This window comes from Leiobunum rupestre, chromosome 1 (genome assembly GCF_980474605.1).
Source record: "Leiobunum rupestre chromosome 1, qqLeiRupe1.1.hap1, whole genome shotgun sequence".
NCBI lineage: Eukaryota > Metazoa > Arthropoda > Arachnida > Opiliones > Sclerosomatidae > Leiobunum > Leiobunum rupestre.
The window spans coordinates 77,445,009-77,517,097 of record NC_143384.1 but is presented as its reverse complement, the minus strand read 5'-3'; the positions used below and the strand labels follow the sequence as shown (position 1 = coordinate 77,517,097).

General features: G+C 37.8%; 3 protein-coding genes across 6 annotated transcripts; 2 read left to right on the top strand and 1 right to left on the bottom strand.

Annotated features, from left to right (window-relative positions):
* Nucleotides 1-20,745: 20,745 nt before the first annotated feature.
* LOC149966690 (uncharacterized) lies at nt 20,746-26,055 on the bottom strand. The gene has a single exon (XM_090167577.1). The coding sequence runs from the start codon at nt 26,053-26,055 to the stop codon at nt 20,746-20,748; it is 5,310 nt and encodes a 1,769-aa protein (XP_090023703.1).
* A 6,506-nt stretch (nt 26,056-32,561) lies between these two features.
* Nucleotides 32,562-39,944, top strand: LOC149966689 (solute carrier family 22 member 19-like). The gene is made up of 5 exons (XM_090167576.1): nt 32,562-32,643; nt 32,734-32,905; nt 34,210-34,357; nt 36,367-36,455; nt 39,919-39,944. The coding sequence occupies exons 1-5, from the start codon at nt 32,562-32,564 to the stop codon at nt 39,932-39,934; spliced, it is 507 nt and encodes a 168-aa protein (XP_090023702.1). The 3' UTR covers nt 39,935-39,944.
* A 1,773-nt stretch (nt 39,945-41,717) lies between these two features.
* LOC149966688 (uncharacterized) lies at nt 41,718-51,813 on the top strand. 4 transcript variants are annotated; one of them, XM_090153776.1, is made up of 5 exons: nt 41,718-41,804; nt 41,959-42,020; nt 48,073-49,303; nt 49,491-49,886; nt 49,959-51,813. In XM_090153776.1, exons 4-5 carry the CDS (start codon nt 49,758-49,760, stop codon nt 51,015-51,017), a joined length of 1,188 nt encoding a protein of 395 aa, XP_090009902.1. In that variant the 5' UTR covers nt 41,718-41,804; nt 41,959-42,020; nt 48,073-49,303; nt 49,491-49,757; the 3' UTR covers nt 51,018-51,813. The 4 variants fall into 4 exon arrangements, with proteins under 4 accessions (XP_090009902.1, XP_090009906.1, XP_090009898.1 ...); XM_090153780.1 differs by adding an exon at nt 42,313-42,426 and having other exon boundaries at nt 48,073-49,886; XM_090153772.1 differs by having other exon boundaries at nt 48,073-49,886.
* The last annotated feature ends 20,276 nt before the right edge of the window (nt 51,814-72,089 follow it).

Sequence of the window (72,089 nt, the reverse complement as noted above, 5' to 3'; positions counted from 1 at the left end):
TGTTTGTTTTTTAATGTTTTCATTTTACCACTGTTGGCTAAATTGTTTCGCACAGTCTTAATAAGGTGGCAGATGTCCGAAATGAAAAATATTGGTTCACCATTATTAAAGTAATTGACACCTCTGTAACCAATTAAATCTCCACGTTTCACCCTTTCACTTTCAGTAAACATTTTAATCATTCACACCTGCCTTATCGCAAACTATAGCGATAATTTTAAATCCAGCACCAGAGAGATGTTCAATTGCTTCACTCACTATCGAATGCAGATCATCTGCGGATAACTTGGCCACAGGAAAAAATGCGAAGGGAAATTAAAAGTTCGTTGTTAGCCCTCTCACCATTAGCTGCAAAACACTGTTAGCTAAAGTTGGTTTATCATTAAATGATCCATTAAATTTGCTTTCCAAATTATTAAGTGTGTTTCGGAAATCATTTAAGTTAGTAAAACCAATAAGTTCTCCTGTACCGCTGTTAAAAACAATGTCTTCTTTCGTATGTATCTCGTCTATTATTAAAGAGAAGTATCGCTGATGTTCATCTACAGCTTCTACATTAATTTTTTCTCTCATTTCTTTTAAAATGTCTTCATTGAAACCACTTTTCCCACTAATCTCCTTCGAATAGTTATAAAGTGTCATTTGAGAGGGGAGATTTAGCTCTCAAATATAAGCACCAGGGCCGGTGGATAATGTGGGTATGGTGGGTAGAAGTACCCATCCGGGAAATTCCGGATGGGTAAAATACCCACCCAGAATTTATGTCATCAAAGTCGTTACTGTGGGGATAGAGCCACGGCCATTGTCACAGAATAGCTAGGTTTCCACTCTCCTCGAAACGGTTTTACAACGAATAATAGAGCCTTGCTGCCTACAAAATAATTTGCACAATTTTCCCGGACTACGTGTTTTTTCTATCCCCTCCTTGATTAAGTTAGTTCATAAACGGGATCGAGTTTAATGGTCTTCGTTGTACCGGCCACAATTGAAAATTCGTCGCTGAGAGAAGAACCGCTTTCCCGGTTTCTCCCCCACCTCCTCCTCCAATGAGTTGGGAATAAATAGAGGTACATGTACAACTAAATCTGGCTGGCGCGGGACCAATTTCTTTCCATAAGGAAACTTTATCAACTTTATCGTTCTACCGTGGCGGCATCTGTCTCTGGTGGTGGCCACTATATGGCAATTGAATCTGACGCGAAATTGAAATGTATGATTTCTCGTAACAAACAAACCTTTGAAAATGTTTAAAAATAATTTAATTCTGTCAACACGATCCTTTTTATCACAAGTTACGGTGAGTTAGCTAATAATTATTTATTTTTAGCCATATAACTTTACAAAAAATAGATGGCGCTACCGCCTAATTATAAAGATGAATTTCGTAGTCTTCTCAGAACAGGTCCCACGTATCCATGGCAACCGAAATCCTAATTGTAATTCTAGCAGTATTATTCGCAATTCAATGTCCTCCTCCGCCTGTTTGTACTTTGTAGGAGCACAGCCAACTTTGATTTCTCGCTCATCTCTCGCGCTACAGCGGCCATCTCATTCGTTGACGTTCCTGTGTTAACCTATGAGCAAAAGATGTGTATGACGTCAGCGCCCCTAGCGGATTATTATTTTTAGTATAGTTTTTACATTGGGGACAATATAACCACCGAGCGTGGCGCTGAACTCCTACACATTATAGTACAGTTTATAGGGGGAAAATCCTTGCTCGCGGAATTTCGACGAATGTGTTAGCCGTAGTAGCGCGAAAAGCGCGTGATCAAAGTTGGCCGTGGTAGGAGTGAGTCAGAGTGACGCGTTGTACACTGTGCAGTGTAAATTCAGTTCCTGGTAAGTGACACTTTTCAGTATAAAAACTGCAGAAGTAAATTTGTTAAATAGGTTATTAAATATTAGTTTTTAATTCTAATGAGACAAGCATGAATAATAAAGCGCAGGCTTCGCAAAAGGGCAAATCACAATTTAAACATAGGTCTTCGACAAGTTTTTTTTTATTTCCTTCGCGCGCGCCAATCCCCTTTCTTTTTCTGAAAATACGGTAAAGACGGACTTATATCGGGAAGTGATGCAGAAGTTAAATACAACACTATCTTTATCTCATGCTTTAAATAAAAGCAATGAAAATAAACTACCGCTATAATGTAAGGCTGGTGACGGTGCTGTTGAAAACTATGCATGTGGCACTGTCCCGATTAAAATAAATTAAAGTAAATCATCAAAATCAAAATTTAAAATGATAAAAGCATAATTTTAATAAATATATTTAAACGTTTATGTTTCATTAGTCTCTCTGTATCAAACATTTTTATAAAACAGTTATTAGCTGTTATCTTTACCTCGCGTTGTGAAGTAGGACTGATAAGTAACATTTAGAAGGTAAACGATACTAAATGTATATTACATATAGGATTTTGAGTTGATTATTCGGTTAGTAGTGGGCTCTAATGTAAGTGTTCAAATAATAAATAACTGATTCTCCCAAAACTACTTATTTGACACTAAAGCTATATAGTCTCCATTAACTTTTAATAATTATAATTTAAATAATCGGTGCTTAATTTAAGGAACTACGTCTTCTACCACAAATTGGCGTAGGGAAAGTGCCCACAGTTTTCAGTACTACGTTTTATAACGTTGTCTCTACCTTTCTATATAATTGACTTAAAATATTAGTACTCAGATCTTTCAAACATCGTTTCACGTAGAGTCATATGAATTTTAAGAGCTACATGAAATCACGCGTCAAGTGCTCATGTCATTAAACAGTCGATTCGACAACGATTCCGCTCACTTCTTCAAATCGTTAGAATGATTCGCTTTGGGACAGCCCTCAGGTGTTGAAAAAATTATAAATTTCTATAAACATGAATTCGACCAGGAAAGATGGCTCAGTGATAGAGACATGTTTTTGCAACTTTTGAAAAGGCAAGGTGAGAAGACAAAAAATTTGGGAGGGTCGTAGATTTTTTACAAAAGTAAGAATGGAGTACAGGACTTATACGAGAGTTTGCGCGCTTCGTCCGACTACTTGTCACGATTCCCAGTAGCGGCGCTAAGGTATTTTCATAGGTGGGCTAATTATTTTGTGGCCCTTAGCGGGAACCTTGGATTGATCATAAAGTGGTGAAATCGAAAATACCCGAAATTTTTCCAGGAAGCGAGAGGAGCAAGGTCGTTTTATTGTTCCGGCTCTCGTCGCGTTTACTGGACCCCCTACTGACATTGTATCTGACCTGGAGGGGACAAGTGCATGCCTGGGATATTTCCCTAAACTCCCATAAGCCCCTTTCTTTTCAACTTTCTCTCAATTTCCGCTACCTTCCTCCCGAATCTGTATGGTCTACTACCCTTTTGAGTAAACGAATTGATTTTGAAAGATTTTTTACCAGAAAAACGTTTCTTGGCAATAAAACAAATTTCTAGAGATAAAGAAAATTCATAAATTAAAATATGTGGCCTCTTAATTATAAATATGTGGCCCTTTTAATATATATGTGGCCCCTCTCAGAAATGTAGGGGGTCTAAAGCCCACTTCAGCCCACCCTTAGCGCCGCTACTGACGATTCCTGGGTCGTCTTGTTCGAATGAACGAATTTTTTCGGTCTTACGGCGACTCAAGAATTACCTAAGATCGACTGATTAACATCGCAATATTACATGTATATAATAACCTCACTGATGAACTGGATTTGGAAAAATGCAAAGTGCAGTACAGTTTTTGCATTGCGCAATTAATCCTATGTAATAATAAATTTGAATAATACTAACATTTTTTAATTTTTACCTCTATCAATTTCTCTTATGAATTTGTTCGCATAATCAGTATTATATAGGCCTATATTTTTATGTAGGATAACCCAATAAATCACCCCCCCCTTCGTCTGACTACCCACCCGAGATTAACACGATCCGCCGGCCCTGATAAGCACCACTGTATTATGGTGCCACTTCCTTGGCCTTGAAATTTTTGAATTGTTAATTCTTATTTGCTCACGAAGAAACATTTTGGAAAGTGTTTTTACATTCAAATGGATTTTGTGTTAAAATTTTTGCAAAATCTTTTCCCTCACCTACGCTGAGTTTCACACCATCTTTATTTATCAGATTTCTTATCTTTTCTTCGAGAGATTTCATCCTTCTTTTTAAGGCTAAATTCTTTAACCTTAAAGCAGCTATTCGATTTTTAATCGGCCCTTTATTGGTGTGACATTTCAGTTTTTCATTAATCTTATCATTTTTAAACCTCTTTTTTAAAGGTTTTCTTATTCTCCTGCATTCGACACTAAGTTTGGTTTGCTGGCTATGAAAAAGTAGTTGGCATTTTCTTGACCTAAGTGCATCACTTAATTTGCAATAATCAGCTGTTTTGGGAAGCTTCGTTTCAAAGTGCTTAACCAAATCACCTTTCACTCCTTCACAAATATTATATTTTTCAAGCTCTAGCATAATCTTCAGTAAGTCACTAATCTTTGTTATTTGTGTTCCAAAACTTTCAAAACTGAAAACAGCATGTTCATTACTCAAAATTTTGTCATAAACAACTACGTTCAATGCCAAGGAGACGGAGAGCTTGATTTGTACGCAAATAGTTTCATTTATTGTTTTCACAAATGTTAAACTGATGATTTGCGTGTGGGTTTTGTCAGTAATTAAATTCCAAGAACACGATGGAAAAGTTTTAGTTTGAAATGATAAATAATTTTTGGCAAGGCTTTCAATATCAGAAAACGGGGTTTCACTAATTTCATTTACGAAATTTGTTGTATCTGTTGTACAATTAACATTTTGTAAATTGTTTACTGGCGTTTGGTCACCTGAAAGATCATTTAAGAGCGTTTGATCATCTGAAACATCATTTAAGAGCGTTTGATCATCTGAAACCTCAATTAAGAGCGTTTGATCATCTGGAACATCATTTAAGAGCGTTTGATCATCTGAAACCTCAATTAAGAGCGTTTGATCATCTGGAACATCATTTAAGAGCGTTTGATCATCTGAAACCTCAATTAAGAGCGTTTGATCATCTGAAACATCATTTAAGAGCGTTTGATCATCTGAAACCTCAATTAAGAGCGTTTGATCATCTGGAACATCATTTAAGAGCGTTTGATCATCTGAAACAAACTGTAAATTTAGATTCACTATATTTGTATTAATATTATACAGGGTCTTTTTTTTTTGCTCGGAAAAGTGTTTTTTTTCAAAAACTATTTATAGTACCGATTTCAAATTTGGAAGGTCAATTCTCTATACCGGGGGACATCAGTTTGAGAAATTTGAGCGTTTTCGGTAATGTTTTTCACCAATTTTGAAAAATTATTTTTCGACCACTAGGTGCGAGATAAAAAATTTCTATTATAAAGTTGTAGGCCGTCATCGAAAACCCTTAAAAATTGTTCACTCGACGAAAAACAACTTATTTATCAGTGAAAATTCGAGCTTGAAAAATTTACAAGTTGGTGAAGCCAAATTACGATTGTTTGAAACGATAATTGAAAAGGGAACAAGTCTAATACAAACGTAGTAGAGTTTTCACACTTGAAAAAATGTACACGTTTGGTTTTTAAATGCAGATATTTTATTCACATAAATTTTTACAAAACATTTTCAATAATATCACCATTGGCTGCAACACAGGTTTGTGCGCGGACAATTAAGTTCTCAAACGCTTTCTCTACCATTTCTAGTGTGACGTCTCGGCAAGCACTGATTATTCGTCTAATGAGTTCCTCCCTAGTTTCAATGGGCGTGGCGTATACCTTTGCTTTAACGAATCCCCAGAGAAAATAATCCAGCGGTGTTAGGTCAGGTGACCTTGCTGGCCAATGCACTGGACCATTTCTCCCTATCCACCTTTCAGGAAACTCGTTGAGGTGCTCAGTTACTTGCCGGGAAAAATGCGGAGGGGCGCCATCTTGCTGAAACCACAACTGACGTCTTTCAGCCAATGGAAGGTCGTCGATTGCGTCACTCAGTTCGTTCTGTAGAAAATGTAAATACCTTTGGCCGTTGAGGTTCGTCGGCAGGAAAAAGGGACCAATCAAACGGTTTCCAACAAGTCCAACCCAAACATTGACCCGTTCAAATTGAACCTGGTGATGATATTCAAAACCCCAATGTGGGTTGATGTCAGACCAAAGATGGCTGTTTTGATGATTAAAGGGCCCATCTCTAGAAAATGACGCTTCGTCGGAGAACAAAACATGGCGCAAAAATTGTCTATCTTCTTGGACAGCATTTAGTAACCAGTTGCTAAATTCATAACGTCTTTGATGGTCTCCGTCAATTAGTCCTTGGTGGAGCGTAGCTCTGTATGGGTGATAGCGATTCTTACGAAGAATTTTCCACACACGATTTGCAGAACAACCCAAATCAGCAGCGGCGTTAGCGCAACTGTGACGAGGATATGCCACAAAGTACGCGAGTACATTGTTCTCGAAGTCTAAATCCGGTTGACCCAATCCGCGAAACCTAGGTTGCAAGTTACCAAATTGATTGAAATCGTGAATTGCTCGTCTTACTGTATTTACAGATGGTGCTCCATTTGGATGTCTTTCTGCGAAGATTTCAGTCACTCTTCTAAGGTTTTGCGCTGCTTCTCCATAGTAAATGGCAACTATCTCGGTACGCTCAGCTACTGAATAACGAGGCATTGTTCGAAATATTATCAAACACTGATAATAATCTCCCAAAGTTTTCCTTTAAATACCCAATGCATGTTTAGGATTGACCTATAGCCTCGTGTTTTTTAAATCCGGTCGTTTTTTTAACCAAAGTTTCAACTGGATTAGGTAATTCGGTTTCAATTATCGTTTCAAACAATCGTAATTTGGCTTCACCAACTTGTAAATTTTTCAAGCTCGAATTTTCACTGATAAATAAATTGTTTTTCGTCGAGTGAACAATTTTTAAGGGTTTTCGATGACGGCCTACAACTTTATAATAGAAATTTTTTATCTCGCACCTAGTGGTCAAAAAATAATTTTTCAAAATTGGTGAAAAACATTACCGAAAACGCTCAAATTTCTCAAACTGATGTCCCCCGGTATAGAGAATTGACCTTCCAAATTTGAAATCGGTACTATAAATAGTTTTTGAAAAAAAACACTTTTCCGAGCAAAAAAAAAAAGGCCCTGTATATCTTTACAAACCTTGAACTTTTGCATATAAATGATCAATATGATTGAACTTCTATAACAAAATTTATAACATTAGAAATACATTTACTACAGCCTTATTTAAGATAGAGGTACACACCTTTTTAACTTGTTCATCAGCCACCGGATCTGGAAATTCTTTAGTATCCTAATTTTTTTTAGTAAAACATTTCGCATTGCCTATTATATTATTATTATTATTAAACAACTATACGTAAATAATCAGTGGTGTAGTCGTAAAATAAAAAAAAACGGGGCTTTACCTGGGTACAGCCAACTTCGATTACGCGCGAAATCGAAGTTGGCTGTCCCGGCCGCTATAAAAGTACGTCCAACTTCGATTTTTAGCGTGATTGAAGCTGGCCGCGCCGAGGTAACGATTTGAAATTGTTCTGGTATTTTTCTACGGGCAAAATTTATTATAAATTCACACACCCTTTATTCCAGAAAAATGATATACGAAATAGAAGCAAGGGGCGCCCTGGCAACTTGAAAAAAGAGGCAGGACCCGCCCTGGCAAAATGGAAAAACCAAGGTCCCTTAAAGATATCTCCGCAATTCAGAGTTATTTACTAAAAACGTAATCCCGGTTCAATCCCGCCCGGTATAAAATTTTAATTGTAAAATAATTGAGACGAAACAACCGAGTTTAATTTATTCAGAATAATATAAATTAAGCGAGTTAGACGTACTAAAACAATGCACAAATGAATTTAAACCTATTTACAGAACAAGATTATCAGTTAAATATAATACGAAGCAAATTTGAATGAAAGAAATATATACAACGGGTATTTGTATTTTTCTCGCTTACGACATACTTGCCGCATCTTTAACGCGCATTTTAATTCAACACTCGCCCTTGATGAATATACCGTCAATAGCTCGTAAACTTCCTGTTGACGTTGTGACACATACCGCGTGCAAAAGACCAAAACCGTCCAATTTCCAATATCATATAATGACTCGCACACCCAGGAAATCAATTATGTCCAAATATCCACACCAATAAAAAATAATAAATGTCCGTAGACGGAATAGTTAGGGCTCTTTATAAATAAAACAAACTAACCCGACTGAACTGCATTAAACATCTTAATCAGTCGAGAAAACGTTTAAAATAAATTACCACTATGTAAACAACTCGATATTTTCTTCATAAATGAACTATTACCCTTGAAAACTAATACGCTAGATAAAAAAAGACTGGAAAAACGAAATAAATTACAAAAAACTAACGGGTTATCTGGTTATACCCTTTAACCTTTTTATCTGCTGACTGCGCTAAAACTAGATTTGACCTTTTAATTTTCAAACATAAAATATTTAGACTTTAACAAGTTCAAAAAAATTAAAACACAAAGTTCAATAAACAATATATACAGATATTGTATTCATCCGTTAGTAAAAAACCCGCCTTCTCATAATGGTTCCTTTACATTAATATTTTCCCTAAGGAAGTCAATGGCTCGGCGGTGAATTATCTGCATTGTAACAATGCGACCCGAGTTCAATTCGTGATCAAGATCGAATTTTGCATTAAAATACTAAAATATTTAATTAAATATTAGATTAATATAATTTATAAATATTTAATTAAATAAAAGATTAATATAATTTATAAATATTTAATTAAATAAAAGATTAATATAATTTATAAATATTTAATTAAATAAAAGATTAATATAATTTATAAATATTTAATTAAATAAAAGATTAATATAATTTATAAATATTTAATTAAATAAAAGATTAATATAATTTATAAATATTTAATTAAATAAAAGATTAATATAATTTATAAATATTTAATTAAATAATATATTAATATAATTTATAAATGTTTAATTAAATAAAGATTAATATAATTTATAAATATTTAATTAAATATAAGATTAATATAATTTATAAATATTTAATTATTTATAAGATTAATATAATTTATAAATATTTAAAATGATGTAGACTAAATTATAGTACCTAACGTTATAACTTTGTAAAGGACATTCGCCAAAGCTGTTTTTTAGAAAAACACAGCTCGGAGAGGTAATAAAATGTTAAGATCTGATAAATATATTAAGGTGCTCACGATTAGAAAACAAAATGATTTAAAAATAATTATTATTTTAGATACATCATATCTAACATTATTCCTCATAAGTTAGAAAATGGTTTCTAACAAAAATTAGGTTTAAAAGTGACACCGATTACTGTAACATGAAATAGATTACAGCCTCCTATAATGCCTTATCTGTAATCAGTTACGTAATCATTTTAATACAGTCAAAGCCTTAGAAGTTCGGGGGGGGGGAAGCAGTATAAACCCGGCGGCCTGGAGGTAGCAGTCCCCTGGTGGTAAGATGATAAGAAAATAAATTCGAAACCCAAAAACGAATCAGATTTACTATTTTTTGAATTTAGAAATCTTATGGATGAAATATTTTTTTTTTATAATTTACCCCGGTCACCTGAATTAAAGGCAATAAAAGTCGCAAGATGACATGTGCCTAGGGTGGTGCCCTGGGTATTAGTCTAGCTGATTATTAGTTATTTAAAAAATTAACAGAGAAATAGAAGAGATTTCGGTAAGTTTCCAATTTATTTTGATACAAAAGCAATATTTCTTTATAAAATTAAGGACCGTAGTTCTATTAAGCAGTTTCTACCTTTATTTCATAAATTTTAATTTTTAAACCGATCATAAAGTTAACATTATATCCCGCCCAGAAAATTGTTTGGGAGGGGCATTGCCCCCTGCCCAACCGGTCACTGCACCCCTGACCTGTTCGTACAATCCCTCAGTTGCTATTTCAAATAAGTTATCATTGGATAATTAATATTCTGCGGGTTATAATTGGCTTTAACTACTATAATTGGCTTTAACTATAAGCATAATATTTTAAGAAACTTCTTCGCGGGAAAGTATGGAACCTTCGATACCCACCATGTTCAAAATCTTAAACAGAGTTTCCCTATAAACAATGAAATTAGAGCTATAAAGATAACAATTAATAACATTAATAATCAGCTAACCTAATACCCAAGGCACCACCATAGGCCAAAGTCGACTAGCTATTTATAATGCCTTTAAACAGGTGGCCGAGTGACAATGCGTAGGAGGGTGGTGGCAAGCCCATCATACCACGTTCTTCTAAGTTCGATTAAAGCCCGACTAAGGGTTAAAAACTCAACACGTCGAGACTAGGACAAAAGTGTAAAATGTTGTAGGAAAAAAGTTAATGACTCACACACCCAGGAAATCATTGACTGCGTTAGAAATCGTAGATATCCAAATATCCACACCAAATATATTTACAAGAAGCAAAAACCTTACCATCAACAAAGCACAGAGAGCCACTTGACTAACCGCCAGCTCTTAAAGCAATAAACGGTAAATTATAGCCTTTGAATTAACACAACTATATATAGGTCGTTAATAATACCCGTAAATAAATAACAAAAAACTAACAAAGTGGACCACCCACAGCGTCTACCCTTTAACCCTCTTATCTCGGCTGACTGCGCTAAAACAAGATTTAACCTTTAAAATTTCATTCGTAAAAAAACCAGATTAGGCCTTCATAAATTCATTAACAAAAAAAGACTTTATTATCTATTATGCTTACGATGCGTGTCTTAATTTCAGTGAACCTAAGCAGCTATCGGTGGTTCTGTGGTAGAGCGCTCGACTGCCAAGCCGAATGGTCTGAGTTCGAAACCTGGGTTGCGCATTTGTTTTTAATCAATAGAGAAACGCTAAATTAGAATTTCTTCGATGCAATAATTTCAATTTCAATTCTATTTCAATTAAACCAAAATTTCGTACTCTATTAAATACGCTTCCGATAAAGCTGAAGGTCTAATTTTCAATAAGACGTAACAAGTGTCGGTGGTTCTGTGGTAGAACGTCCGCTTGTCAAGCAGGAGGTCTCGGGTTCAAATCCCGCCCGATGCGATCGCAAATTGATACTGAGACGAATACCGTGTACAACTGGTGGAAACCCTGCCATTGGATGTTGAGAGGTAGCATTACACTCGGCACTCGGTCCGTCCCAAAGTCATTAAGAAGAAGTTGGAGAGACAACGCCCATATAAACACAACAGACTCAACATGCACAACCATCAGAACACGAACACAACAAATTCAACACTCACAACCTACGCATAAACATTACAAAAACGTAATACACCGAACCACGACGGTGAGCGAAAAAACATCATCCAAACCCAACCGCAAATGAATCCGTTAACGCTCACCGTCACACGGTGGTTTTGCCAACCCTTCGAGAAACTGCGAACGCAGAGGTCTCGAGAAACTGCGTACGCGGTGATTACCCTTTGCACCGAAAATGCGAACGCGTTCGCAGGCCTGACAGACAGACCCACAGACCCACAGACATACACGGTGGTTGTATAAAAATTGTATATCGTCACGATTTTGAGGTACCCGATATTGAGTTATTAACGAAAATAGAAAAATGTATTAATTTGGCATTGAACAGTAAAAATTTGCTGGCCCTTGGTCCTTGGAAAATTAGGAAGTGATAGGCTAAGGATTTAGAAACGTAAGGAATATTATCTATTTTCTAGTTTGATAAAACGTTTTGAGATCTTCGTTGGGATTTTAAGCATGGATAAACGAATTTATTTTTCAAATAAAAAACTTAAAACTTCCAATGAAAATTATAATGACAATGTAAGTATAGTCATTTTGGAAACAAGTCCTGAACCCAATGAATCTCGTAGCAGTATATTGAAAAATATAAATGACTTAGAGGAAATAGATAAAATTGGTGAAAATGTGAATGCCGCATCTTCATCTACGCCAACAGATATCGGAGATAACGTACGTTGTCATATATTAGACGTTGGGAAATATTTGGATCAAAGAAATGCTCAAATAACCGATGATTTAAAAGTACAGATTTTACGTACACCATGGACACCACCATCGAGCTACGATTTCAAAAGCGATTTACCATATGTGGATAACGAATCGAAATCAAAACCAAAACGTACTTTTCGCCGTCAGTGGTTGACTGAATATTCGAATTGGCTCGTATATTCCGCTGAAGTTAAAGGCGTTCTGTGTAGAACTTGTGTTTTATTTCGGCCACCTACGCACAGAGGATACCACGGTAGCTTCGTAGTCCAACCCTTTACGAAATACCAACATATGCATGAACGCTGTAATGACCATTTAAAATCGGAATGCCACAAATTTTCTACTCTACAAGCAAAAGCTTTTTTGGATACTGTTGACAAACAGAAGAATGTAGTGGAGCACATAACTTCCGCTGCTAGTCTAAATGTTAAAAACAAATAGAGAAAAACTCGTATCAGTCGTATCATCGCTAATATTTTGTGGAACCCACGACACGGCTGTTCGCGGCAAAAATTCTAAACAGGGTGTTTTCCATGATCTACTCGAGTTCCGTGTTGAAGCAGGCGATACCTTACTTCGTGACCATTTTAGTTAAACCGAGGCTACGGAGCATTCTTTCGCGAAAAATGCCAAATATACTTATCATAGAACTCAAAATGAACTAATTTCTATTTGTGGTCAAGTAATTCAAAAAGATATTATATCGGAAATTAACGCAACAAATGCGTTTTCCGTAATTGCGGACGAAACAGCGGATATTTCTAGGAAAGAACAATTATCAATTGGGGTTCGTTTTGTTGATAGAAGCCAAACTTGAGCAACGATAAGAGAAGAATTCTTAGGTTTTACATCATTGGAAAAGTTAACTGCTGAAGCAATATCTAAAGAAATTTTGAACTTTTTGCGATCCTGTGGATTAGATATGGAGAAACTAGTTGGACAAGGCTACGATGAATGTTCTACGTCTGGCAGGGCCGGATTAACCAATAGGCCGAATAGGCCGGGGCCTAGGGTACCAAGCCTACAAGGGGCACCAAGAGGGTTCGAAAAAAATAAAAGTACAAAACTTTAATAATTTGCTTTTCACCAAATATTTTCCGGAGTTATTTTAGTAAACGCGTCCACCCCTATGAACCAAAAACGTTTGATTGTCACATTCTCTGACGAACTGCCGCCTAGCCCCTCACGACATACTAAATCTGGCAGCAAAACTAATTTTCCTTCCATTTCTCAATTATAAATTGAGGAAGCGCCTTGAAAGGGGGGCACCAAAATTAACTTGGGCCTAGGGCCCCATAAAGTCTTAATCCGGCCCTGATGTTTGGTGAAAAAGGTGGCGTTAACAAACTGGTCAGAGATGAGTATCCTAAAGCATTATATATTCATTGCGCTAGTCATAAACTAAATTTAGTCGTAAACGACTTAAACAAACTAAGCGCGATTCGAAACACAACAAGTATAGTGAAAGAAATAATCACATTCTTTCGGGAAAGTGTTTTAAGACGAAAGCTTATTCCAAATATAGGTACCTCTTTTTTGCGAAACACGGTGGTCGGCCAAGTACAAGTCCATTCGGATATTCTCAAAGAATTTTATTTTCATCGTTCAAGCGCTGGAGGACCTTAGCTCAAACCGCAGTGCTAACGCTAAAACACGCCAGAATGCACATCAGCTGTTAGTTACTACTCCAATTTTTATAGTGAGTTTACATATTATCGCCAAATATAGCGATATCCTCGAACCGGTGACAAATATTCTACAAGGGGAATCTATGGATCTTTTAAAAGTACGGGATAACATCAGTGAGCTATATAGTGAGTGATTATATAATTAGCGAATAAGTAGATTAGTCCATTATGAAAAGGGATAATAAAGCTAAACCTTAAACAAATTTGAATGGACTATTCTGCATTTTAAAGCCAGGGTTCCATATTACATTCTTTACCTGAGAACAAAAATCCAGATAACACGTACTTCTTTTGTTAATGCTTAATTCAGCCCTGACTCAACTATAATCTAGTGGTACATACGTATAAAATCACCAATATCATTTTAAGTGGCGCTTGAGGCTGCTTACCACCTGAAGTAGCGGTAGATTTAGGAACAAGTCACCGTTTTTACAGTATTGCTATACGCACATGTGCTATATTAATTGGGATTTTGCAGCATTCGTTGTCACAATAAACAACCTTGGTCCGTAGACAAACGCAACGTAGCGTATACAATGGACTTGACTGATGTTATTGGAGAGTTTGGAGCATTACAAAAGAGAATTCTTTTAATAAACGCGCTCAAGCAATTCGTAGTTTCTTCTGTTTTCAATAATTACCATTTTACTTCGAGAAGCCCTTTGTTTAGTTGCGACTATTCTTTTTTGGGAAATGTCTCCGCTGGTGAATTGTACAGCAACTACACCAGTTCTAAATGCAGTGTTGCTATAGCTAACATTTCCGAATGGAATTCTACACGAGAGAGTGAGACTTGTCAACATTTCATCTATTTAACTCCAAATCGGTTTTCAGTGGCGCAAGAGGTAAGTGCATTTACCTGCCAAATTAAAAAAATTATGTACGTTAAAGCCGAATACTAACAAATGAACTACCCGTGGTGTTACCCACCGATTTGTTCAAACTCGCTGGTTATGTAGACCCTTGAGATTTGAAGGGTAACCCTATAAAAACTTTTAAAAAATATTTGTTTTCTATTTTTATAAAATTTATAATTGGGCCATTTTTAACTGTTTTGGTAAACTACGAGTGAATTTGAGTAAATGCAAGTAAATTTTTAGTATATATATATATATATATACGTAATGTATATAATGTAAGTATGTGAATAAATACTAAAATACAATTGTCAATTTACAAAATTGGGTAAACAAATTAATTTGGGTAATTTTAAAATTTTAGGTAAAATCATGTAAATTTAATTAATTTCACAAAAAATAGGTGAATTGCCGGTAATTTGGGTAAAATCAAGTACATTTCGTTAAAATCGAATAAATTGGGTAAAAATGGAATAACTTTAAAAAAAATCCAAAAAGTGGATAATTTCGATATAATTGGTTAAGCTTAAATTCGACAAAATCCAATTTTTTATGAGTAAACTCGAACATATTTAAATTAAGTAAACTTGAATAAAAGTAGCTTGATGACTTAGGCCTAAGGCGGTGCCTAGGTTATTAGCCTAGCTGACTATTTCTTTCTTTCTTTAATATTGTTTTCGCTTAATTGGATAAAATTGATTAAGATTTGATTTTCATGTTTAATTTTTTTGAGAAAGATTTAAATGTTATGTTTAATTATTTATTATCATTAATTATAAAAAATATTTATAACCTAAATTCTTAATTAACAATAAACAACATTGTCAAATGTTTTTTGCTATTAGGTGATATATTATTTTCATAAACAATTACGTCTTCGCGAGTTCCGAGTCATGGTCGAGGGGTCCGTCGCTTAAGAAAAATGCGTACAAGATTCGGAATCAAGGAATCTTAGAATTGATTCCAAAAATTCTTTATACCCAGTGGCGGACTGGCCATAGAGTGAACCTGCCCGATGGCAGTTGGGCCCCACGGACCGTTCATGAAGTGGGCCCCTCAAACATGATAGAGTTATAGTTGTTAAAGCTGGGGCCCTTTGTCTTCTGGCAGCCCAAAATATTAGACCCAGTCCGGCACTGTTTATACCATTAGATTCCGCCTTGATTCCATGATTATATTCTGATTCTTTCGTAATCCAAATTGATTTTTATGATTTCACGTTCGATTCCGTGGATTAATTCCTTAAAAAAAATCGTTGATTCTGCTTGATTTTAAGATTCTGCTAAAATTCCAAATAATCACAATTTTACATAAATTCAGAATTTCTTAATTGATCCCTCATACTCTTAGTTTATTCTGATTAAGGATATTTCTTTGTTTATATTTAAAGGGAACAGGAAATGTAATATTTTGCATTACAAGGGTTCCGCAACCTACTTTGCAGCATTTGATAATGATGTTCTGTATCCCTCCACCAGCATCCGCGATCACTACGTATTCCAACTACACCCATCTATTACCATTTTTCTGCAAATTAGGTTGCCCATCCCTTTAAAATGATACTGCCTAAAATAAAAAGGTGGGATCCAACTTCTCCGCTCTCGGAAGACATACGCACTCCCCACCATCCCCACGGGCCTTGGAAGGCTTACGCCCCATCCCCACGCCGACTTCGTTATAGATTTGTAAAGTACGTAGCAACAGAAAAAATTGACGAAGAAGCAAAGATTCAGAGGCACGATCGAGAGGGTGCCAGTCCCGGATAAAGGACTAGGCCTATACCAGGCACAGGCGCGGGTTTTTATGCTTTCTTTACATAGGCTCCCACCAAAATTTGCCTAGGGCCCCACCTTCAGTAAATCCGGTAATGGCGGGCGCGATTTTGATTCATATCCTCCATGATTAACCGAAAAGATTCCATCACTAGAGTTTGATTCCCGAGGTGATTCCACGATTCTGGTATGATTCCAGATTCATGAGATGATTCAATGATTCTAATTTGATACCTTATAAAATTCCATGATTCGGTTATGATTCCAGATCCGAAGATGATTCTTTGATTCCGGAAAAATTTAAGATTCCCGGCCAGATTCCTGTGATTCGGAATAAGGGAATCCAGGGCCTATAGGTAATTCCTTGAAGTGACGGACCTCTCGGTTATGGTAGATTTGAAAGTTGTATAACGGAGCTGTACCAGATGGATATCACCAGGAAGGATAAGGGAGTCGTAAAATACGCGACAAGTACGATTTAAGCGCCATCTACACAGCTAAAGATTTGAAATGGCTGAATGCTGAGAGTAGGCTGAGAGCAGGGAGAATAGATGGCCCATAAATCGAACCGGTCCCTTTGATTTTACCCCATTGTCACCCCTAGGAGTCTCGGTTCCCCGGCTGGGACATATTGTGACTCCCGTTAGCGTTGTGCAGTGTGAAAAAGATTTAGTAGAATTAGAACTTCCAACATATATTTGACGATCAACTACTATTTATAACGTGTTCCAATGTCAAACGCTAGTGCGGCCCCCGTGAACCGATAAGCTCATTTGAAAGTAGTCATAGCCTCATAGGTCGTAGGAAAAACATTTATTTTAAGGTTGCCCCCTTAGGAATTTGTTGGCCCCCTCAACTGAAAAATCCTGGCTACTGGCCTGGGTTGCCATGACAAAACGGCTGGCCAATAGGGTTTTACACAATACAAAGGAGTCTACATAAGCAGCGAGTTTGAACAAAATTTGCGGGTAACACCAAAAGTAGTTCCCTTGTAAGAGCTAAACATGTTCGACCAATGAAATAGTAGGAATTTTTCTTTACAAAAAATGATTTTTGTAATAGAAATTTCTGATGGTTTTTACCAGTCTTTCTAATTAGCTCATATTTCTTGGAAAATCCACATAAAGTGTACTTTTGGATTTGATGAAAATATGGGCTTCTGTGTTTCGTCTCAAGAAAAATTTATTGGATAGCCAGGCAACTCTTAAAGCTCTGAAGTCAGTTTACGTTGATGGGCCGCTCACTCCAATAATATTTACGACACCATCGTATGATTTAATCAAATGATTAGATTAGATTAGATTAAAATTAAATCTGTAGCTTTGGCTGTACAAATATTAAAAATGATTAAATCATGGTAAAATTTGTAATCATGTTTATACGGATACCCTGTAACTAGGGATGCAACGGTTCCACTTTTTTGGACTATCTCGGTTCCGGATCCGGTTCCAGTTTCTTAATTTTTACTTTATCGGTTCCGGTTACGGTTCCGGTTCTTAAAATTTTAATTTATCGGTTCCGGTTTCGGTTTCGGTTCTCCAAATTTAGAACCGATCGGTTCCGGTTCCTAAACAGTTCCTATACGGTTCCAGTGTGTTTAGTATTAATTAAAGTTAAATACACAAGCAATTCAAATGAAGTTAAAGATAAATAAAATCCACCACATTTATTTATTTAGAATGTAAAATTTGTTTTTGATAAATTATATTTTAAAAATAGTAGCTTTCTCAGTGACGTAGCTATGGGTTCGGGATCCTCCCGCGAAACTGTTTTTGGGGTCCCTTATAATCATTAAGGTTGATTCGCGATTATCGCCATCTAGAGTTAGGGCTAACATGTATTGCCTTATACAATTAGATTTAATACGTACTTGCATGTTAAATATATAATTCGCTTAAAAATGGCTTAAAGCCCTAAGTTAAATCACGGCAATCAGCGTCCAGTAGCGGCGCTAAGGTTTTTTCACAGGTGGGCTACTTATTTTGTGGCCCCTAAGAATTTTGTGGCCTTACAACTTTAGTGACCCCTTATAAATTTTCCAGGAAGCGAGAAGAGCAAGTTCGTTTTATTGTTGCTTTTACTGGACCCACTACTGACCTTGTATCCGACCTTGAGGGGACACGTGCATGCCCGGGGTATTTCCCTAAATTCCCTTAAACCCCTTTCTTTTGTTTCTATTATCAATTCAACTTTATCCCAATTTCTGCTCCCTTCCTGCCGAATCTATCTCTTTATGGTCTACTATCTTTTTGAGTAAACGAATTGATTTTGAAAGCTTTTTTTCAGAAAAACGTTTCTTGGCAATAAAACAAATTTCTAGAGATAAAGAAAATTGATAAATTTAAATATGTGGCCTCTTAATTATAAATACGTGGCCCCACTCAGAAATGCAGGGGGCTAAAGCCCTCTTCAGCCCACCCTTAGCGCCGCTACTGTCAACGTCTGGAGCATTAAAAACAAAGGTTCTGGTAGAACTTGGAAGTCTGGAGTTCAAACTACCAAGTCCGACCAGAATCTCGACCTTCATGTAGATGACCTAATGTAAAATAATTTAAAAAAATATTGCTACTATTATCTCGTAGGGAACTCATGCAAGCGCGTTATTTGCTTATTCAATAAAGTAGGGTAAAAATTAAATCTTCGGTTTGAAAATTCCCATGGTCTCATCGTTTCAAGATGAAAGGGGGAGGGGGATGATGTACTTTCAAGTTTTGGGGAGAGATTGCCTTCCTTTCCGCTCCTCATTTCAGGGGCGTAGGAACGTTTTAGGAGTTGGAGGGGGCAAAGAGATATGAAACGGGGGTCTAGCCCTAGATGTAGAGTGAGTAATCGGTCGCGAATGTCATTAAGGCATTAACAGGAACACCATTTATCATACGAAGTGTATTTTAGTCTTTAGAGTCGTTTATGAATTTAAGATACACAAATCCACACTAATAATATGAGAATGGTTTTGAATTTTTAAAGTAGTGTAGCTGTTACTGTTTGACTACTATGTAAATTGGCGGGAAAAGACACAGTTGAGCTTCTATAAGCTTTGTGTGCTTTTAAATTGAGAATTTGAGCTTTTGAAGATTTCCAATGACCAAAAAGTTGAAGGGGCAATAACATAAGTTGCCCCTCGCAGTAAAATTCTAGGGAGGGGCATTGCCCCCCTGGTTCCTACGCCCCTGCCTCATTTCATTGAAAAATATAAAGAAAAGATTTCTATGACTCGTTTTGTTTTCAGTTGAGTATATCGTTCTAAATGGAGTCCATATTATTTCGTTCAATAAGCATTGTCATTTGTGAAATGTAAGAAAATGCATAAGTTGAAATTTTAGATTATCTATACAAAAACTACCCAGGCCAGTGATTATATTATGCAAACCAATTAGCCTTACCTTAAAAACTTTAAATTCAGAAACACAACTTAGTTATTATTAATTTACAATTTTTAACGATCTGCTATAGAACACGTGTCTCGATACTTTTCAAACTTCAGTATCTTACTTTCATTATGTACGTTGTTTGGATATTTATGCGACGGTTATTGTGGTTGTATTTATAAAGTTTTGGGCGCGCCTGTGGAGACATAAAGAAATATTTGAAGCAAGTAAAACATGAACTTGAGATGACAAGAGAAAACATTAGACGAGGCCTCGCGCGGTTGGACTGTACACAGTCCCATAGGCAATTTGGGGGCCCCTCGATGGAAGACCCCCCCCCCCATTGCGGAGTCTGTTGGGGCATTATTTACGCAACTGGCTTTTCTGCTGTCTCTCCTCTAAGTCGGTTGCGAAGGGGATTGAAAATTATGCTTGCCCATTGTCCCACTAGATAATTGCTCGGAAGGCACACTTAAAGCAAACATTTGGAAGACGAGCCCATTTTCAATTGAGAACACGTAAGGGTGTGTCAGTTGACAGTTACGTAGAAACCCACATAGAGATATCTGAGATAGGATAAAGATGAGCTTATATGAAAATCTTATAGTAAATTAGGAAGTTTAATTCTTAAATTTCAACATGCGCTAAATGTTGGTGTCACGTCTTTCGCTGGATCATAAGAGGACTGGTGACATAGCTGTTGGAAATGACTAGCCAGGCAATTACTTTTAAAAACTGAATTTATTTTCTTAACTCTTTCATTGAGTTGCGTTGAAGATACAACATTTTGTATGGAACAATATGAGTGAATATTACAATTGAAACTGGGTTTATATACAGCTTATTAAAAAGGTATTGAGTTCGACCTTATCTTATCAAGATAATAAACATTAATTTTAACTAACGCTTATTTCTTTTAAATTAAACCTTTTTAGGGTTTTTTCTATTTTTTTTTTCTTTATGTTTACGTAATCGCAACATCCTCCGCCCGATGGACAATGATTGTTCATGACCCTTCGCTGATTTCTAAGTTGTATAGGTGTTGAACGGCTCTTTTTGCTGTGACGCCACCAGGTAGCCTTAGACTGCACGCCCGAACCTTTCCATCACGTCCAGGAAAGACTTCGGTAATACGTCCGATACGCCATACTTGTCGAGGTAATTTTTCATCGCCCAAGAGTACGACATCGTTCACCTTGAAAGGAACGGTGCTGGTTACTGTTTTGCTGGTGTGGGCCGAGCGAAGTTCTAGTAGGTAATTGTTGCGCCAGCGATGCCAGAAATGGTTCAGAACGGCTTGACGATGTTTAAGTCGCTGAATCAGCCGTCTCTCGTTGGCGTTGACGTCTGGTCTCTTGAAGGAATGATCGGGAATCGAAGTGGCTCGTTGACCAATGAGAAAATGTGAGGGAGTCAACGGGAATGGCTCGTTCGGGTCGGTGTCGTTGTACGTCAACGGTCTTGAGTTGACGACTGCCTCAATTTCAGTTAGACTCGTTACTAGTTCTTCGAAGGACATTGCATTATTCCCAATGGTTTTCTTTAAACAGGTCTTCACGGAACGGACAAGCCGTTCCCAAAAACCACCCCACCAGGCAGCGTACTCCGTGATATATCTCCATGCTATTCCCTTGTGGCCCAGATATTCTTGAAACGGCTTTTCTTCGATATTCCGGTAAAGCTTTTCAAGATCTCGGTCGGTTTTCTTAAAGGACTTTGCATTATCAGAATATACGTTTGAACAAATTCCTCTTCGAGCCACAAATCTTCGGAAAGCCATCATAAACTTGTCGGCGCTCATATCAGACACCAACTCCAAGTGAATGGCTCGGGTTACTCCACAAGTAAAGAGAGCGATGTAGACCTTCATGGAACCTTCCAGCCTCGCAGTTTTTAAAGGACCGGCGAAGTCGATTCCGGTTGTCGCAAATGGAGGCGCCTCGTTGACTCTTTGGAAAGGCAGGGGGGCGGCAATTTGATCTCCAGCCTTGACGCTGAAACGCCGACAAACCGTACATCTTCCAATTATCCTCTTCACCATCTGACGACCTTGAAGTATCCAGTAGTTCTCCCTTAGTTGCGTCAAGGTAGCATTTAGACCTCCGTGCATCATGGCGCAATGGCTTTCTTTTACTAAGAGCTCGGACAACCTGTGTTTGGATGGTAGAAGGTATGGATGTTTGACTTGATATTCGAGATTTGAGTTCTGCAAACGTCCTCCGACTCGAAGCATGCCATCTTGTAGAAATGGACAAAATTGAATGATTTTTGAGTTCTTTGGTAACGGTTGACTGTTCAGCAAACACGCGACTTCCTCTAGAAATGACTCTTGTTGGACTTGACGTATCCATTTTTTACGAGAATTTTCTATTTCTTCTGTTGCTAGGGGACCAGTTCTTCTTTGGTTCCTTGTATTGTTTCGCCAACGTAGAATCCAGGAAGTTACTCGAAGTACTCGAGTTACTGAGCTGTATTTTTGCAGATCCATGACGGGTTCACTTTCTTGCACGAGACCGGGCATTTGAATAGTTCGCCTCTCTTCTTCTACTTCTTGATTGTCGTTGGAAAACTTCGAATTTCTCGGCCACGTCCATTTTTCTTGTAGAAGCCATGGAGGTCCATTCCACCAGATTCTGTTTGACATGAGTTCGTTTACGGAGCATCCTCGGGACGGCAGATCCGCGGGATTGGTCTTTCCAGCGCAGTGACCCCAGGACGACGGCTCTGTTAACTTGTGAATTTCGGCAATCCTGTTTGCTACGAAAGGTTTCCACTCTCTAGCCAATCTTTGGATCCATTGAACGACGATGGTGGAATCGGTCCAACAATAATAAGTGGTGATCTCGCCGTTAAAGACGCCCAACAAATAGCTCAGTAATCGAGAACCAACCAATGCTGCCATCAACTCCAGACGAGGTATTTTTAATTCTTTTATTGGAGCGACTCTGGTTTTTGATGAAAGCAGACTGACTCCAATCTTTCCAGTAACTGTCTCGTATCTTAGGTATGCTACGGCTCCATAAGCTTGTTTGCTTGCGTCGCAGAATAGATGGATTTCTTTCGAGATGATTCTTTCTTCACAATCTTGATAGTACCATCGTGGGATCGAGACATGACGTAAATCATCGAGTTCGTGACACCATTTATTCCATTCCTCCGTTAGAAAACTTGGCAGTTCAGAATCCCAGTCCAAGCCAGCCAGCCATAGCTTTTGAAAGAGACATTTGACACGTACCAAGAATGGAGACAGGAAACCAATGGGATCGAAGACTCGAGCCGTCGCTTGCAAAACACTTCTCTTCGTATTTTTTCTTGTCTTCAGAAATTCTTTGAGAGTCGATACGTCAAAGACCAGAGTATCTGCCTGAGAATTCCAGGAGATGCCGAGGACCTTGAGAGGCAGCGGGGATTTTTCTAAATTCGGGACCAAAGATTTATCTTCTTGAACTCCTTGGTCTTTCCAATGTTTTACTAGCTCCTCAGAATTCGATGTCCATTTTCTCAAATTCATTCCAGCTCGTGAGAGGATGTCCTTGGATTGATGGTAAAGTATCTTCGCTTCTTCGACATTCGGCTTTCCTGATATGAGATCGTCCACATAGATACTTTTTTCGAGTTCTTTTATTGTCTCAGGATACTGGTCCTTATACTGGTCGAAGTGATACTTCAATACTGCGGCCAAGTGAAATGGACTTGAACAGACCCCGAACAAGACCCTTGTCATGCGCAGGTGAATGAATCTTACGGGTTCGCTTCCCTTTGGTAGGGACTTGATCCAAAGAAATCTCGTGAATTCACGGTCTGGTACAGCCAGCGTTATCATCAAGAACGCTTTCTCAATGTCTGCCATGATAGCTATTTTGTTTCTTCGGAAACGGATGAGTAACGCTAGTAAGTCGGGATTCAAGTTCGGCCCAGGGTTAAGTAGAGAGTTCAATGATGGACATCCTTTTTCGTGCGCCGCTGCGTCAAAGACGATACGAAACTTCGTTGTCTCTTTATCTTCTCGTATTACAGGAAAATGTGGTATGTAGTACTTCGGCTCTTCGGACTGGATCAGCTCATGTGGGACTTCCTCTACGATACCCTGTTGTTGGTAGTCATCAAACGTTTCTTGATAGCGCTGGTATAATGTAGGGTTTCGCTGACATTTCTTCACGAGGCCTTGCATGCGTCGACTGGCCAGTGCGAAATTACTTCCAAGTTGTTCAACTTGATCTTCCTTCCATAGCAATTTTACTTCATATCGTCCGTCTTGAATCTTGATATTAGAATTATGCTTCAGGATTAACTCTTCATCCGTTCTTGATATAGATTCTTCATCCAGGATCCCTAAGGACTCAAGCTCCCAGAACGCCTTTAGACTCATCTCGTCTTTTTCTTCTTCTTCCTCTTCAACTATCGCATTCATCACGACGACACCCTGAGCAAATACGTTCGAAGACATCAGGGTTGGCCCTTGAACTGCCCATCCTAGTCGACTTTCCAAAGCGACGAGAGAGTCCGTTAATCTGTGAATCACGCCGGTGACTATCTTCCAATAGTAGTCCCCTGCTATTAGCATAGACAGCTCTCTTCTTACAGGTTGACCATTTACTTCAGACTTGTCCGCCAATTGGATACCTCTCTTCGCCATTGTTTCTCTGATATCGTTATCTGGCATACCGATAACTGCTCCTAGGATCTTCGGGCTCTCGAATACGGACATCTCGATACTACTTGTCGGATCATTCAGGCCCCGTAGAAGGACCTTGACTTTCCTTCTGGTCGATGCTGTTGATTTCTCTGTTTCGAACCCTCCAACGGTGATGGTACCTTCTCCAATGATTGGCAATTGAAGTCTTTCGACTACGTCTTTAGTTATGAAGGACCTCTGAGCGCCGTTATCCAAGAGACATCGTATCGGCTGTTTTCCATTAATACCTTCTGCGTATACAACGATTGTTTGAAGGAGTACTTGCTGACCGTGAAAATCTTGCGTCGGACAGCTCGCCGCCATAGATATCAATTCATTATTTTTCTCAGACGATTGTAGTTCTTTTTCCGAAGTTCTTGGTTTTTCTCCATGAATGTCTCGGCATATTGATACGTGATGTCGCCTTTGGCATTTCTTACATCTGTTTTTTGATTTACAGCGTCGAGCGGTATGTCTCGGTTTAAGACATAGAAAACATCTATCTTGATGGGTCAGCAACTCCATCTTCCGTTCCAGCGTTGCACTCGTGCAGTCTTCCGGCTTGTGATCGCTATTACAATAACAACAGGTATCTGCATCAGCTACAGCTACGTTCAGGATCGACGCTGTGGGTATTTTGCTTCTCATTGGAAATGCGCTCGATCTGGAGGTCCCGACATCAGCTCTTGAATGGAATCTTACTTTCTTAGCGTCGTCACTATGGTCTCGTATTGGTCTATTAAGCACTGCAGCTCGTTCTCGGCACTCCACTTCTTTTCTCAAGTACTCCATCAGAACGCTTGCATCGTATTCATCGTCGGCCTCGTCCAATTGTCTTGAATACTCCAGCGCCATATCGTGAGGGAAAAGCTGAATTACGATGTGGCAAAAAAGATATCCGTAACTTGCTTGAGGAATTCCTAATGCTTCGAGACACTTGACCTGGACATCACATGTATCATAGAGTGACCTCAATCCGGAAATATCCGTGGATCTTCTGATCGGATCTAATCTGGTTATTTTATCCAGATGACTACTGATGGCCACTCCTTTTCGTCCGTATCGTTTCTCCAATAGTTCGACAGCGACGATGTAGTTTTCTTCAGTAAGCGGAAGTCCAGATATCGTGTTGAGAGCTTTTCCTTCCATATAGGATTTCAAGTAGACGAACTTGGTAACGTTTCCGATGCCATTTTTTCCGTGGATAGCTGCGCTAAACTGATCCCAAAAACTTCGCCATTGCGTAGGGTCCCCATTAAACTGCGGTATCGTTACTCGAGGGAGGTTGACCATGATTTTTCCTTGGTTTTCGTCATAATTCTCCTTGATATTCTCTTTTCGGGATACTTCCTCTACTTCCAGGTCTTGAAAGAACTTCTCTAGCGTGGTCTGCCTTTCAATGATCGCTTCTCTGTATTTTTCTACTTCGTCGATTTCGTTTCCCAATAGGTCTTCAGGTACCAGCGGTTCTAGTTGCTCGTCTTTGTAGCTCAACTTGTCCCTCTTCTCTGAGAGTTGCTTTAATAATTGCCTTAGTCGGTCCTCGTTCCGTTCTTGTTGACTCCATTCGTCATCGATCTTATTCATAATGGCGTCTGTCCTTGTCCTTAAAGTTGCTCTTGCTTTCACCAATCGCTCCATGGTCTGGTTCTTGTATCTTCACCGTCCAAGCTAATAGACTTTGCGTTCTTCTTAAGTGGCTCCGCAAGGATACGTTGAAGGATCTTAATACGTGAATCTTCCTATTGAACTTGTACTTGGTTATGTTCCTCCCGGGTTTCGGCACCAATTTGTCACGTCTTTCGCTGGATCATAAGAGGACTGGTGACATAGCTGTTGGAAATGACTAGCCAGGCAATTACTTTTAAAAACTGAATTTATTTTCTTAACTCTTTCATTGAGTTGCGTTGAAGATACAACATTTTGTATGGAACAATATGAGTGAATATTACAATTGAAACTGGGTTTATATACAGCTTATTAAAAAGGTATTGAGTTCGACCTTATCTTATCAAGATAATAAACATTAATTTTAACTAACGCTTATTTCTTTTAAATTAAACCTTTTTAGGGTTTTTTCTATTTTTTTTTTCTTTATGTTTACGTAATCGCAACAGTTGGTAAATAAAGTTATAGAACCGTTTAAAAACCGTTTAAAACACTGAAAAACCCGGTTCCGGTCCCGTTTTCGGTTATCATTTTTTTACAAATATCACTTCCGGTTTCGGTTCCTAGATTTTACTCGGTTCTTCTCGGTTCCGGTTCCGGTTCCGGTTATCCGTTGCATCCCTACCTGTAACTAGAGCTCGGAGAAACAGATAAATTAACCGCTAAAGTTTTGATTAACCATAAAAATTACGATTAACTGTTTATCCATGGATATTATCCACGGCTATATAGCAATTTAACATGTAAAATAATCGTTTTTTCCCGGATAATTTTCGTTTGTGGAAAAAAATAAATAAAGTAAAAATGTCTTATCCAAACGCCGAGCTCTACCTGTAACAAAGTGATCTGCCCCTCGGTTTACGTCTTTTCTAAATTGGTTTACTGCTGTTTGGAGACAGGCCGTATTACGGTAATGAAAGATCTGAAAGGTGAAAGGCGGGTGCTGACCAGAGTCCGCTATCCTTCTCCGCTTGGGCTTGGCACGGGACTTTCTCACTAATATTATGACTAACCAATCATCTCAAACTGTGGATTGTGATGGTTGGTCATAGGCTGATCAAGGAGATTATTCTTAGTCATTTTAGGAAGAGAGCCTATGAGTTACTTCAGCTTTTTTGAGACTAGCGTTCGGTTGATAATGGTTCTGTTAACAGGACATGGCCAACTTAACAGGTATCTTAATCAGTGCTGAATTAAGGACTAGGCCTACTAGGCACAGGCACCAATGGCCAAAAAAAGGTGTACTGAAAAATCAGCGGATTTTTACTGTTTCACTGGTTTTGCTGTTAAAATTTCACTAACTGACGAAATCAATGGATTTTTCACTGATTCGACTTAAGAGAAAAACATATGAGGCTTGTGGCTTTATTATTTGAAAAATCATTATTCTCGTGACATAAGCTCAGCTTCGGGACATGTGATTTGCGTTTTTATGCTTTCCTTACATAGGCCCCACCAAATTAGTGCCTAGGGCCACACCTAGAATCAGGGCTGGCTTTGATGACGATCAAAATTTATCTCATGTCTTCTGTCGTTGCCCAGAGGTTTGAGCATTTTGGCACCATTTGCAGACTCATCAGTTCTCTAGCATACCGATCAAGCGGATTCTCCACTTTATCGTTGACAATTGAACTTTTCAAGTCTTAATGTGTTTTTTTGGGACCTCAAGTTTATCCACTCTACTTAATACAACACAATAGAATTGATTAGACTGAACGGCCAAAATCTATTGGTTTGTGTTTATCATTATTATTCAGATAAATACAAAACATTGTAAAATTGCGCGCTGTTAAATGGTTATTTAGAAGGGCACCCTTTATTCGGGTTAATTAGATGATAATATAAATTTTACTGCCAGTCTACCAAGTTATGTTGACACTTATTATAGAAACTGATTTAATATTACGGGTTAAAAAGAAGAAAACAGCTATTAGATTTTAGAAGTACTTACTTGGTGGGGTAGGGATATGATAACTATAGCAGAACCTGTCTCTTAAATATTAAATTAAAAAGTACAGCAATGCGCGAATATTTAAAGTGCTTTGTGTCCATTCAGTGGGATCTGGTGTGCTCCAGAAAATGGCTTGTGTCGGCGGGATACTTCATGTTCTCCTTATCCAGTTTTTTGGTTTTCATTCCTTGTGGAATATTCGCGGATCGGTAAGTCATCTCTCCATTGAATCACCATATTCACTGTCTTTCTTCGCCATACCCGAGTAAAGACCATCATGATAATAAGGGTTGCCTCAAAATAATGATAGCTTAATAACAAAAAGTGGTATGCTTCATTATTATTATTATTGTATGAAATATGACTACATCGCGATTTAAATTACTAAATCTAGGTTAAATTTAGTACCATTTGTACCAATTTAAAATGTCCAAATGGTGTGGCACTTTTCAAAATTATCATTATAAAAAAGTGGTTCTGTGGTTGAAATATTCGAAAGGATTTTATGCATCATTAACTATATCTAACCTAAAGTAACCTAACCTATTTCACGTAGTCTAATACAACCGAAACTAACTTTAACTAATCCATCATAACCTAACCTAACCCAATCCAACGTAACCTAAACTAGCTATATTCGGACATATTAAATTCGTATAAAAATAGCTCAATTTATTACATTCTAACTTTTGCAACACTATTCGAACAAATTCTAAAAACTTGTTGAGGTTAACGGTAATAGTTAGTGTAGGGAGCTGTTGGCTCGCGTGGCATGCAGGGCTTGCCACCACCCTCCTACGCCTTGTAACCCGGCCACCTGAATTAAAGGCTTCAAAAGTCGCTTGATGACTTAGGCCTAAGGTGGTGCCTTGGGTATTAGCCTAGCTGATTATTATTATTATTATTATTATTATGTCGATAATATTCCATGCATTCTAGAGGTACATGAGATTTGGCGGGCCACACACTGCTGGCATAGAATGAGGTTCAAGGTTTTATTGTCAAGTTGTGACTGCAATATTTGCGTCATCTTAGGGTCAGTTGCGGGAAATGTGGATGTGATGAGTTGAACATGCGCTGAGAGTTCTTCCTAAAGTTCGTTGGCTTCAATGAAATCTAACGGTTTCCTTGACAAAGCGTCAGCAACCAAAAGTCCCTTACTAGGAATATGTACCACGGTGTAAGAGTATCGCATTAAGCGAATTCTTAATCGTTGAAGCCTCGGCGTTAAATCATCTAATTGTTTAGACTGAAGAATAGGCAGTAACGGTTTGTGGTCCGTTTCTAATGTAATGTGTATACCAAGAATATAATCTCTGAATTTTTCACATGCCCATGTAAGAGCTAACGCCTCCTTCTCAATTTGCGCGAAACGGCGCTCTGCCTCGTACAGTGTTTTAGATGCGTATGCGATTACATTCGTCCCTCCATCGGTCGGTTTTTGACTAATCATACATCCGATGCCAAATGACGATGCGTCTGCCGAAACGGTGGTTGATAAACTTGGATCAAACAGTCCTAATACTGGCTGACGTGTCAAAATAGATTTCACGTTGGCAAATGCTGTCTGTTTAGAAATACCCCGAATCCAACTGTGTTTCTTACTTATAAGAATATTTAGTGGTTGTAAGACGTCAGACATGTTAGGAATAAATTTTGCCAAGAAGTTGGTCATGCCTAATATTGTTCTAAGTTCAGATACGTTCATTGGTTCCTTCATTTCTTGTATAGCTTGGACCTTCTCTGGGTGGGGCTTCACACCTTCCGAACTTACAATAAAGCGAAGAAACTTTGTAGATGAAACTCCGAACTGGCACTTCTGAACATTCAAGGTTATACCGTTCTCTGACAGTCTTCGAAGAACACGTCTTAAACGTTGGTCATGCTCTCGCATTGTTGATCCCCAAACTAACATATCATCCTGGTGGTTGACAACACCTTCCAAATCTTCAATGAGAGATCGAATGCGTCGTTGATAATGCTCCGATGCTGAGATAAGACCAAATGGTAAGCGGTTAGAGACATATCACCCCCAGGGAGTAATGAAAGTTGTCAATGGAATCGATTCTTTGGCCAACGGAATTTGCCAATATCCATGGTTACAGTCAAGCTTGGAGAAGAATTTCCCACCTGCTAGTTGACCAAGTGTGTGATCAACAGCTGCACTTTGAAATAGTTCACGCATAACATATTTGTCGAAATTCAGTGTAATCGACGCAGATTCTGATGCCCCCTGATGGTTTCGCTACTACCACCATCGGCGCACACCATTCAGTGGCTTCTTCAATTTGACGCCTTGTTCTTCCATACGGTCTAATTGCTTCTTAACTTTAAAGGAATGGCGATAGTTCTTGGTGACGCTAATGCGTACGGTTGAGCGTCGGGTTTTAACTTTATTTGGTATTCTTCTTTTACCTTGCCTAAGTCGTTGAAGAGTGTAGGGAACTCTTTCTTGGCATCAACATTTGACGCTATTGTAACCGAATTAATCTTGGGTACAAGTCCGAAAGCTTCGCATAAATCCAAACTAAGTAAAGGATCTACTAAATCAGAAATTACGTAGATTTATCTTTATACTTCTGTGTCGCCATATTGCACTTTGGCGTACATCATGCTTTTACAATTCAATAAGGTTCTTCCTGGACCAAATAAACGTCTGTCAGAGCTTAGAAGTCTCTCATGTTTGAACTGTGACTGGTATAGTAAATACGGAATGGCTGAAACTTCCGCGCCTGTATCGACCTTGAAATCAACTGGTTTCTCATTAACTTTAACGGATACGAGCCATTTATTTTGCTTACATTTGGCACTAGATACATGTCCTAGAAAACCCTCCAAATCGTCATCACTAGATTCTTGGACGGTTCTGATTTTGGCTGGTGAAATTCCACAAACTTTAATGAAATGTCCAACTTTCTTGCAATTATGACATTTAACAAATCTGGCGGGCCACTTTTCTCTAGGATGGTACTTCTCATTTCCACATTTTCTACAGCCTTTAGTTGGCGAACTAGAAGTGTGATATGCTTTTCCTTTTGGTTTCTGGGAACTGCCGGCACTATCTTGAGTGAAACGTTTATTAGTGAAAGTGGCTTTCTTGGTTTTAGATTTGAAACTGTCTACATTGGCATCGAGTTTGGCAGCACTGTCGGTAGAAGTTAGAACTTTTTGTTGTCGTCGTACTTCTTCGTACTGGCGAGCTGTGGTTGTGGCTTTTGTCAACGTTAAACCAGTATCCAACTGTAACTTCTCTGACAAGCTTTGATCTCTGACCCCTACAACGCAACGATGCGATCACGAATCATTTCATCGCGTAATGCGCCGAAATCACATGTTTCTGATAATGCGTATAAAGCTGTTATGCACTCCTCCATAAGCTCTCCCTCCTTTTGATTACGTTTATTACATGTGGCACGCTCGAAAGTTACGTGTTTCTTAATAACAAAATGGGACTCGAATTTGTCGATAACGGTCGTGTAAACTTTTGCCTCCGCGGCACTGAATCCAAATGATTGAAATATGTCTTCCGCCTTGTCGCCCATGAAGTAAATAAGAGCCTTTACCTGTTCTTCCTCCGAATCTTTGCTTAGACCAGAAGCGAGACGAAAACGGTCAAAACGTCTGTGCCATGTGGGCCATTCACCGGGTTTTGAAAAATTATATTTGTCAGGCGGAGTGACCTGAAACGTTGCTGTGCGTGTGGCCGGTGTAGATGTCATGCTTGATACGTGAAATGAACAACATGTCGTTAACTTGAGAAGCTGAGAGCCTAAGATGCGGCTGGGAATTTGAAATCCGAACGAGTTACAACCAGGTAGCGAGTAGAGCCTTGGCGAAGGAAAAGTTCCGATTATTACTGGACAAATAATAATACTTGCCGACTTGTCGCGTGAAAACTACAACACTTCTGACACCATGTTATATTATGGGTTCTTAATGATCGACTCGATAAACAATTAAAACGTTTAATAGTTACTTAAAGTATACGAACACGTAACATACGACACACGCTGAAACTATATTTATACACGTACATTGCTTCTAGAAAGATCTAGCTTGATCTCTAGGAACTGGCGCCATCTACAGTTAACATACAATATTATATACAAAAAATTACACAGTTAGTGCTTGGCAAGCGCACGGCATAGAAGCAAAGACCAAACAATTTTAGGGATTAATATGGTATTTTATTAATGAACTAAAATTTTGAAGGGAAAAACTTTGAAATAATTAAGTGGTCACCTGGGCCACTAACACCCCAAGCATTTAATTTTTAAACTGGCGATTGGCTTGTGATAGTGGTATATTCCTCACACTGATCCCAACCCTGCATGAGCGCTAGCAACGTGTCCGAAGGTACCTGTGAACGTGGTTTGTACGATGAGCAGTTAATACGAATAAATTAGCTGAGCATTAAAATTAATAAAAAGTAAATTTGGTGTTTCCAATTTGTAGAGTGGGAAGAAGGAAAGCGCTCCTCCTGGGGACCGGCCTATATATCATTGGGAACACATTGAAATCGGTGTCGATGTCTTTTGTCATGTTCTGCGCTTCGACATTCGTTACCGGGATAGGCCACGCCTTGCTGAGCAGCGTCGCGTCCATATATTGTAGGTCTTGAAAATCTATTTTACAACACTTCTGATATTCTATGGCACATTTAAATTATTTAAGGTAAATAAACATATTTTTGTAAACAGACTTGGAATTTGTCAGCCCGAGGTATCGATTTCTTTCTGCCGTCGAAATGGTATCCAACGGCTTCGCCGTGATTTTACTTTCCGGATGCTCGTGGCTCATCGTAGACTGGAGATATTTTACACTGACTTCAACTCTACCCACAGCCTCCATATTGTTGTACTTACAAATAAGGTATGTACCACGATACGTTCATTATGGCGCTTCACGTTAAGTGTCTCAGTTCCGTATGTACATGAAAACCTAACCACAATTTTGTTGGTCTTTAGCTTAAGTCATTAGGCTGTTCGGCCCTACGTTTCAGAAATGCATTATCTCCGAAAATGGTACTTCGAGATAAATGGATTTTTGTAATTGTTATGTAAAATAACAATACTACAGTATTTAGGTAACTGAAAACTAGTTGTTAGGGGTTTCTTTTAGTCCGCAATCTAAATATGACAACGAATATCGCCAAAATTCAGTAAATCTCAGAATAATTTGACATAATGCGTTTAGTACGTTTATATTTGGATAAAACTCTTGGCAGAAACACATTATGTGGTATAATAATACCAAGAATGTATTTATTTATAGTCAGGGAGAATGAATATGTCGATATTATTTTTAGCGTTTCTCCAATTCCACCCGTTGGGGCCCCCGGAATGCTCCTCCGCTTTAATCAAATCAAATAATACTGCAATCTCATTGGTTCTTAAAAATTACGTTTTTCGACGCGATTAAGGCTGCTGCGAGGATGCAAAAATTAAGACCGCCTCCTTTTTTCGTCCCCCCCCCCTCTTAACGTGACGGGGTTAGGGCCTCAACGTGTCCGTCGATAGTCTCGACATTCTCATTCTCCCTGAGTATAAATAAATACATTCTTGATAATACTGAGTAATGGCCATTGAGACTGTTACTCTGGGAATGCGGCTGAAGAAATTAGAGCAGACGAAATTATACGAAATGGAGACTCTTATTGGTAAATAACGACATAATGCGTTTTTGCAAACTTCTGACGGTCGTTAATGCGTTTCTGAGGAGTATTTTCGAAACCTTTCGATTTTAATGCGTTTTTGCATTTTCACATCTCGGAAACTAGTCCAGATAAAAAAAACGGACTTAGAATTTAGAATCAGTGCCTTAAAATTAGTAAGAGGAGCATTTAAAACCAAAAAGTCAAAAATGGTCGGTAATGCGTTTCTGAAACGTAGGGCAGTGTTGGATACATCCACTTAGTTAGTACGTGTAAAATCAGCACGTGATATTTTAGGCGCGTGCAAAAAGCCGTGCCAAGGAGGTGAGAGTGGTTTGTCATAATTTATTTTCAAGTTGCGTATTTCTTCGTTAGAGGGCTTATCTTTTTGTGTGTGACATCAATTCTACGTCAGTCCACAAAATTGAAATTATTTGAACTAGCCGACACCCTTCAAAATTGTAAACTCATAATACCTCAAGGGAATTCTAGGTAGTCTTTACATCTACCAATGCCTTTACAGATATCTACCAGAATCTTTGCGTTGGTTACTCTCCACACGAAAATATGAACAGGCTCACAAAGTTTTAAAGTACGCGACAAAAGTTAACAACATTGAAATACAGAACGAACAACAAACAATGGCCAGCCTACGAGAGAAAATTGATGAGGTATACTATTTATAAATCTACTCAATATAGGTTTCATTTTAAGACTTGAAAGCTTTTAAAGTCCAAAACATTTCCGATTTTATTTTATTGACGATATGTCTGCCTCTCACAGATTATGACAATAACTGTTTCTAGCAAAGTGTACAAATTCAATGTCTATGGTTGTTAATTTAAAAAAAAATTAATTGCGGAAAATTTTCCGCAAATAGGTAAAATAAAAAATTGAAACTGCTATGCTTGCCCCAGTGGGGTGGCGGAGTGGTTAGCACTTTCACCTCGCAGCCAGAGGAGCCGGGTTCGATCCCAGCTTGTGGCACCGGGTCAGAACTCTGAACAACTCCTTCTGCGTAGAGTTTGCAAGTTCTCTCCCCACTGGTTTAAGGGGTTTTCCCCCGAGTTCTTCGGTTTCCCCTTCCATAAAAACTTGTTGAGGTTAACGGTAATAGTGAGTGTAGGGAGCTGTTGGCTCACGTGGCATTGTAACCCGGCCACCTGAATTAATGGCTTTAAAAGTCGCTTGATGACTTAGGCCTATGGTGGTACCTTGGGTATTAGCTTAGCTGATTATTATTATTATTTACGTACCGCGAGATAGAAGTGTCTAGACTCTAGAGGTTTAGTTTTACTTTTGCATTTGAAAAAATGATGCGACAATGCCGTGAAATATTAGGCTAACTATGGAATGAAAACTTTTTTTTCTTTTTCCGGGTGGTTTTCCGACTAACAACTCTAAGACATTGTACGCTTTATTCCATCAGATTTGCTTCGGAAATTTAGATATTTAATGTCTAGCATTACACTAATAAAATCCTAGAGTTCCAAATTTCTAAGTTAAAAGATAACCATTTGTAAAGTGCTTATAGCAGGATTTTTTTACCTTTAATTCACCTTTATTTTAACCTCAAGTTAGCCTTAGCGAAATTCATCTCAACGGTAACCTAAACTAACCGAATTGCATAGGCCAAACCAGTTAAATTGCCTTAAGTGAAGGTTAGTTTAGGTTAGGTTACTATATAGTATTGTAGTAACACAATCACACCTTATTTTAAAATCAAACCAAATTAAAATTAACCTCAAGTAACTTAAGCATTGCTTATAAATAGACAAAAGAAAAAGATATGACCTTAATGTAAGGTAAGGTCATTTATGTATTGTTTTATAATAATTCCTACGATTCCGGGAGATTCCGAACAATGGCTTTAAACTGCCGTTGATTGTATAGTCTATAGGTCGGAAGGAGTTGAACAGGGATTTCCAACTACTTTAGCTCGTAGATAGTGATAGCTGATTTGATTGTTTCATCGACGATTGGATATTCGTGCGGTTTGCATGAATATCAGAAAATTCGTCGCGAAATTTTAGATTTATGTCGGCCAATTCTGCAACACTAGGTAGCAGACGATAACTTTAATAATTCCATATCCGTTCCATCCAGGGTTGACTGATTTAAATCAAGTGATTAAAAATATATCATGTATTTAAATAACACGTATTTAATGGAGAAATAAAAAATGGCAAAAAATAGATTCTTTAAAAATTGAAATATATAACAAATCTGAAAAAACTAAAATATTAAAAATAAATTAAATTTAGGTTTAATTCAAGATAAGCTAACTGGTAAAAGTAAAATATCCGTTAATTTTACAAGGAAAGAGCCATGAATTGTATAAAAATCAATAAATCCAAAACAAAATTCGATTTAATTAAAAAAGATCGGTTGATTTGATTTTTATTAAAAAAATCCAAAAAAGTCCCAACCTTGGTTCTATCTAAGCCAAGTATTAGCCTGGGTCTTTATTATCGTCAAATCTGTGGGACCCCATTTCGGGATCTCTGGCCTTGGCGATCGTAGATAGTGTCGTGTTCTACAATTTTTTTACGGAAATATTTTGCACCTTACGACCTTGTATGCTCCCTACACCACTTACATTTCAGCTAAGTTGAATATTATAATATTTTATATCTAAGGTAATAAAATTATTTGTCTAAAGTAATGTATAATTTAAAAGGAATTCAAATCGAACATAAAGCCAACGTTTTGCTCGCTAATGCAGAATAGAAAAATAAGAATTATGGGATTTTCACTAACTGTCATTGGGTACGTACATACATATAAACATTGGTATAAGTAGTAGAATACAGTATATGTTTTGGATGCTGCTAACTAGGAGCAACAAACACAACACCGCACACAAGGTGAACGCAACCCGTCAAAAGTCGTTGATTTTCTTGTGTACGTTTTTCATTGGCTAGACGCTTTAGCGCCTGCTGCCGTCGGAAGGGGAAAATTCTGAAATTGTCTTCTCCCCCCGCCCGTAAAACGTTCATCGTAAAGGCTCGTGACGCTCGTCCAATGAAATTCGTATACAACCCTTCGTTAGCGTAATGTTACTGATAATTATAGTGTTGGTTGCACGAAAAATCGATAGTAATAAAAACGAATGAATGCGGGCTTGTTTTGAAGCCCAGGACGTTCTCTTTCCAAAAATGTCATTGTCGAAACAAATTTTCAGGCCGAAACAGACCTTTTTCGCTCCCCAAAATCCTGAAATTTTCGGCGAATTTCTCTCCTCCGTAGCACGAGCAATTTGGGGCAAATCAAAGCTGTAGTTTTATTCCTAAAATAGAAGGACTGAAGTGCGCGCGACCCGACGTTTTAAGAAGAATTTACAAGGAGCCTTCGGTTTCATATCGTTTTTCTACTACGTAGGCTTGTGTATGCCTATTTCAATTTTTACTGCGTAGGACTTTTTCCTGGGTGTTAAATCAACCTGCTTTTAATCCCAGATGTAAAGAAATTTATTACAGACAATTAGCCAATGATACCTTCGCATTTTCTGACGTCATGGGTGCCGAGAAGAATTTTAGAAGTCTGAAAATTTCTCCATTTCCACCATTTCGACTTCTTTTTATAATAATTCAAAGACCACTTAACCGATTTTGATGAAATTTTCTGTACTTGCTATAAAATGTTTGCTCTTTCTAATAAATCATTAATTAGCCATAGCTAAAATTCCGAGCAACCAACACTTTAATTGCTTTAAACATGTACTTTTGCTAAGCTCCCACAGCTGTTATTGGGAGCTGTTGGTTCGCGTGGCTTAAAAGTCGCTTGATGACTTAGGATTAAGGTGGTTCTTTGAGTATTAGCATAGCTGATTATTATTATTATTATTAAATTTGATGACCAGCTAATTTTAGTAAGACCATGTTAAATTTTACCTGATAGTAATTTCTAGAATGACCAAACATGCATTTACCTGGTGTTAGGAATCTTTTACGTCTAGCAAATGTGACACATGGGGAACCACTATTAGCACCCTCTTCAGTGGCAAATGAATTTTTATAAGTATCTTTATTTTTCATGTATTTCAAACATGCGAAGCTACGTGTACATTTATCATTTTATGACCGAGATACATCTCTAGAAAGATTACATTACATTATATTACATTCTTCCTCTATTACATTTTGAAATACATTATTTTGTAGTAATTATATTCGTAATTGGTACATGTGGTGTATTGCTAAAACAAATTTAGAACAATATCCGAGAATAATCGTTTAAGTTGTCCCGAATGAAAACGAATCAGCTAGGACATTCAGTGGCGTAGTTAGACCTTTGGCCACAAAGGGGGTTTCCGGAGTTTTCCGCCTTTCTCAATAAACACCAGATTTCAGTCTCTCTCTCTCTCCTCTACCTATTTCCAGGGATAGCTCATATGAAAAATTTGGCCCCCGAAAAAGTGCCGTCTAAAGTGGACCGCCAACTTAGCCTCCCCCTGCTACGCCATTGAGTACATTAAGTTCTAACAACCAGGTGCGCTTTGAACCATTGTGCCTACATTTAAAAAACTCTAACCCTGATTTTCTAGAGCATTGTACTATAGTGTTTCTATTAGTATTATAGTTTACGATATTAAACTAAACACTGTGTACGAACCATGAATTTATCAAAGGTTTATGAATAATTTCACGGTTCAACGTTTGTGTTTGAAAACGCTGGTAGATGCACGCGTTCCCCCAACACACCTTTGTGCTGGTTAATCACAATTATTTACAGATTCACAAGATCATTTATTAGTTTGGGTTTCATGATCACGTTCACGCAATTCAAAGGGTCCTTTCATTTGAATATGTGTCTTATCGGAGTGACCAGGTTCGTTCAAGCAATGATTGGAGGTACCGTGATAAAATTCGTCGGCAGAAGAAAAGCGATGATTATTAGCAGCATTGTGTCCTCGGTTTGTTTTGCGGCTGTTGCGGCTTGTTACGGTACGTACAATATCGATATATCAAACCCCAAACGTTAACGTTATTGGTTCTGATGCGACACTATTTAAACGATCTATACTATTTTTATCCTATAATTAAAATATTCAGACTTTATTAAATAACGCTGTTTGAGATAACCTCACCATTCAATTCACAGCTTAGTCAATCAAGAGGTTAAGAACATTTTAGTATGCACAATCTACCCGATGTTGGAAATAATAACAATCACCCTGTATATTAACTTTATACGGGTACTACAATCCTAAAATGAAGTTTAACTAAAAAGGAGTGCTCTCTCAACTATCCTCTATAAGTACAATATCTCAATCAAAATAATTAGCGCACCAAGCGTTAACTACCTAAGAGTAACGTCGCCATAAAGAAATCTCCATTACAGAGTTGTTTCAACCACCCTGTCAATTAATTAGGAAAACATAATTTATCTAGGTAATTAGCGCACTTAGCCTAACCAACATCGGAGTAATTTTATTATAAAAAAAATCCAATACAACCTTTTTTAAGCACTATAACAACGTACTACGTGAAAATACTACCAACACCTTGATGTAATTGAAAGGTACGTTTTTAGTGTGTACCTGTTAGACTTGGAAATAGGGGGTGTCATTGACACTCAAAAGAAATCCCGGGACAACCAAAATAAATATTAAACTTAATAATTATCATGGTAAGTATATAAGTATAAAAAAACAAGAGACACTCTCATGGTATAAACATTTTTTTTATTAATTTGGAGACGACTCCAATTTATAAAAAAATGGTTTATACCATGAATGTCTCCAGTTTGATTTTATGCTCAAACCCCGATTTAAAGGAGGACCGTTTACAGAAAATTTTACAATTTAAATGAAATATGCTTTTTCATGATCATCTATATGATTTAATATTATGATAGATAATGTTAAATGGTTCATAAGCTAATAATTTTATTGATGCTAGAAAATCAAAAATTTCATATCTAATTTTTATATTCAATTTGTTCGGTGAATTTTAATTCCCCATCCCCTCCGTTTCAAAAATACTTGTGAAAAATAAACTTGATGGGGTCCGATGTAAAAATATCACTATTTCCACTACCTGCATCTGTATGTTTTGGGGGTTATGGAATCTGTGATAAATTTTACTGACTGGAAGTTGCTAAGCCTAATAGGTATCGTAGTAGCAATTTTCATATTGGACACAGTCATGGGTAGATAAAATAGTGTCGTCATTCACCGTTTGCTTTCAAAATTTGGAAGGCTCATGTTGAATAGTCTCATCCTTTTCAGGTTTTGGAATAAGTGATAAATATCATTGGGTGGAAGTGGTTATTGGATTAATTGGTTACGTCGCTCATAATTCCAGTGGATCTGTTTACTACTTTTTTCTAAACGAAGCTTTCCCGACATACAGCAGATTGACCATGAAAGGTAGCATAAGAACAGTGTCCAGGCTAGGACAAATGCTTTCACCATTGGTCCATATTCTGGTTCGTATTTTACTATGAATTTTTTAAATGATTTCGTTATAAAAGTGTCGGTTAGGTAGTTCGACATAGGTCACCCGAAATGATTTTGCAAGATGAGTTGGCCCTTGGTGGCTGGTTAAATGGCGTTGGAGGGTGGTGGCAAGCCCTTCCAGCACTCGACCCAACAGCCCCTTACACTTACTATTACCCTTAATATCCATAAATTTGTTATAGAAAGTGGAAACCTAACTGCTGGATGGAAAACCCCTCTAACCAGCAGGAATAGAACTTACAAACTAAATGCAGAACGAGTCGTTCCGAGTTTTTACCAATGCCACAAGCTGGGCTCCAACCCGGCTGCTCTTGCTGCGAGGCGAGAGTGCTAACCACTTCGCTACCCCACTTCTCACTCAACTCCCTATCGTTGACCGCAATGAATCGGAGCATTTTCTTTAAGCGTTATATGGCGTTTAAATAAAAGGAAACACAATCCTAAGAACAGAAGTGGTGCTTCCAACGGCCACATAATCAGGCCAATCAGGTCATAATTCTCAGCTATCTAAAAATAAATCTTGTCGCCTCGGCAGATTCGGTTGCTTGCTGCGGGCATAGACTAAGTCTATGCTGCGGGGCGGTGGGTCCCCATAACGGGCGCTGTGGCCCTGTTTCCCGGCTTAGTTTGGCGCTCGTTGCAGCCTACTTCCAGGGGCTAGTAGGCCACACTTTGAAGCTCTCTGGCGCACTTTTAACTCATCGAAGGAAAATTGAAAAAAAAACCAGGCATACCTCTCAACTCACCCCCTACAACTCCTTCAAATTTTTGCATAACCTTTTAAAACCTGTGTTTTATCGAACTTGGAAATTAACGGAAACTTTATTGCTTTGTATGTTTTATGAATCTAGTTACTGAAAATAATTTTTTAAACAGGGTAAGGTTCATGGTTTATTGGTGATTTCAATTATTTACTCGGTATTCTCCATGATCAACGTCTTGTGCGCGTCACTTCTACCCGAGACGAGTCACATCCATTTACCTGACACCTTCAATGAAACTGAAAAGTAAGTGACGAGCGAACTATTTTACAACACCCACAGTTCCGCGATTAGGGAAAGTATAATTAAAATCTGTTTTATATTTGATATAGGCTTGCAAGCCACGAGCCGATAAAAAGGACAACAAACAAAATTCAAAATGAAGATCAACTTAATCAAATCCTTTAAACAGTTCTTATTATCTTCTTATTAATAGTACCACCAGTTTAATTAAAAAAATTATCTAATTATTACTTTGTGATATTATTTAGAAATCATAATTCACCATTTAAGGAAGGATTAGCATAAATCCATAAGTTATACGTATGTTAGTTGTAGCAAACCTTTTAGCAAAGCTAAGTTGAAAAATCTAGGTGTTATCAGCCAAAAATAGCCATTAGCTGCTAGCATATTGCGGTTGAAAGTACTAGCTACCTTTAATAATAAAAATATAGAAAATTCTACGTTTTTATGTGCAACCAATCCCACTGAGAGATTAATAAATAATATATTCACGAATTATATTTGAAATAATGACAAATATAATTTGTAACAACGCAACAAACAAGAATTACGGTGTATTGTTGAGTAGCTGTAGAAGTTAGATTTGTCAGCTGCGCTCATTTGAAAGCTTGAAATGTAACCTCCACATATAGTCAAGCTTTGAACAAAGTGGTAAGTGCTTTTGATTCCATTCTAAGCAGATTTAAATTGCACGTTTAAATTAGAAAACTATATAGTTTGGTAGCTACACGGAGAAGTACAAAAGGTCTTTCTATAAAGTAACTTGGCCATCTGGTTTTAATGTTTCATTTACTTCACTGTCTAGGAGCGCGTGACAGAGTAGCCAGAGGAATTTCGGATTGTACTAATAAAGCTCTGTTTGGTGACGTAAGATAACCCTTTTAAATCTATATTTTTGCTCAATTTATTTTATAAAAACATGTATTAATCAATTATAAGTTTAATTTAATTAAACGTTATTTTTCGCTGTTAAAATATTTTAATTGCGCTAATATTTCATACCTCACGGCAAAGCTACCAACGTTTCCAATTTAAAAACAATTTTTTCATAAAATTACCGGCGAAACTCCAGCTTTCCCTAATTACTGTCTTTAGCATGGTAATAATTGCAATTTTAATATCATTGCGGGTTTCTCAAATCGTAATTGTTCTATTGAAGCTGGAGTTCTTCATGGCAACCGAATTAATAAGTTCAGCTTTCACAAGGAAATAACCGAAAGTTTTATGTCTTGTATTTCCAAGAACACTTCCAGCCTATTTTAAACGAATCAAGGTGAACCAACGTCATTCTTACAATTACGATGACGCTTCCCATTAGCCTTTTTAGTTTATATAGAGCCACCTAGCGGTTAACGTGAAAAGTTCATAAGCCGCAGAATTTTTGTCTGCTAACTAGACAACAAATCACAAAACGCCTGCATAGCAAACGAAAATCTATCAGCTTAAACACTTTTCCCGTCGGCCACTAGGTGGCTTTATGTAAACTAAAAAGGCTTATTGGATCAAATTGATTAATAACTTACTGCTAATAAAAATTGATTATATATTTTTTTTACCGTTAAAACTGTTTTAAAACAAAGCACTCCAGTGGAAGTATTTCACCATACAAATTTGAAAATTCTATGCTTAATAGCAGAAATTCATACCTCTACTTGGAATGCTTATCGCGGCATAGTTTCGTCTCGATGTGGCTGACGGTTTTTTTGACGTCACTATGCTAACTTAACAAACAACTACGTGAGCGGGGAGAGCGCACAGAGTAGATTTTTTCTCTCGTAGGTGGGGCCAAAGGCCCAAAGCCGTCACAGTGATCTTATCATACGCGATAGGGCAAGATAAGCATTCTAAGTAGAGGTATGGATTCCTGTTAATAGTTCAGAAAATAAATAATTTTTTCGCGAAAATGACAGTTTTGAATAGAGTATAATTATAGTATTTAGTACTAAGAAAGAGGTTCAGATATTCGATATAATTCTGAAATGCTAATATCTCTATGAAAGGTATTGGTCACTGCCTTCTTGGCGTCTTTGATTGTAATGTCGACACTCGGAGTTTCTCTCTCCAACATTCGTTACATTAAAAACCCGGCAATTGGTATGGTAGGAGTACTAATGAACTGCACAGATCCACGTTACGTCAACAGATGACTCACTTACAATAATATATAGCATTTAACATATTAGAACAAGATTTGTATCTATAATTAAAATATCGCGAAAAATAAAATATAATTTTAACACATTGAAAAGAAATGACGAGAAATGTCTTGGAAAATTTATATAATTTGATTTAGAAGCTAGAAAAAAGCTCTAAACTTGTTTTTCAATTATAAATTAAATTATAATATCCGACATAATGTTAATGTAGGCCATAAACATTATCCTACTAAAAAGCACTCTTCGGTTTGTCGAGATCCCCGCATCAATACATCACTTAAATCGAAAAATTTAAAGTGTTGCCCTATTTCCCATGTTTCTACTGATTAATCAATAAAGAAAACATAAGCGTAATTTATGAGGAAATATTATTGGGCCAATTTACTAAGAAAATAAATTATGTTCTATTTAAGAAAGCGTCGTTAGGAACACATTAAATGAATTTGCTTTTGGATATACCACCTATCAGTTATCACTTTGTAAGATGCAATTTTAGTAGAAAGTGTCCCCCGGCACGTATAATGTACAGTACAAATTTCAACTTTCTAGAAAACATAGTTTTTGAAAAAAAATCACTTTTTCGAGCAAAAAAAAACTCTGTATATAATATTATAAACTTAAAGATAAACAACAAATTTGCTTTGCTTGGAGACTGAAACGAGTATAACGTAGATAAGATAAGAAAACGTAAAACATAAACAATTTTAATTCCCCAAGGTTAAAGACGCCGGAAGACAAAGTCAATTATGTAAATACAACTCTATTGAGCAAACCAATTGTCAGTGGTGCATTTACGAATGTCACAGTAAATTGATAAGGGTGGGGTGCATTTTGCCGACTTTTCATTTGGCCGACTGCACATATGTCCGAATGCCCATTGGTCGACTTTTCGGTCGGCCAAATGAGCAGAGCATATGGCCAACTACTCATTTGGCCGACTACTCTTTTAGCCGAAATTCTGGTCGGCCAAATGAGCAGCCCATTTGACCGACTGCTCATTTGGCTGACTGCTCATTTAGCCGACTGCTCATTTGACCGACTGCTCATTGAACGACGGCTCATTTGACCGACTGCTCATTTGACCGACTGTTATACTATAGACTGTCTTATACTATGTCTTTAGTGTTATGGTTGTCCTATAGAACGGGCAATGTATTCAAAGTATTGGTGCCTAACGGCGCCGCGCACTTGCTTCGCTCGAGCGCTACGGGGCCGGAGCGCCCCCCCCCAGCCGCTTTCTTTATAACCAAGCTGGGCCTTCTAAAACGCGACTTAGAGGACAGTACCTAGCCAAACCCACCTAGTATCGTCCAACTGCGAAATGAGCAGTCGGCCAAATGAGCAGTCGACCAAATGAGCAGTCAGTCAAATGAGTAGTCGGCCAAATGAGCAGTCGGCCAAACGAACAGTCGGCCAAATGAGCAGTCGGTCAAACGAGCAATTGGCCGAATGAACAGTCGGACAAATGAGCAGTCCATTTCGCCGACTATCCATTTGTCCGACTTCTCAGTTGGCCAAATGGACATTCGGCGTAACGAGTATTTTGTGGTCGGCCAAACGAAACCCTCCCATTGTGTGATTACGCCTGTGTTTTTAAATTTTGTTTTTTAAATGTAGATAGAAAACGACATAAAACTTTTATAAAAATTAGATTAACCAATTTTTTACCTTTGGATTTTTTATATCTTGATTTAAGGTAATAAATAACAAAATAAAAGTTTAAAACTTAATAATTTCTAGGTACAATTTGTTAAAAAATGGCAATTGCAATAAAAGTAGAAATGTCCATCATAACAGGGGCTAAAAAAGCTAAACCCTACGATAATTTAAAGATATTACAAAACTTATGTGCGATACTCGGACGAATAATTTTAAAATTAAGACTCGAAACTAGGACCCAACTGGCTTTCGAGTCAAAAACTAATAAAAATTGCGCAGAATTTCTAACAGTAGATCGGTTTCGCCTTATTTCGGGTTTATCAATACTGTGCAAGGATGGACCTTCTACCAGTTAATCGGTGGTTTGTATTAATTTGGAAATTGCAATAGTTCATCAAGCTAAGAATATTCAACTTTCAGCATCTTCTTTCGGATACTTGTATGCCAACGTAAGACGTCATTTATAAATATTAACAAGTTGTCAAGCCAAAATATACCTCTCCTCGGAAGAATTGTCCCTAGCGGTATAAATTTTTCGAGATGACTCTTAAAGATATATCTCCGCAATTCCGAGTTATTTACTAAAAACGTAATCCCGGTTCAATCCCGCCCGGTATAAAATTTTAATTATAATTAAAATAATTGAGACGAAACAACCGAGTATAATTTATTCAGAATATTATAAATTAAGTAGTTACAACAGCGAGTTAGTCGTACTAAGACAATGCACAATTGAATTTAACCCTATTTACGTTACAAGTTTATCAGTTAAATATAATACGAAGCCAATTTTAATGAAAGAAATAACTACAGAGGGTATTTGTATTTTTCTCGCTTACGAAATACTTTCCGCATCTTTAACGCTCATTTTTTTTTCAAATTAAACATCTTAATCAGTCGAGAAAACGTTTAAAATAAATAACGAAGTAATGACGACCCAGTTAAAAACCAGACCAACATAAGTGTAAGTGCACGATGTATACAGCTCGATAAAAATATACGACTGAAAAAACGAAATAAAATACAAATAAAACGAAAGATATTTAAAATTAAAAAAACTGATCCTAATAAAACGTGAAAATACCCTCCACGTCACGCACATTCGAAATACGCAGAAGTAACGTCATACATATCCAGTTTAAAATATTAGAGTATCAAAAACTAAGAATAACGAATAGAAAAATACACAATAACAACCCAATCAATCAGACTTCAGAAACAAAACTCATAGAAAAATATTATAACGCAGTCAAGCAATCAGACTTCAGAATCAAAATAATTCATAGAAAAATATTATAACGCAGTCAAGCAATAAATTAGTTCAAATACTTAGAAATCAAGCAATAGAAAATATAATATCAAGAAGCGCAACACCTTATAATAATAATAATAATAATAATAATAATAATAATAATAATAATAATAATAATTTTATTCCATCGATCAAATTTTTTTTTTACAATTTTACAGGAAGGCCAAGTCGTTACCATTCACAAATACGATTTTTCACGTTATTATAATGAAACCGGATAAGCTTTTGGGCATGACTTACGCTCTTAAAGGTTCCTCTAAGACTGGAGATTTTGCGGGAAAAAGGAAATAAACTTAAAAAATAGTAGATACAAATATAAGACCGAAAAAACCAACAATACCAAAGATTAAACCAAAAAGAACGTAATCTCGATCAGTTAAAAAACACAACAAACAAGATTAAATCAACATAATTTAATTCGTAAAAAAAAACAGATTAGGCCTTCATAAATTCATTCATACAAAAATTCAAGACTTAATTACCTATTATGCTTACGATGAGTGTCTTATTTTCAGTGAAGCTAAGCAGCTATCGGTGGTTCTGTCATAGAGCGTTCGACTGCCAGGCCGAATGGCCTGGGTTCGAAACCTTGGTGGCGCATTTGTTTTTAATCAATAGAGAAAACGCTAAATTAGAATTTCTTCGATGCAATAATTTCAATTTCAATTCTATTTCAATTAAACCAAAATTTCGTACTCTATTAAATACGCTTCCGATAAAGCTGAAGGTCTAATTTTCACCAAGTGTCGGTGGTTCTGTGGTAGAACGTCCGCCTGTCATGCAGGAGGTATTGGGTTCAAATCCCGCCCGATGCGATCGCAAATTGATACTAAGACGAATACCGTAAACAATTGGTGAAAACCCCGCCATTGGAAGTTGAGAGGTTGCCAAAACACTCAGCACTCGTTTCGTCCCAAAAGTCAATAAGAAGGAGTTGGAGAATACGTACCAATAACAAACGTAGCGACGGTGGGCGTTAACGAAAAAAAAAATTCAACGCAATCGCAAATTTATCCGTATAACCCCTCCTCGGAGAGGTAAAAAATAATCAACCAATTGCCCTTCAGACTGGAATATTTACATGACGTAGCCCGTCTGCATAGGTTAGAACGGTAGTTGAAGAGGCCTAGCTTGATGAGCTCCTAACAAAATAAAAAATTTCTCTTAGCTTCGTGTTAATTGGTAGTAGTTTAAGTAACATAATAACATAAGTATGACACTTCCTATTCTCCCAATACAATTTTTTTAATGATAGTCGGTTTCGCCAATGACAACGTAAACCATTACGTACCGATGGACTGACAACTCTCCGCGAACTGCTCCTAGTATTTGGAGGATGCCCGGAAAATCGGCAACGGTCCGCCGGCAGCCTTTTTTACGGGCCAGCCAAAGCCTATTAAAAATTAAAATGCTTTCAAAAGTGTAAATAACGCTTACTTTTGGAATCGGAAGATAACAATAACTATTATAAACACTGGCTCCATTTCAGAAGTTAGTTTTTTCCGAATTTCAAACCTAAGCGCGTGTACGCTCGTATTTCTCGCCATCAAACTAACCAACTATTTTGCCACCGGAAAGAGTAGGAAGGGACGAGTTTCTTGTTCAGAAACTTCCTATTTCGCAATCACTCCACGACAGACTATCATTAACCGAATTCATTCTGTGCCATATTTATATTTATTACGTTACTTATGGTAGTTGTTTTTATTCATAATTAATTAAATTAATTTAAAATCTCAAAAAGACATATTCAAAGTTAATAAAGCTACTTTTTAATTATAAATACATCCAGAGAGGATGGAAGAAATAATTAATTATTTGTCATCCGGACATGATGGCCGAAAACAACAATACTTGAAGAGCCTCGTGCAAAGACCGGATGGCTGGGAACACTCGATTATTATCAAAATCCACGACTCTCCTTCAGAATATGAGGAGTTCAAGAGGATATTCAGCGATTACATGACGACCGGGAATATGTGTTTCATAAACTTCGGAGAGCACGGCTCGCTCAATTGCGGCAGAGGAATGGACCACTACGACGAAATCAAGCAAATCATTCACCAACTTTGGGATGCCATTGAAGAAGGCACGTCGTTCGAACTCGTCCTGAAGTACCCGTTGCTGCCGGTTTTTTCATTACCTTCCAAAGAGGAGATTACGGCGGAGGACAACCCTCAAGGCGAAAGACTCTTTTCGAAAATCTACCTCAATTAAGCCGGCGGCGAATGAGTTTTGTCAAAGGGTTAACGAAACGAGGCAAAAAGGACACTGATTTAATTGCTTTCTCCAAGATTAAACGTAATTGCAACTAATTTTGCCAATCACAATCTTTGCTTATTGGTATTGTCTAAACTGTATTCAATTCTTTTTTTATATTATTAATTATTTTGATCGATACCGTTTTAAATCATATCATTCAAAATTTAATGTTAATTGCAAGAAGAATTTTTTCAAATATTTAGACGTAATAAAATATTAAATTAAATAATTTTTTAATTTTCTCTAAATTACATAGGCTAGTTAACTATTAACAAAGTCCAAATAAAGTTTGAGACATCCACAACGTAACCACTAGGATATAATTTTAACGTTTATTAATTACAAATTTCGGTGACGTTTTATTTTATGTATTTTGACAATTTATAAATGGTGCCTTGGGTATTAGCCTAGCTGATTATTATTATTATTATTATTATTATTATTATTATTATTAATAAAACAGTTTTCATTTTTGAATCAAAAAGTAGATAGATGGCGGTAGCGTTTTAGTCGAGTGGCAAACCGAAATAAGTATTTTAGACTTATCCCAAGGTTGGTAAAAAATAGTCAGTATAAGGTTTGCGCATAGACCGCAGGCTGGAAACGTGATTTTTCAGAGAAGAGGTGGGGGGCATGACACGAGGGTTTCCCTTTCTTGTGACGTAGTTGGATCCCAGCGAACAAGCGTCGCGGGAAAATAGGCTTTCAGTTCGGCTGCAGCAAAGCGCCAGGTCTAACTTTGGCTGATATTGTTCACTTGGGTAAGAATATATCTTATTTTACACCGATTTTCCTTGTAATGAAGTAGATATTTCTAGTATGGTATAGTTATTAGTAGTAAATATAAATTAGAAGATTTATAGTACATTTTTAATGACATTAATAGCCAAGTCTATCTTCACTTTTAAATCTATTTCTAAATCCTAATGGCGCTAATTTTGAATTTAGGAAGTGTATTTCACTTGGATTTAGTTAAATAAGTAAAGAAGAACAATACCAGGTCTGCGCTGCTCAGTCCTTGGGTGCAATAATTCATTAACTAGTACCAAAAATAAAAAGATTTCATATCATCGGTTTCCCTCTGAAGTAAACATAAGGCTTAAATGGACCAATGCCTGTGGATGTTCCCCTGAAAACATCAATTTTAAATACGCAAGGATATGTTCAGAACACTTTTCTGAAAATGATTTTCAAAGAGATCTGAGGGCAGAAATAATGGATTCAAAAACAAAGAGATTAGTAACATCCACTGCCATCCCCTCGAGTAACTTACCAAATAATTTAACAACAATGAAAACTATAGAAAGAAAATCAAGAGAAAGAGTACGGAAATCACTCTATAAGGTTTGTAAATTATCCACCTTTTTAAATTAAAAATTAAAAATAACTATTAAAATCATAAACTTAACCTCATAGAATGCAACCAATGATAACCCTACCGTGGATGAATCTTTGCAGTGCATTTCCGCTGACACCACTTCCTCTTATACAACTTCCAAAAGTTATTATTCAAATTCAACTCCTGCCAGTGTTAATAGTTCCTCACTACTATCTACAGAAAAGCACGCAACTCCTGAAGAAGACTCGAATGAAGATGAAATCTTAAACTTTGATTGTGATACTAACAAAAGTTTACCCGAACTTTTGTACTCTAGTGATAAGTCATATACCAATTGTGATATTAGCAAAAGTTCCTATTTTAAAGATAGTTATTCATCTCTTCTTACCGATAACTATGACTCTTTAAATTCTAATAAGTGTCATAGTACTCCAATTAGAAATAATCCTCTTAACATTTCAGTAACATGCAGCCCCAATTTAAATTTTAATGATTTGTCACTAAAATTGGGTTGTACGAAATCACCAAATTCGAGTTGCATGGAATTGTTGCAAAATCCTGACAGTACAAAATCATCAACACCTACGACCTCAAAGCCTACGACCTCAACGCCTACGACCTCAACGCCTACGACCTCAACGCCTACGACCTCAACGCCTACGACCTCAACGCCTACGACCTCAACGCCTACGACCTCAACGCCTACGACCTCAACACCTACGACCTCTCTGTCTTTACCAACGGCCACAAAGAGTTCTAACTTAAGTCATTCCTACAGTTTTTTAAACTCCAATAACACTTTGGATTCTCTATGCAAAGTTTCTAGTGAAAATTGTTTCAAAATTCTACCCCATTCTAGAAGTAATTGTAGCTGTAACGCTACTGAAATTATAGAAAAACTTAGACGTTGGAGAAAAACATCTGAAAAAAGAGAGAGTGATCTCCGCAAAAGGCTACTCAATCAAAAAAAGATAATAGATACTATGAGATATAAACATTTAGGTCTGACATATTCTAACCACCGTCTAATTAAAGAAAACAAGCGACTTAAAAAGAGGCATCTCATTCTTGAGAAACATGATTCTATTGTCAAACTGCTCTCTCCAAAGTGTTTACCCCTACTCAGGTTAAGATGATTATGGGAAAGAGAAAAGTTAAGTGGACTGATACTGATTTAGCAAATGCTTTTGCGATAAGATACATGGGTAAGCGAAGCTATGTTTCCCTTAGAGAGACGCTCAATTATCCTCTACCCCACCTTGCTACTTTGAGACGCTACGCAGCAAAAATAGATTTTAGCCAGGGTTTGTTGAATGACGTCATTAACATAATGAGAGTCAATGGCCAAACAATGGATGTTATAGAAAAACTGGTGGTCCTGACATTTGACGAGGTCAAGCTTAAATCTGTCTTAGAATATAGCGTCAAAGATGACCAAGTAATCGGACCCCATAGCCAGCTCCAAGTAATAATGGCTCGAGGACTATTTTCTAGCTGGAAACAGCCTATATTTTTAGGGCTTGATCAAAAAATGTCTAAATCAATACTATCATCCGCTATTATAGAGTTGAAAAATGCAGGGTTTGAAGTGGTAGCTTGTGTCAAGGACATGGGAGGGGGTAATCAGGGATTGTGGAGAGAGTTAGGTAATTCTATTCACAGAACGTGGTTCTCAAACCCAGCAGACGAAAATACAAAAATTTACTGTTTTGCGGATGCACCACATCTTCTAAAATTAGTCAGAAACTGGTTTTTGGATACGGATTTCTAATATCAAATTTTGAAAGTTCATTACGAAATGAATTTTTTTTTAATTTGAAATAGTAGTTAAACTACTTAAGTTTACTGAAATAGTATTATCAATTTATTTTTAAGTTTTTTATCATTCCAGAAGCCAGTGTGATATTTCATTGTAATACTTTTGTATTTAAAGCATCTAAATTTTTAATTGTTAAAAAAAATATCTTTAAGTCTATATACGTTTCTCAATTTATTAAATAAATACTAAATGGACCTAACTTTAATTTTAAAATATAATTTTTAAATAAAAATTACTCCATAAGCCACTTTTACATTTCATGTAAAAACGTGCAAAGGGCAGACAAAGTTTTGAGCTATGTAAGACTCCCGTATTTCGTCGACTTTGGGATCCAACTACGTCATCACCTGAGACACGTGGAGGTTTCGCTTTTTTCTGAGGAGGGTGAAAAAATTTCCCGCGAATAATCACCCCTTGGACTTATCCAGTAATACTGTACTTCCATAGTTCTCGAAGCTCTCACCGGGGTGACCAGGCGACACTATTTCTGCTTTCGCTGATTCGCACTTCTTTCCCTCTCCCCAATGTATACCCGGTGCCTACGTTATTATAAAGGCCTGTGCAGGCGTCTGATTTCATTTTTATTTTTGGAAGTTTTAGTTCGCCGGTATTTCATTACATTAGAGTTATCAATTTCCGAAGTTCCCGCGTATAATCATTGTCGAGTCGGTGCCTTATAACTAAGACCATTTACACCTGGACTGCAATGAAGGTAGGCGTTGTTGTTAGGCTAGTGTCGCCGCTACCCCAACGCCACCATCGTTATTTAGAGGCAACTATCGTCCACAAGGGAATTCGGGCTGAAAAAACGCGTTCACTTCGCGCTCCTTTCGTTCATAGCGTCGCCCTCGTCTCCCGACATTTTACTCGGTCGCCCCGCGAGTCGTGACCAATTTTCGCCCGTTATTTACGGCGTCAAGGCTTAAGTGGAAACCACATGGCAAAGTTTAATGAAATTCCACCTAAAACGTTTTGGGAACTTGTTGAAGGTATGTTTAATTATGAATTATTAATACGACGAGCACACGTAAAATCGTTTAGGCTGGTTGTTCGAGTATCGACTCTCTAAATCTTTCATTGTAAGGTCTAACCTACCACAAGCCTTGACCCACTTATCACATTTGGCACGTTCCAGGTTTACACTAGGAAACTTAATTAACTTAATATTGTCTTGAATATACCGCTTATCGTTTTTGCATGCACCATAAGAGCACCGAATAGCCGGCATTATTGTTGCCTAGGGCCCTAGGCTTAACCACTTAACGGCCGAGAAGTTGCAGACCACCGAAAATTTATTTAGACCCCCGCTAGAAATGAAGAGGAACCCCGAGTCCGAGAAAAATAGCGGAAGATAGCGCGAACCGTTCGCCTCCTAAAGAAGGGGGATCAAAAAAGGCGGGGTTGCTGCATGTTTGTGGATTACTTTCGCGGATTTTCTCCACTTCGTGGTGTTTTGTAGCGGACACTCTGAAATCGGAGTTATAACGTTGGCATTGTAGTCCAGGTGTAAATGGTCTTAGCTTATAAGGAGGAAGGCGGTTTTTCCCGAGGGGTCGGACACTTGCCATTATTTTGTACGGGATTTTGGGATTTCGTAGAGATTTTGGCGATTTTAGACAAAGTGTACGGGATTTTGGTAAATGTCTGACCCCTCAGTTTTTCCGCGGCGGTGAAATGTTTGTCGAGAGTTTAAAGTAAGATGTTTTCAAAATCTTTCATTACTAAAATAAATTAGAGAATATTTTATTTTCTTATAAATTTTAATTATAATCAATTTATTAGAAAATACTGTTATTTATAAAACTAGGTTATTTTAACTGATAAAATTTTTGGCAAGGACTATTGTAACATACTTTATTATTTAGATTTTAATTTAAGGATTTAGAGTGAAAATTCCATTAATAAATAAAGCACGCCACCTATTGGTCTTTCGTACGTAATTTAGTCGCAAGCTCCTGTCACCCCCTAGCTGAGCAGCTTGCACAGGAATTTATAATAACGTAGGCAACGGTATACCCTTCCAACTTGCACTTCCCAAGTAACATTTATTTCAAAAACAATGATGTCGTTTTCAGTACCCGCGTATATTGATCAAAATAACTGAAATTTAAAATAGCTTATATCAAAATATTTAAAGCATTGAAAAATCCCCAATCAGACGGTGGTTCCTAAAAGCCAACCGTATCAATTATGAAGCTAGCCTTGGGTTCTTCACGCGTACAACTAGATTATTTTCGTCGACAGATAAGATCACAAAAACATATTGTTTGCTCCCCACTGCACTTCGAGAACTCCTTAGTCTTCATGTTATCTCTAACTAGTAAGTGCACAATAAGTCGGTGTTTTAGAGATATTGCTACATTAAATTTAATAAGTCTTTTCACACAATAGTCAACTTGTAGAGAGTATCTTCCTTAAACGGAATAGAACCTCCAACGCGTTCTTTATGGAAGACCCCATAAATTTCCTTTATTCCCTTCACAATCAGCGATTATCAGCGCCGCAGGTGTGAAAAGCCATGGGAGGCAGCGGACAACATTGGAACCCTCGGAGAGCGACAGAAATACCAGAGGTTATATTTCCTTTAAGCTGACAGTGAGCAAGTTCCGACATTCCAAGAAACAGATAAAAAAACACAAAAATAAGATTTATGCCAGATATTCGTCACAAATGTTTTAATCATTAAAATTAAAGATACAAAGGAATTTTTTAGTTCACACTTTTACTGACTTAATATCTGACAAAAATATAATTTTTACATTTTGAACCGAAAAAGCTAGCTTGTATTCAATGTTAGACCTGACTTCTAAAAGCCATTAATGAACTTTTGTCACTTTTATTCATTTTCTCGCTTCACCGATTACAATGAAACAGCTTACTCTATGCATAGAACACGCCCCTGAATTTTTGACATACTTATCCATAAATCCCTTTATAGTTTATTAGATATTAGATTCTGAGCTCTAATGTTATGTATTCGAATGCAGCTTCTTTAGTCCTAGTGGCTAATTTCATTTCGTTAAAGATAAAAATTTGGGTAATAATAGATTTAAACCCAAATAACACGAAATTTATAAAAACTATTTTCGGTTTATGGTGTACGTCTCGTTTTATTTAAGTTTAAACGCTATAACTAATTAATTCTTAAATTAAAAATGGCCAACACTATTTAAGAACTAGAACCCTACAAGGGAAAATTAGTTTAGCGAATGTAAATACAGAAATAGAAGCAAAAGCTCTGTATAAAAAGACGTAAATATTATCTGGGTTACCATTATGATTCAATTTAACAAAACGTTGTCGTCACCGCTGTACTGATTCGTTGCAATTGAATGTAACATTTCCTTCCAAAACCCTGCTGATCGAGTTTTTCAAATTTTAAACAGACAAAACAAAAGCTGTGTAAGAAGCAATTGAAACGAAAAATCCCCCCAAAAAGCATTGATTGAGAATTGCGCTCCGAAAGATCGTAAAATGCAAAATAGACGAGTTAATTTTATACAATAAAAATCTATCCATCGTTATGGTTTGACAATATCCAACATTTAATTGAGGTCTATCGGCAAATTGTAGATGATAAGCGCGCAACAACGTTTTCTTGGAACCGCTTATCAAGGACACGGCCATCAGTAAAACGATGAGACTGCAAATGGATATGGTGTAAGCGATTTCGTGGAAGTAATCAATTGCTTCGTCGTTATTGTATTTGAGCAAATAATAGTAAAAGTTACCAGAAAATTCAATTAACCAGCCACACAGAATCCATTTCAATTGAGTGTCCAGTTTCTGAATGCTGGCATATACGGTTGTGTGTGCAACTGTAAATTGGCTCGAGTCGTGATTAGACAAGAGTTTTGCCAGGTTCCCAACTTCGACGCGTAGCGATTCCACCGCGAAACACACCATAGCTTGGTACAAGTAGCTCAGAGTATTTGACATGTAGTAGTACGTTATTGTATCCATTGCGTAAACAAGATGGCCCACTTTAGTAAACGTCTTTATGAAGTTAATGTCATAAAATCCAAATTGAACATACTCTTTGATACAATCGTCGTCGGCAGCAAAGGGTTGTAGCAGTTTTGGAATTACTCGTACGGTGTTCGTTATCAGCAAAATAATTTGGTACAATTTCATAAAAATCATACAGTTGCATTCTTTGGAGCTGGTATCCTTGAGTATTTCTAAGCAAATTGAAACAGTCTTTCCGTCGAATAAATTAGAATTTATCATATAAATTATATTGGAAACTTCAATTACTACACAAATTTGAGATATCACGTCTCCCGCGTTGGCACCAATGAATATTAAGTAAATGCAGACATATTTGATGAAAAGCTTGTATATTCGCCAAAATTAACACAATCCACGCTCTAATGCCCAGTCTCTTTTTGCTCAAACGATCTAGTAGACCGTGAAATGAAAGGAATTTGGGCACGATATCTACCACCCATGAGCCATTTATGGTAAAGTTGATAAATTTTTGGAAATTAACGCATTTTTGAAACGACATAGCGCCAATCTTTTGGCGAACTAACTTCTGAACATGTATAGCATGCTTTCTTTGATGTTTCATGGAAGAAAACATGCTATGGTTATTGTATACGTTTAAGGCCAAACAATACAAAGAGCTGCTATTGTTTCGAAGATGTTGTACCAACGTTCTTTATCATTGACTTAACTCGTGGAAATCAATGAAACAATTTTTGAATGACACGCAAAAAGATTTCCCAGGCGGCGAATGAGATAATATTGATATAAATAATGTGAAATATATTTTGTGCTGCTGTATTAAAGAATCAATAAACTTTCAATTGCGCAAGATTTGTTTTCAAAACAATGCACACGCTTCTTTCACGGAATATTACTTTGAATTTTATTTCTTTAATTTTTGTGGTATTCATTTTTCAATAAAACGGAAAGAAAATATTCGTATATAGTCCAACAGTGTATTTGGAAATTTTCATAGTACAAGCAGTCAAGCACCAAAATAAACTAATGGAAATGCTTTTTGAAATATAATATATAAATATATTTCTTATCTTTAATATCTTTCAAACGTTGTGGAGCGTAAATTCATGCAATGGGAAAGTCCGGGATACTTGACCCCTGGCAGTATCTATTGGAAAACTATTTAGGTGGGAAACTAGAAAAATCCGCTGTGTGTGGGAAAGGAGTTGACTATCCGTACAAGTGGTGAAGGCATAACTTCCGCCCTGTAATATAGCAAACGTTTATGAGCGTAATCTTTATATGTCACTTAGATCTTTCCAGGATATCATCAGAAGATAGCGTAAATACAAAATTATCATTAGAAATTAATTTTTTTATCATACTTGTATACGAACTGAAGATTCATTTTAGGTGACAGAAAGCCCGTTATTATTATTTTTCAAATTATATTTATCACCCTTTTTTTGTGTAAAAAAAACCCGATTTTAAATGCGTTTCGATTAATTTTGAAATACAACGGTCAAATACAGAAAGTGGCGTTTTAACTTTATTTAAATATTACCACAAACATACTTCACTTTTGTTGACAGGGAAACTTCTGTTTGAAGAAAAGTCAAAACATTGTAAATCGATAAAACAATCATCTCAAGTTAAGAAAACCATATTTTCAATTGCTTAATGATAAATATAAAGGTGTAACTAAGGTAAAATCATAATGCCTGAAAATGTAAGTAAGTTTTACAGGTAGTGCTGCTTGTCGAGTTTTCTCAAATTCACCGTAAAACGAACCGATATATCGTTATCTCCAATTACAAATGTTCTCTTAACTTTACAGTGTTTCAGTGTTTCAAACCCGTATTTTTCCAAAACAAACTGTTTTTTATAGTTTTAGAATTCGTTTTTTTTTACAGACACATCTGTACATTTTCTGTTTTAATAGATTATACTCTCCACAGAAAGAGTTAATGTTCTTTCAAGCAAACATTATTTGAGAAGTCTAGTTCATATCAGCCACTATCAGCCAGTTAATAGGCTATATAGCTACTTCGGTTTCAGGACTTTTTTTCCGATTTAGTTTCTCAAATACAGCTATAAAACTTTATTAATCATTAGTTCAATTACGATCTTGTGAAATCTAATGGTCTATCAAACTTAAAGCTACCCACTTTTTATAAAAATCCACATTACTATGTGAACGTGACCCAAGTCCATTCTTTAATTAAAAATTAATTAAAGTGAGTGGTCTGTTTTTACACCCACAATCAAGTGACTAAATCAACAAATACATTTTTGGCGAAACGAATGTACAGTTTTATTATTGATTTTCTATCCGAACTTTAAGAAACTCTGCCTAAGATATATAATTATATATCTATCAATTCAATGTACGAATATTTTGAGTTTTTGTAATAGAAATGTAAATAGATGGTAAAATAAATGAAAGTGGGATTTTTAATCATCGCTGCTCCTTCAAAACTCAACCGGATTGGTTGATATTTGAGCACGCGAAGAGACCGTTTTTTGCCTGTTGCCGTGAGACAAATATCATTGGTAGACGTAAATCACAATCCTTCGTGGAGCACGTAGCGCCATCTAAGCAAACTAATCGTTATATTTCGGAAATAAAGGCGTGATAAAATGCTCATTTTCCAAAAATGAATGTTCAGAATTTTCACACTTGGTGTATCAATTGAGCGAGCGCTCACTCCAGATGATTTTCTTTTCTGGATATTCAACTGAGCAATCTCAAACTCGAGGGATTGGTAAACCTTCATGTGACTTAAAAAATCCTTAAGGGAATTTATTCAATGGGCAATGGTTTTGCCATGGCAACGAAAAATGTTTTTGACAACATAAAATGGAAAGTTTCCCATTGAAAATAACATGTTCAGTCGGCCAAATGAACAGTTCGTTTGGCCGACTGCTCATTTGTCCGACTTTCCAGTCGGTCAACTGTGCAGTCAGCCAAATGGACAGTCGGCGTAACGTGTATTTTGTGGTCGGCCAAATGAGAAGTCGGCCAAACGAAACTCTCCCATCTCGCTCATCGTGAACAATCACTGACTGACAAGGAGACGACCCGAGGTGTTACACACCGATTTTGTTCAAACTCAAGGGATTGGTAAACCTTCATGTGACTTGAAAAATCATCAAGGGAATTTATTCAATGGGCAACGGTTTTGCCATGGCAACGAAAAATGTTTTTGACAACATAAAATGGAAAGTTTCCCATTGAAAATAACATGGGATTTTTACCGATTCCAAGGGCTGTGAAAAATATTACAAAATTGAAAAAATTTTAAAATACCAAAATTTAAAAAAAATGATAAAAATTGACGAAAAAAATCAAAATTGATCACATTTGGATCAATTTGAACCAAATGGTTGAAAATGAACCGATATGGCTAAAATTGTAAAAAATGTGAGAAAAAAAATAAAAAATACAAACATTGAAAAAAAAATTTTAAAAATGATTAAAATAATTTTTTTTTCAAAATTGAAAAAAAAATATAAATTTGAAAAAATATTGATAAAAAACAGTAGTTTTGATCAAAATTCATAGGAATTGACGGAATTTTGTAAGTTGTGTAAAATTGGATTAATGTGTAGATAAATTGCGATTTTTTTGAAAAACAAAGTATTTATTTTGGTCAATTTGATCAAACTTGACCAAAATTGGAAAATAATAGATCTAAATTAGCGCAATTTTAAAGTTTTGTAAAAATTATATAAAAATAAACTAAATTCGACCAACTATCTAGAAATATTTTGAAATGAAAAAATGTTAATAACACTGAAAAAATTATCAAATTCAATAGTTTCGATCCAAAACGATAAAAATTTATAGGAATTGATGGAAATTTATTTATATAGATCAAGTGTAAAAAATTAAAGAAATCAGTAGTTTCGATCAAAAACCCCATTAATTTCCAATCTATATATGTAGTTGTTTTTTTTCTAAAAGTTATGAAATATTATTTACTTGATAAATAATAAATAAAAAAATTATTTATAACAAATAAAAATGGTTAAAAACCTTTTAAAAATTAAATATTTGGATTAAATTGGATAAACCTTTGAAAATAAGTTATTTAATAAAATTCGGTGAAATTCATTAAATTGGGTGAAATAAAGAATTTACGCTTAAATTGACCCACATTGGAAAAATAAACTTAAGAAAATTCGCTAAAATTGAACCGAATTGAGATAAAATAAAAAAAAATACTAAAATTGGGTAAAATAAAGAGATTTGGCTAAAAATGACCCAAGTGACAGCGATTTTGACGATTTTGGGCTTTAATAGGTAATTTTGCATGCCTTCAATTAAATACGGATAAAAGCGAACAAATTTGGGTAAAACCAATAAATATTAGTTACTTCAAGTAAAATTGGGGAAAATTATTAACTATTTGAAATAAAATTGGGTAAACACGTAAATATTTCAATTATACTTGAGTAAACCATCGAATAAGTTATTATTAATTAAATTCACAATTGATAGTAAAAAATTATGTTGGAACGGAAATGACGAACTAATTTCTTTCCTATATAGTATTATAGTACTGTATATAAATATGTTTGTGTAAATATAACGTACTTAAAAAGGTAAAATATGAGAAAACAAATGATAAGAAAAACCGAGAAACGTTTAATAACAACGAATAAAACAATTTTGTATTACACTGTTTCTCAAAATAATCAATAACAATAATAATAATAATAATTTAAAAATTTTGCTAATTTTGATCTATTATTTTCCAAATTGGGAAAATAATTAAAAAAAAAGCACTTTATCTATATAAATAAATTTCCATCAATTCCTATCAATTTTGATCGTTTTGGATCGAAACTAATGATTTTGATAATTTTTTCAGTGTTATTAACATTTTTCAACAATTTTGAGATAGTTGGTCGAATTTAGTTTATTTTTATATAATTTTTACAAAACTTTAAAATTGCACTAATTTATATCTATTATTTTAAAATTTTGGTCAAGTGTGATCAAATTGACCAAAATAAATACTATGTTTTTCAAAAAACCGCAATTTATCTATACATTAATCCAATTTTACACAACTTACAAATTTCCGTCAATTCCTATGAATTTTGATCGAAACTGCTGTTTTTATCAATATTTTTTCAAATTTATATTTTTTCAATTTTGAAAAAAAATTATTTTTATCATTTTTAAATATTTTTTCAATGTTTGTATTTTTTTATTTTTTTCTCACATTTTTTACAATTTTAGCCATATCGGTTCATTTTCAACCATTTGGTTCAAATTGATCAAAATGTGATCAATTTTGATTTTTTTCGTCAATTTTTATCATTTTTTTTAAATTTTGGTATTTTAAAATTTTTTCAATTTTGTAATATTTTTCACAGCCCTTGGAATCGGTAAAAATCCCATGTTATTTTCAATGGGAAACTTTCCATTTTATGTTGTCAAAAACATTTTTCGTTGCCATGGCAAAACCGTTGCCCATTGAATAAATTCCCTTGATGATTTTTCAAGTCACATGAAGGTTTACCAATCCCTTGAGTTTGAACAAAATCGGTGTGTAACACCTCGGGTCGTCTCCTTGTCAGTCAGTGATTGTTCACGATGAGCGAGATGGGAGAGTTTCGTTTGGCCGACTTCTCATTTGGCCGACCACAAAATACACGTTACGCCGACTGTCCATTTGGCTGACTGCACAGTTGACCGACTGGAAAGTCGGACAAATGAGCAGTCGGCCAAACGAACTGTTCATTTGGCCGACTGAACATTTGTCCGACTGTCCATTTGGCCGACTACTCTTTTAGCCGAAAATCTGGTCGGCCAAATGAGGAGCCCATTTGACCGACTGCTCATTTGACCGACTGCTCATTTGACCGACTGCTCATTTGACCGACTGCTCATTTGACCGACTGCTCATTTGACCGACTGCTCATTTGAACGACTGCTCATTTGGCCGACTGCCCATTTGGCCGACTGCTCGTTTGGCCGACAGCTCGTTTGGCCGACTGCTCGTTTGGCCGATTGTTCATTTGACCGACTGCTTATTTTGCCGACTGCTTATTTGGCCGACTGCTTATTTGGCCGACTGCTTATTTGGCCGACTGCTCATTTGGCCGACTTCTCATTTGGCCGACTGCTCATATGTCCGAATGCCCATTTGGCCGACAGCTCATTTGGCCTACTTTTCAGTCGACCAAATGAGCAGACCATATGGCCGACTACTCATTTGGCCACCTGCTCATTTGGCCGACTACTCTTTTAGCCGAAAATCTGGTCGGCCAAATGAGGAGCCCATTTGACCGACTGCTCATTAGACCGACTGCCCATTTGAACGACTGCTCATTTGGCCGACTGCCCATTTGGCCGACTGCTCGTTTGGCCGACTGCTCGTTTGGCCGACTGCTCATTTGGCCGACTGCTCATTTGGCCGACTGCTCATTTGGCCGACTGCTCATTTGAACGACTGCTCTGTTAGCCAAAATTCTGGTCGGCCTAATGAGCAGCCCATTTGACCGACTGAAAAGTCGGTCTTATGCGCTGTCCATTTGGCCGACTGAAAAGTCAGAAAAATAAAGTTAATTTATTAGATTTTTCATTTTATGCTTTTTTTAATGTTGTGTAGAACGCGTATGAATGACCGCGTCAATTTATCCAAGTTAGTAGTAGTCTTGACCTTAGATATAAGAAATGTATATGAAGGTCTAGATTAAATATTTTAATGGGACTGAATACGGAGTAGACAGCTAGCGGGAACCAATAATTTCTGTAGGCTATCCTTATAAAGCGCCATCTATCGGGAAGTAAAGCTCATACTATCGTCGCGAGAACCATTGTCTTGTGTTTAAATATTTAAATTTAGGTCACTTACAGAATTATGAGGTCTAAGCACACGTTTTATGCTAAATGTGACAAAATTATAGTTAAGTTTTAGGTGTTTATACTTACATACCTGTATCTTCAAACTGCATTTCTATCTATGCACCAATACCTGTTGCACAAAGAGTCGATTTAGGGTAACACTTTGGTCGAAAAGTAATTTTGGGTCTCGTTCGAAATGCCGGCTCTAAAAGTCTTAACAGTTTTTGAGATGTATTCCGTGTAAGTACGTTTTTAATCCCTTTCAAAGTTGGTATGGCGACTCTACATTTTTTACCACATGGCGACTCAAAATGAACTGAAATGATTTAGAGTTAAAAAAACCAATTCAACGTGTTTAGGTCCATTTTCAGTAGTAAAGACGACAATTGTTTCAGAATCCCTTTTTGGGTCGGCTTTTTGTCCTGGAACGGAAACCGACTCAAAAGTGCTAAAATACTTAAGAGTTTTTAGGACTAATTGTTTCCGAAGAGTCGGTTTTAGGTCCAAGACCAAAAGCCGACTCAAAAAGGGGGTAAGACACTCAAGAACTCAGCTGTACATTTGCTATTGGAACTTTTATGAAGTCCCCTGAACTCTCCTTGAACTTCCGCAAACTCTCGAGAACTCTTCCGAACTCACCAGTGAACTCTCTGGAACTCAACTCTCCATAACTCTATAGAACTCTCACGAACTCTCGTGAACTCTGCAGAGTTCGAACTCCTGGTGTACACAAAAATCATAACGGTCTTACCCCTCGGCAAAAATGCACTGGTAACCACTTTATTACACGTGGATTTCAATTCGGAGAGCGTAGCCGGGAGGAAAATGTCCACCTTGGAGGGGCGCGGAAGACTGGTGACGTCCGCGAGACCGTTCGCCGTTTCATTGCCCACTACGCTGACGTGAGCCGGACACCTCAAAAGAGTCACTGAGTAGGAGTAACCGTCGCATAAGTCATGAATAGCGGTGATTATCGGATCATTTGAACGCGAATGTAACATCGTGAGCGCGCTTTTGGAGTCGGAGCAGAGGACTATTGAACTTTCAAGGTGAGGGGAAGCGTATGAAAGTGCCAATTGAATGGAATACAGCTCTATCCTGTTTATGGGATGACCGGGATCCACCAAAGACCGAGCACCGACCCCGAGAGAAGGAATGGCGAAGGCGGCACCCCCGACTCCCGAGTCCGGGGCGAGAGACCAGTCAGTGTAAATAACCGTCGCGTCTTTGGCGTAGATGTCGAGCGTCGCAAGGAACAACTGTCGTAGCGCGTCCGAGCAGAGATCACCTTTGCGAGTAGTTAGCCAACGGGAGATGACCGTCACCTTGGGAGGTTCCCAGGGAGGAGTGGACGTGGGAGGAAGATGACCTCTGGAGGAATGAAAGAGCCAGGAGAGATTGTGTTCCCTAGCCAACTTCCACGCCCGGAGCAGAAAAAGAAGCCGATCCGGGGCGAAGCGATGTTCAATGACCTCCACTTGAGCCAGGTTGTCCCGCAGAAGAGCGGGATAAAAGGTCGGGGTATCCGCTGCGCCACATGGAACAAGTGTATGGAGGTCCATAAAAAAACTTGTTGAGGTTAACGGTAATAGTTAGTGTAGGGAGCTGGTGGCTCGCGTGGCTTGCAGAGCTTGCCACCACCCTCCTACGCATTGTCACCCGGCCACCTGAATTAAAGGCTTTAAAAGTCGCTCGATGACTTAGGCCTAAGGTGGTGCCAAGGGTATTAGCCTAGCTGATTATTATTAAAAAAAAAGAGTGCGACGAAAACTCAGCGGTGGAATTGCGGTCTCAGCTTCCATTAGGACAATGGGTGTAGACCGTGGCACACCAAGGATGACCCGTAGAGCAGCGTTTTGAACTTTGTCCAAAGAGGCGAGCAGAGGAGCGGCTGCGGACGCATAGAGGGGGCTGGAATAATCCAGTCTGGAGCGAATGAGGTGGGTGTACAAAAGCCTTAGCACACCCCTACCGGCACCCCAACCGGCCGCTGAGACAGTACGCAGGAGATTAAGGCACTTGTGAGAAGACGAGGCTAGAGCCTCGGCGTGAGGCTTCTTTGTGAGTCTGTCGTCGAAAATACCACCAAGGTACCTATACGAGTGGAGTAGTGGACTTTGGTTAAGGGTGTGCCATCAAGACTGAGAGTGAGATCGCCTGGGATGTTAGTCTCTTTTGAAAAGAGCATAAACTGGTACAACCGCGATGTGATCAAGCGATTGCTGCATGGAGCCGTATAAGGCGCGAAGGGCTTGGCCACAGACCCAGGCCCCAATATCGTTGGCGTGTTCCCCTTGGGAAACATGTCTGTGGCATAGTTGAGGGATCCCGTCCAACATTACAGTGAAAAGGATGGGACTGATCGAGCTGCCCTGAGGAATGCCTCTCGTGACGAGGTTAGTGGCTGAGAGCGCACCATTGAGCCTGACCTGATAGGTCCTATCCTTGAGGAAGTCTTCCACCCAACGAAGAAGATTGCCGGTAAGACCCCGGCGTTGGAGTTTGTAGAGCAGCGCCTGGTGGTGAACACTGCCAAAAGCGTCTGTCAGATCTAAGAACACCGCAAGGTAGTGATTGTTCGTAGCGAGAGCGCCTTGGGTTGCCATAGCAAGGCGGATCGCATTGTCGGTTACTCGGCGCCCACGTCTAAAACCCGATTGCTCTGCAGGCAAAACAGCGTTCTGGTCGAGGAACCAGACCAGTCTGCCTAAAACCAGCTTCTCGTAAATTTTGCCGAGATTAGGAAGCAGAGAGATAGCGCGGTAAGACGCGGCATCGGGGGAGGGCTTCCCAGGCTCCAGAATGGGGTGCAAGACAGCATGTTTCCAACGAGAAGGCATGATGCCCTACGCCCAAAGACTGTTATAGAGCGCTAGGAGTGCCGTTCGGAAAGCCGGAGTCGAGTTCTTTATTATGAGGTTAGAAACGTTGTCCTTCCCCGGGGAGGTGTTGCGAAGGCCGGAGAGGACCTCGTATAACTACGTTTCCGAGAAAGGGACATTGTATCTCGCCAGTGGCTGCTCCAAAAGTGGTTCCGGGCCGAGCGTTGGCTGAGGATGGATATCCGCTCTAACAGTCTGCGTGAGGCACTCTGCGACTTGTGTTTAATCCGTTTCCACCTTGTCTCCTTTGTTCAACGTAATTAGCTTCCGTGGACGCGTGCCGATCTTGAACCACCGAACTTGAGACCAGACCTGAGTCAAAGGAGTGTGAGCATGTAATTTATTGCAATAAGTTCTCCAACTGTTACGCTTCGTCTCTCTAGTTAGTTTTTTGAAAATGGTCCTTTCACGTTTGTAAGCGACCTGATCCAGCGAATGACTCGAGCGTTGCACCCTGCGTCGAACCGCTTTGATAGTCTTGGCCTGGTCCGAGCATGCGGCATCCCACCAAGGAGGCTGGCGGGGGGCGGCGGAACCACTTCCCCGCTTAACCGGAATCGTTGCCAGGGCCGTTTGAAATAGAATAGTTTCAGCCGACTGAGTTGTCAAGGGGTCAGTTGATAGGGAGTCATCCAAAAGAATGCGAAAGCGTTTCCAGTCAGCCGAAGGGTAGTGCCAGTGAGCTGGACCAGTATGACCACTATTTGCTTGAGATGGAACGCCCAAGAGAATCGGAAGGTGGTCACTGGTGCCTGCGAGTATGACCGACCAAGGGAGATGGATAGCCAGGTCGGTACTCGCAAAAGCAAGATCTAGTGCACCATCAGGACCCTTAGTTGGGCGACGAGTAGACTCACCGCTGTTGAGGAGGACCAGATTGTCGTGGTCTTCCTTCCAAGTCTGGACGAGGCGGCCCTGTGCGTCTGTCTTGTAGCTGCCCCAGAGAATGTTATGGGCTTTGAAATCGCCTAAGATTAAGACGGGAGTGGTTACATCCCGAAGGAGAAGGTCGAAAAACGCCTTAGTGGCTTTACTCTGAGGATCATAGATGTTGAAGAGGGTAAACCATCCAACGGAGTAGTGAATCTTCAAGGCTAGAGATTCCACACCGACACAGGCTGGAGAGGGTAAACGGACTACCGGAAGAGACTTGGTGACGAGAGTCGCAACATCACCCCGAACTCCGGAAGACGAAGGGCGATGGACTACCCTGTCCGCACGAAAGGGTTCATAACAGACAAATTGAAGATTGACTGTATCCGTTGGAAAGAGAAAAGTTTCTTGAAGCGCGATAATATTGGGGTGTAAGTCACCTAGAAGGTCAATGAGATACGGTAATCGAGAACGAACGCCGTTGACATTCCACTGGAGGACGCTAATCATCTCCAGTAGGATGTGAAGTTAAGGCATCCTGAGTGGTAGAGCCCTGACGACGAGTGGGCAATTTGCTGTGGAACTTGTCTATAAATCCCGCGGTAAGAGAAGCCGCAAGGGATTTCAAAACCGACCGTTTGTCCTGGGTGCCCTGGATCTTTTCGTAGGTTTCCACAACGGCGGCCACTATGTGCGCTACCATCAGAGAAATATCAGCAGCCGAAAAAAGACCCAGAGTCGCGGCCGTCTGTACCTCTGGAGCAGATGCAGCCGACGGTGGTGACCTGCGTGGGGTTTTACTCCTGGGGCGTGACACTACGTGGGCATATGACCTTGTGACGGACGATTGCTCGTGCCTCGCTGAAGGAGACATCCTCTGTGCGGCGGACTTGTAGTACTTTCTGCTCCCGTTTCAGAGAGGGGCACTCTGAAGACTTAGAGCTGTGGGCGCCTTTACAGTTGACACAATATGCCGTCGCTTCACACCTCTGAGTAGGATCATAGACGTGATCCTTTCCGCATGTGGCGCAGATCTCGTGAGCCACCTGGGTTCTGCAAGCTGAAGCAATGTGCCCGTAGTGCCGGCACTTGTAACACTGTAGTGGACGAGGGGTGTTATCTAGAACCCCGAAAGCCATGACATACATGAAGATTCTCCTCGGACCGGATTCCTTGGGAAATCCGATGAGAAATGTATTGGAACGGCCACCAAGACGACGGACCGACTTGACCGCTAGTTGCCCGGATTGTAAGGCCTCCTCAATATCAGTCATCAAAATTTTAAATTTCCTCCGCTTCAACGCCGCCGAGTGAGGCGTTTTAGAACGTTAGTCTACGGGAAATTAAATCGAAGAGATAAAATCGCGGCAGACCATAGACTAAATATACCGTTGCTAGTACTATTCCAACTAGTTTGTTATGTAGTCTATTATAAGACTAGCTCTCAGTAAATATTTTAACGAGCGCAAATGTAGAGTTGACACACTTTTGGGTGTATAGGCTTTCAAATCTTGTATTAATAAGCTCCAACTGTAAACAAGTTTTCAATAGATAGGCCTTGGCCTACAAAAATAATAACTTCATAAATCATGCGTATTTTCAATATGGGGTCTGGAATACGTATAGGCCGAAAACATTGATATATATATCGAAGTGGGACTATTGCTATGGACGGATTGTCGTTAAGTGTTTGTTGTTGTTTATTTGGCGTAGAAAGCGACGACACGGTAGATGGAGCTGTTAAAAATAATTTATATAATTAATATTATTGGCGCCACCGAGTTTCGAACCCATTTATCTGCCCGCGTAGTTTCCAAACCGCCGCCTTTACCAAACGAGTCACGCCGTCCTCTTCGATTAACATGCTCGAACTTTTAGCCTCGAACACTTTTATAGTTTGTATAGTTGGTCCAGAGATTTTCCGCCCCCTCACGCTTGCCGTTAATTTCCGACCAACCCCCTTATTATCGTACGCCTCGAAAATTGTAATACGCCCTAAAAATTGCGATGAAATCATCGCACTGACGCGTCTTCAACTGATTTCCTATTTTCCGTAAAATAAGATCATTGGTATTTTTTTCATGAATTTGCGAATTTACATGACTTTTGGTGCCTAAGCTACGCAAATGTTTGATATAAATTTCCTAAAATAAACCCATTTGAATCCCAGTTTAAGAATTTCTTTAAATCATATTTCAACTAATTTCAATAATTTAAAAGAATTATGTTCGTCGTGTTTTGCTTACCTATTTCACCTTTGATACTTTCCAGGGGCGGCTGAAGGGCCGGGTAACTGCCCGGGGCGCCGGTTTGAGAGGGGCGCCGAAATTGAGTTGCGTGCCTTTTTGGTTTACCAAGAATTGGATTTGTTTATAAAAGTTTTAATGAAAGTATAACATAATTTGAAAAATCTTTAGCTAATTAGAAATACAAATCGTTTTCCCAACAAAAATGTCCAGTGCCATCGTTGATGAAAGTTTTTTCGCTACTATTTACTTACAATAGTAAATAAGCCATAAAATTGCAGTGGATAGTACATCTTAGAGACGACGTTGTCTCCAATGTCATTGATGTAGATGATGAAGAGGAGAGGTCCCAGGACCGAGCCCTGTGGGACCCCAGACGATGCTGGGAGCCAATCGGAAGTGACACCGGGCAGAGCAACCCGAAACTCCCTATTTTCAAGGTAAGCCGAGAGCTATTTTATCGTACGACCCCGGACCCCATAAGAGTGGAGCTTGGCCTTGAAAAGCTCGTGGGGGACCGTAGGATCCCTTGGGTATTGGCGTGACGTTAGCCCGACTCCAATCACATTAACATTTGATTAACATTTCTAGGAATATTTTAACATTTCTAGGAATATTTTTCGGCAAAACGCGAGAGAGAAAGCAGCGCTCGTAGTTTCCAATTAAACGCCTCGTAGAGTTGAGTGTGGTACAAGTACCATCATATCATCAACGATACAAGTACCATCATCAACGGTACAAGTATCTTCATCAACGGTACAAGTACCATCATCAACGGTACAAGTACCATCAGAGTTCGTCATTACAGTGTTCACACTCAACTCTACGACGCGTTCAATTGGAAACTACGAGCACTGCTTTCTCTCTCGCGTATTGCCGTAAAATATTTCTAGAAATGCAAAATATTTCTAGAAGTGTTAAAATATTTCTAGAAGTGTTAAAATATTTCTAGAAGTGTTAAAATATTTCTAGAAGTGTTAAAATATTTCTAGAAGTGTTAAAATATTTCTAGAAGTGTTAAAATATTTCTAGAAGTGTTAAAATATTTCTAGAAGTGTTAAAATATTTCTAGAAGTGTTAAAATATTTCTAGAAGTGTTAAAATATTTCTAGAAGTGTTAAAATATTTCTAGAAGTGTTAAAATATTTCTAGAAGTGTTAAAATATTTCTATAAATGTTATTTGGTTTTTTTCCGGTTTGGGACCCCATAGCTTTAATTAAGTTGTTAAGGCAATTAATGTAAGGAATAAAAGAATTAAGTTTACTAAGAATAACCCTTGAGTTAAAAATCTTTAACTCAAGGGTTCTTTGTAAACTTAATGCTTTTATTTCACATATATTAACCGTGATACTGTTCAGTATGGGCATTATAATTTATGTACTTAAGGTATACTACTCTTGCCACCCTACGTAGTGTTTCAAGCTCCATGTAAAATGACCATGCACCATAAAAACGTTATTAAATATGTTTACACAAAGTATTTAGATAGTGATTAAAGGGATTATTTATTGTTATGAAAACGGTAAATTTATAACATGGACATGGTAATGTTTTTTTACGGGGGGGGGAAGGGTAGTTTAATTTAGTTTCAAAGTAAGAGGGGCGCCAAAAATCTTCCTTGCCCGGGTGAAAAAAATTCTTGAGCCGGCCCTGATACTTTCCGTCTATCAAACGATGGGAAATCTGTTGAAGTTTTTAACAGCAACACTAAGCAGAGCGCAGATACCGAAATAAATCCAGTGAAGTAATGAACGGTTTATTTTCAACTTGGTTAAAATATATATACCTTACAATTAATGAAACGATGGTAGTACAACAGAAAACTGACTAGTAAGAGTAGACTAGTACTAATGAATGGCGATAACAGCTATACGCCAGTTTGTTTTATATAGAGGAAATCTTATCTCTTAAAAGATAACGAAAAGATAAGACTTTGTTACAAAAAATATCTTCATTGTTTTTTTTCTTCAACAAAATCACATGGCCTCAACAGCTTTTGTATTGCTTTGCCCACCTGCGTACCCTGAAGGTGGGTGGCGCCCAAGTTTTAATCCTTCAACTTCGGATGGTATTTTATATATCTAACGATAGGTAATCACATGGTCTCAACAGCTTTTGTATTGGTTTGCCCACCCGCGTATCCTGAGGGTGGACTGTGCCCACTCTTTAACATATGATGGTAAATTATATATCAAACAATAGGAAATCACATGGGCTCAACAGCTTTTATATTAGTTTGCCTACCTGTGTCTACTAAGGGTGTATGGGTTTGCCCACTCGAATACACTGATGTGGAACTAATATTACGGCCTGGGCCGACTTGTGAAACAAACCGTTAGTGAAGATTTTTGAATGTAATAAAGGTACAGTGGCATACTTATGAGTAATTATGTTACATATGCTGTAAGGTTATTTAATGCATGGCCTGATGAAGTTTCGGAGTTGGATAACCTTCACATTAAAAGTCGGTATAGAGTTCCATTTCGAAAATTTCCTGCGAGTTTTGCCGACGTCGGCCCGACTTCTATGTGCTACAGGGGCCGACGGATGCATATGTTGGGCCTACTATTATATCAAAAATAAAAGCAACTTCGGGCCATCAACTAACCCAATAGTCGGCCAAGGGTTGGCCCTAACATTGAAAACTCTACCGGGCTGACTTATATTGCCGAACGTGGGCCGCTGTGATATTCAACCTGGTTTCCCCGACAGTACGGCGACAATAGGGCCAACCTTTTCTTAAGGCCATTGGTCTGACGATTTTGTGCTGCTGGGGTTAATTGAAAAATATGAAAAGTATCCAAACATTTTATTTTATATTTTTACATATAATTAACTTAGAAAATTGTTTTGAACAAAATATTTGAAAAGGCTATGTGTCAATTAAATTTTCTATTTGTTGTCGACAAAATGGGCAGGTATTTCGAATTTCTGGTCTGCTAAGACATGTACGACAAGCTGCATGCAAACACGGGTAAACTACAGTTCTTGGAAGGTTAACGGTACATATGTAACACATTTCCTGGTTTTGGTCCGCCCTTGGGTGAATGATATCCTATAAAAACCACTTGCTTTTAAAATATGAAAACATTTATTATTATAATTAATTATTTACATCAATATTCGGAAGTTCATCCTCTTCTTCCACAGCACCATTAGCTTGCTCTCTAGCATCTTCATCTACGTGGTGATCCTGTTGTTAATTATCGTGAGCCGCAGCACCATCAGCCACTGGTTCAATTATGTCCTATAAAACACATTTTCTTTAAGACAATAAAATCGATTTATATTTCATAAGTTATTTTTACATCCTCTTGAGCTACAGCACCATTAGCATTCTGCTCTCTGTCTTCATCCTCTTGTGCCACAGCACGATGAAACATTGGATGCACAATATTTGGAAGTTCTTGATGACGAGGGCGCTGGTTTTGTTGTACTCGTTCGAGTCTCAAACCTCCATTTGGGCGCTGGAGCACTCTCAAATATATTATGTCAGCAGCATTTATAACTTGTGGTTGTTGAAAACCAGCAGCGACCTGACGAAAAACAAGTCCAGCATCGGGTTGAGGAAGTTCAG

Bases quoted from the DNA above. Each gene is read 5' to 3' on its own strand.
- LOC149966689 (XM_090167576.1), top strand. From the start codon at position 32,562: ATGTCTTTTGTCATGTTCTGCGCTTCGACATTCGTTACCGGGATAGGC. The intron at 32,644-32,733 runs GTAGGTCTTGAA...TTTTGTAAACAG, and splicing joins CAGCGTCGCGTCCATATATT to ACTTGGAATTTGTCAGCCCG. The intron at 34,358-36,366 runs GTATACTATTTA...ATAATTTAAAAG, and splicing joins TACGAGAGAAAATTGATGAG to GAATTCAAATCGAACATAAA.
- LOC149966688 (XM_090153776.1), top strand. From the start codon at position 49,758: ATGGATTCAAAAACAAAGAGATTAGTAACATCCACTGCCATCCCCTCG. The intron at 49,887-49,958 runs GTTTGTAAATTA...TTAACCTCATAG, and splicing joins TACGGAAATCACTCTATAAG to AATGCAACCAATGATAACCC.
- LOC149966690 (XM_090167577.1), bottom strand. From the start codon at position 26,055: ATGGAGCGATTGGTGAAAGCAAGAGCAACTTTAAGGACAAGGACAGAC.